This window comes from Heloderma suspectum, chromosome 7 (assembly GCF_057233095.1).
Source record: "Heloderma suspectum isolate Gila_16-S chromosome 7, 16-S_ref, whole genome shotgun sequence".
Classification (NCBI taxonomy): Eukaryota; Metazoa; Chordata; class Lepidosauria; order Squamata; family Helodermatidae; genus Heloderma; species Heloderma suspectum.
The window spans coordinates 49,275,141-49,346,357 of NC_139464.1; the positions used below are offsets into that span (position 1 = coordinate 49,275,141).

The following is a 71,217-nucleotide window of genomic DNA, read 5'->3' on the forward strand; positions in this document are numbered from 1 at the left end:
CTTGTTGAGGGTGAAAGAGGAGAGTGCAAAAGCTGGTTTGAAACTCAACATTAAAAAAACTAAGATCATGGCATCTGGCCCCATCACTTCCTGGCATATAGAAGGGGAAGAAATGGAAGCAGTGACAGATTTTACTTTCTTGGGCTCCAAGATCACTGCAGACAGTGACTGTAGCCATGAAATTAAAAGACACTTGCTCCTTGGGAGGAAAGCTATGGCAAACCTAGACAGCATAGTAAGAAGCAGAGACATCACCTTGCCGACAAAGGTCCATATAATCAAAGCTATGGTTTTCCCATTAGTAATGTATGGCTGTGTTGAGCTGGATTATAAGGAAGGCTGAGCACCAAAGAATTGATGCTTTCGAACTGTGGTGCTGGAGAAGACTCCTATGAGTCCCCTGGACTGCAAGGAGATCAGATCAGTCCATCCTAAAGGAAATCAACCCTGACTGCTCATTGGAAGGACAGATACTGAAGCTGAAGCTCAAATATTTTGGCCACCTAATGCGAAGAGAAAACTCTCTGGAAAAGACCCTGATGCTGGGAAAGACTGAAGGCAAAAGGAGAAGGGGACGGCGGAGGATGAGATGGCTAGATAGCATCACCGATGCAATGAATATGAACTTGAGCACCCTCCAGGAGAGAGCGGAGGACAGGAAGGCCTGGCGTGCTATGGTCCATGGGGTCACGAAGAGTCGGACATGACTGAACGACTGAACAACAACAAATACCTGTGAGAGCGCCTTCTCCCTTATCAACCTGCCCAGTCACTGAAGTCATTAGATGGCATACTCCTGGTGGTTCCTCATGGAACTATGCCCTGGTTGGAATCCACCTGGAGAAGAGCCTTCAGTGTGATGGCCCCCTTCCTGTGGAAGTCCGTGCCTGTGGAAGTCAGGCAGGCACCAATATAGTGTTGTTTCCAATGCCTCCTGAAAGCATCTTTATTTCGAGAAGGCTTCCTTGATTGACCAACCACGATTTGTATTGGTACTCTGTTTTAAGAACAAAATTTTTCATATTGAATTTTATTATTTTATCTTTTTATCTTTTAGTGTTCACCACTCTGGAATCTGATTAGATGTGGAGCTGTATATAAATGTTGTAAAATAAATAAATAAATAAATAAATGAAGTTGAAAGAAAGGCAATCTTTCTTTGTTATCAAATTGTTATCATCTCCCTGGACTTCTTTTAAACATTATGTTAGGGAGCAATCCTATGGCCCCTAGACAGCGGTTAGATGGCCACAGGATATCTGGTTTTCCGGGAACCAACCTCCCCCCACCTCCGCACTGCCTTGGAGGTGGCACGGAACAGCTCCATGCTCTACACTCGCAAGAGGAGCATGGAGCGGCCGAAAAGGGGTGTTCCCGGAGGGCGTTTCCGGGGCGGGGAGGGAGGAAATGCCTGTACTACACATCCAATGTGTCGTACAGCAGCCTCGTCCCCCACTCTGCCCTCCCACGGCCAGACAGCTGCAATCCGCTGTCTAGCTGAAAATGCAGGGCAGGAGAAGCATGGAGGGAACGATCCCCTCCATGCTTCTCCTGCCTTGCATTGGATAGGTGGTCACCTTTGAGTTCAGAGGCGGCTGCCTATCTGAAAAGGATTGTGCCCTTAATGACCTACAAATGCAGGTGCTTTTCTCAAAGCTATCATACATCTTTGTAGTCATGGGGTGGGTGGGTGTGTTTCCTCTGACACCCCTCTGACTCTTGAGAAAAGTCATCAGACCTTCAACTTCCTCCAGGACTTCACCCTTAGAAGCTTCAACTTCTGCCCAGTTTCCCCACTCCTGTTTTATGAATGGCAATCATTCCCCTATTTTAACTGCACAGAAAGTCTAACTTACCAAAGCCAATCCACTACAAGCACACATACAAAGAGCTTTTTTCCTCTCTCTGAAGACCACAAAACATAACAAATTACATTATTTATTTCATCTATATATATGCTGCTTTTCTACAGTACCCAAAGCAGCTCACATTAAGCACCTAATGCAGCTTGGAATAAATGTGTCTTCAGGGTGTGTGTTTTTTTAATGCATGTAAGTATTTTGTATAACACCTGCCAACTTTTTTAATTGGTTCTGCTCCCCTGTGTTTCACAGCAGCTTGATACACCGAAATGGTAGGTTCCCCCATCACTTTATATGCATGTCATGTAAAGCTTCACCAGCTTTATTTCTGCCTCTCACTACTCCTACTAGTCGTTTATTATTTATAGCCTACACACGGCACATATACAAAAAAAATTGAAAAATAAAGTACACAGAAATTTAAGTGCAGAGGGTTTGACTGGATAGTTACATTTCCAACATTTAGCAAATGCCTCTGCAAGTGTGATATTAGAAACTTTAGAGGTGTTATTTCTGCCTGCCAAGCTCCCATTAATGGCACAGGAGCACCGCCGTTTTTTATTTTAAAAAATGCTGGCAACTTTTCTGTCTCACAGCCCCACACAAGCTCCCTTCTTCCTCTGCGGGAGCCGCGGAAAGGGCGTCGAGCAGCTGACGTTCGGTCCCCTCCCAAGATCTCTGTCAGTGGAGGCTGGTAGTTCCGATTGTGGTGGGGCTGTGCAGCCATTCTGGGTTTCAGTCAGAACCAGGCCAGAACTCTAAAGGAGTTCTGGCTCCTTTAGCCTGTTCAGCACTCTGTCCAAAGTGCTGAACCGTATGCCCCAGATAGGTTCTGCACCTTGGATGGCTCCTTTAGAGTTCTGGCTGGTTCTGACTGAAACCCAGAATGGATTTACAGCCCCACCGAAATCGGAGCCACCAGCCTCTACTGGTCTCCGCTTATCCAACTGTTGCGCCGCTCGCACCTCCCTTCCGTTCTTCCCACGCCGGGGAAGCCGCAGCTGCGGAACAAAGTGGGTGAGGAGGGGGCGGAGTTGCCGATCTCTCTCTCTCTCTGGACGCGGAAGCCCCAGAGACCTGCTGGACGGATCCGGCGGCGGCGACTGCTGGGCGGAGTCGTCGACAGCCACAAACGAGCGGCAATGTTTGGAATGATCAGAAATTCCCTTTTTGGCTCGGCGGAGGTTTGGCCCTGCCGAGTCCTGAGCAAGGGGGAGAAGGTAGGAAGAGAAGGGGGCTTCCTGGGGGCAGAGGAGGGGAGGGATCGCTTCCCTCGCCCTCCCGTGAGCTGAGGAGGAAGTGGAGCGGGCCCAGGACAGGGATTAGGAAGCGATTTCTTCCTTCCTTTATTGTCCACATGTCTGCTCACTCTTGCACAGAAGGGGGGCCTTCTGTTTTATGTTGTTTTTACTTTTTACCCCAGCCATCCCCAACCTGGCTCCCTCCAGATGTGTTGGACTGCATCCACAAATATTTCGGGGGGGGGGGCAGAACGTTGCGTGCCCCCTGTTTCAATATACATTTGTCCTAAGTTGCCATTTATTTTTATAGTGCATGGTTGTTCCATCTTTTCTTCACCAGAATCTTGGATCCTTGAAACTATCACTCATGTGAATTTGTGATCACCCCGTTTTCCATTTCATATGCAAGTGAAGGGCCCATTAGTACAACTGTCCCTCCTGATGAACAGCATAGAGACACACAGACACACACCCCAGGGCACCTCCATCTGAAAGTGGTTCAGCTGCTCAGATGTGGCAGAGCGCTTTGCCAGCCTATGACTGCTTGGCTTCATTTATGGGAAAACCACAGAAGTGGACTTCAGCTCCAAGGTTTACGTACACATTTTGACAGCCCCACTGCTATAATTGTTGTTAGTCTCTGACATTTCAAGTGATACCTTGTTCGTTCTAAAGCTACAATGCTGCACTGTAGGGGGATGGGCAGTCCAACACATCTGGAAGGAGTCAGCTTGGATAAGGCCCTTTTGCCTTATGATGCAAATAATTTTGCTTCGGGTGGTAATATTTTTTTTAGGAATGCCAGCAAAGCAGTGGATGCATGTCCCTGGGCTATTGTATGAAGGCATATAACGCAGCCGCTTTGTTGAAGCTAAGTAGGTCCGGATCTGGTCAATGTGTGGATGGAAGACCTTTGCAGGATGAAATGGTGGTGCGGGGGAGAGATTTATATGTAATAATTCAAATAAGCCTTCAGTGTATGCCAGCCATTCCCTTTGGAAGAGGTGTCCTTGGGTGCACCAGCTTGGATCTTGCGCCGCAGCCACCGGAGGTAGCAAAATGTCTGAGGGTGCTTCTGCTAAGAAAGGACAAACTGCGCCTCCAGTAAACATCCAACTTCCAGAAAGAGTGCAAAGTCCAGATGAGCAATTTCCACTGAGACACCCTGATAGGTTTATTTGTTGATTCACATAGCATTAGATAGGCCGCCCAATTACCAAGTTCTCTGGGGAGTTCACAAAGATTAAAATGTTAAAATACAATATTAAAACAAATACAGCTCTAAAATATCCAGCAGTGGAGGGGAACAAAGCCAGTTTTAGAGGATCACTCAAATAACACAACAGATAAGAACAATGGATCAAAATCCAGCCTTCAGAACATAACTTTAGAAGGCCTGAGAGAATGAAAAGGTCTTCAGCCGGTGCCGAAATGACAGTTCAAGAAGGGGGCAGGCAAACTTCTTTGTGGGAGGGCATTCCATAACCAGGTGCCACCACTGAGAAGATGGTCTCTGTAGGAGTCACACTGTCTTACTGTTTATTTCTGCCATCTCTTTTATGGCAGAAATAAGTGACGTTTTTATAGCATGGAGATGCAGGGATGCACTAAGCCACACCTGCTGATTTTTGCCTCTCATGTGAAAGCACAACCGCCCACCCACATGTTAAAAAAAAAGAGAGAAGTGTTACAATGAGCTGGTTCAGACAATATGGCATGGCTCATCATGGGTTATTTAACCCACGATGAGCTGTGGTGCCCAAGGGCACCGCTTTGCATGTCCAACCTCCTCTTGGGGGTTGTTCTGTCTGGCGAGTGTGGGTTATGTGAGGGTTAAACATGGTCTGTTCTAGGGCTAGGTGAGTGTTTAATCCTTGCATAACCCACACTCGCCAGCGCATGACACAACAACCTCCAAGCAGGGGTTGGAGATGCAAAATGGCAGCCTGAGCCTCGTCATGGATTAAATAACCCATGGTGGGCTGTCGTGTCATGCGAACTGGCCTAGTATGTCATTTACCCACCCTGGCTAATACCAGTAGTGACACAAAAGCGTGACACAACTGGGTTGTGTCACGCTTTTGGTAGAGGTAATTATTCACAATTATCTGCAGAGAAACTTTATGACTTGTCTGTAGCATTTTTCAAGGTATACTTCTTGCAAAAGGCATATCTTAAATCCCTTATAGCTGCCTAGAGTAGTCTTGTGGCTGCAGCCATTCACTAAAAATAAAATGGCATGTTTTATAATGTGTGCATTTTCTATTCCCTGCATGAAACTAATTGCAGACTGAAGAGTAATATGTGAACAACCTAATGCTGGGACCCAGTGGCATGTGGTATTAGATCAAGCAGTGTTACGGCCACCCAAGGTCATAACTCTTCCTTCTGCAAAGGGAAGAATGCAACTTACTTGCTGTTTCACAGCTGGTGGTGTTTTCTCCTAGTACTCTGTTCAGCACTAATTTTCATGTCATAGAATCATAGAATAGTAGGGTTGGAAGGGGCCTACGAGGCCATTGAGTCCAACCCCCTGCTCAGTGCAGGAACACAAATCAGAGCATCCCTGACAGATGGCTGTCCAGCCTCGTCTTGAACGCCTTCAGTGTGGGAGAGCCCACCACCTCCCTAGGTAATGGGTTCCATTCAGCCGGAATCTGGCTTCCTGTAACTTGAGCCCATTATTCCATGTCCTGCACTCTGGGATGATTGAGAAGAGATCCTGGCCTTCTTCTCTGTGACAACCTTGCAAGTACTTGAAGAGCACTATCATATCTCCCCTCAGTCTTCTCTTAAGGCTAAACATGCCCAGTTCTTTCAGTCTCTCTTCATAGGGCTTGTTTCCAGTCCCCTGATCATCTTTGTTACATCCTTATCTGCCACTTATCACATGTCCTTATCTGCCACTTTTATTCGTTACGTTTGTATCCCCACCCTTCCAACCAAGGAGTTCAGAGAGGTGTTTTAGCCTCTCAACAGCCCTGTGAGGTAGGTTAGGGTGAGACAGAGTGCCAGAGAAGATGCGATGGCAGCAGTTTGGTATATGTAGAACAGGAAATGCCTCAGTCATGTGAGAAGCAGCAGGACCATCCAGAACACAGGGGAAGACAGTGAATATTACACACACATACCACCTAGTCTCTGTGTGTGCCTTTAAGGACAGCACCAGAACGAGAGAGGGGGGCTTGAAAGAGACCATCTGCAGGCTGAAAAAAATATTTGTTATTCCTTCCACTTGGTGCTTCTTGAGGAATTGGTTGCTAGTTATATTTTCTTAACCATTTGGGTCTAGATTATGCTTTATTGATAAATAATATCAATTGATATTGTGTTTTAATGATTGATATTGCCTATTTTGTAAGGAATTTAAAATATGATTATGTTAGCATTATTGAAATGAATTGTTTAGGTTATTGTGTTTTAAAATGAATTGGTATGACATTGTGTGTTGCAGTGATGTATTGTGTTCTTGTTTTGTATTGCTGGTCTTGTGTTGCGAGCGGCTTTGGACATGTTTATTTGGGAAAGCAGCATACAAATTAAAGTGATGGTGATGAAGTAGCAGCAGCAGTAGCAGTTGGGGTCCAACTGTGAAAGCAAAAGTGACCTGTGGGTGAGTAGTGCAGCGCTTTCCGCTGTCCATGATCCATGACTTACCACTCAGCAGCACCCCTCTCCCAGGACTTTCCTCCCAGCCGTGGTTCCAATACCAAAGTGAACCTGGGGGTGAGAGAAGTGGTTGGCAAGAGGAGCTGCAGAAGGTAAGCCACAAAACGGGAGAGGATTTCATTTCTCTTCACCTATGCACTCCTTTTGCTTTTACTGTTGGCACTCTTGTCTCTTTCTACATCACTGGTTCAGAACCTCGTTCAGCCTGAGGGCCAAATTCCATTTTGAAGATGCTCTCGGGGGCTGCCTTCTGGTGCTGGGCAGGGCCAAAGGCAAATGGGGTGGAGCCAAAAATACAAAAAATACCAGCATATTTTAGCTTCAAGCTCTTACTGCCAGCGACTAAGCTTCAGGAGAGGCCCTCCAGCCTTTTAGAATGGGGGGAAAATGCACAAAAGCCAGGAACCCACAAACGATCAGTGGCTGGGGAAAGGAGTGGGGCCTAGGGAAGGGGGTGAGGGTCGGATCTGGTTTTAACAACAGCAGGAGAGGGTTATTGCCCTCATGCCCTGCTTGTGGGTTTCCCAGAGGCCTCTGGTTGGCCACTGTGGGTAACAGGATGCTGGACTAGATAGGTCTTTGGTCAGATCCAGCATAGCTCTTCTTACCTTATATTACATTACCTCATGAACGTCAGCAACTTCGATGGGATTCCCACATACAAACCCAGAATACCCTCCAGCAGACCACATTGAGTCTCTTGACTTGAGTTTCTCTTTATACGCTACTCGTGGCAACACCTTTTTTGAAACTGCAGCACTAACATCCCGCCCCTCTCAAATAATGGGAGAAAGCCTGTTTGTTCCCTTAAATCCTGTGCCATTCCAGAATACCCAGCAGCCCCAACACAGCAGAGGTTATGTGGTGTGTGTTTTTCTCTCTATTCTCTTTTCAATAGCTTATCAAATCTACTGTTTCCAGGCAGACGTCTCATGAGGCCCAGCCTAAAGGACTTGTTTATCAAGTACTACCACCTCAACCGTTTTTATTGGAATAATGACAGCTGTACTTAGAGAGCAGCTGGTAGCAGGCCCATCAATATTTTATTACCATGCCCATTACATTTAAATAATAAAAACAAATAAAAACTTCTAACCAGCAAGCATTTTTGGCATGTTGAAAAAGCAACTAATTTATGCAACCATCATAGAACCCTTGTCTGACTTGACTGTAACAACTATGACTTTCCCTAAGATTGGGGTTGTGGTTGATAGCACAATGAAAACATCGACTCCCCTGTTCAGTAGCTGTGGAAAAAGGCACATTCCATGGGTTAGAGCCAATGCTGGCTGTCCGCCAGCAGAAAGAAAACCACTGGTGAAACAGACTTCCCCTCCCTCCTGCCTTTCCCTGCATGCCCCCCAAATCTGGTCCAAATGGGTTAGCGGGGGCTTCCAGAGTAGATTTGGAGAGTGTTGCTGCAGCTGTAAGAGGAGGAGAACAAGGGGAAATCCACTCGCATGACATTGGATTTAATCCCACACTAGTAATTATTAGGAAAGGGAAGGGGCTGAAAATAAAATGATGATATGATAACACCATAGGAAGCTGCCTTATACTGAATCAGGCCATTGTTTCATCTAGATCAGTGTCATCCATATTGTCTAGCAGTGATTCTCCAGGGTTTCAGACAGCAGTCTTTATTTCCCAGTATCTGGAAATAGGGACTGAACCTGGGACCTTGTGCATGGAAGCACATGCTCTGTCCCATATGGCGCAGCCACATTATAGTGATGTAGGCTGTCTTCTCCAAAACAACCCTTTGAATGCTACAGCCATATTTGTTTGATGAGCTGTCTTCCATGAAGGGACAGCTGTTCTTCAAATTGCAGGCCTGACTTTATGGTGTAGTGCTTGTTGTTGGGATTGCTTTTCCTTTACAAAAACATATAACGGTTGCATCTGTCAGGGCATTCATTTATCTGACTGTTGTGTTCCCAGGATGAGGTGGCCTACGAGGAAAGGGCATACGAAGGTGGAAAGTTTGCCACTGTTGAGCTCGCTGGAAAGCCATTTGATGAGGCCTTACGTGAAGCAGTGCTGAAACTCCTCAAATACGTAGGGGGGAGCAATGACCAGGGTGAGAAGCTCTGTGTACCCTCTTGACTCCTCCATTTACTCTCCTGCTTAATTCTATATTTACGACAACAGCAAGGAGCCTTTGTAGGCGTGTGCCATTCTGTGTCTCAAGGAAGTGGAGTCTGTGATCTGTGTTTCTCTTTTAGGAGCTGGGATGGGGATGATGGCTCCAGTCTGCACCACTGTATTTCCTGCAGATGACGGGTCATTGCAGCATAAGGTGAAAGTCTTGCTACGGATCCCTAGCCAGTTCCAGGCCAACCCTCCTTCACCTACTGATGAGAGCATCCGGATTGAAGAGAGAGAAGAAATGGCAGTGTACTCCACGTAGGTTTCCTAAGCCAATGCTGAGAGAAGGTATATTCAGCAATAGCTTAGATTCTGTGATGCTCTCTGATTCCTACTGCTGAGCAAGCTATAACCACAGCTGTCGGTGGGCCAACAGGGAGCCTTGACATCCGACTTCACCAAGAAAGGAGGCTTCCTGTTTACATTTTACCACAACAAATGGGATTTGTTTTCATTTCACAGCAATGATCACATGCTTGAGAAAAGGTCAATATCTTCACTTCTGGGCATGGTAATTATGAATGCAGGGCATCATGACAATCATGGTTGTGCTGTTGAAATATAGACCATAAGTGCTTGGGGGCTAAAGTTCTATAGATCATAAATTCTTTTTTGCCAATCTAACTCTGTAAAGTGTCCTGTACACCTATGGCACGATGCAAGTTAATATTTATTTATTTGAGATCATTGGCGCTAAGGTCAACTAGTGCTCGGCCCTGGAACCCGTGTGCAGCGCCAGAATTCAGCTCTGGGAAAATCTCTAGTTAGAACAGAATGCTTCTGAGTACACGAAGTGTGTTTCTTCAGAATCCCCCAGCCTCTTGGACGCAGCAGTAGTTCTTATGCAACAGTTAGCTAGAAGAGCAGAGCTTCTGGGGCTATGTCTCCAAAACTGAATTTGGCCCTTGGGCTAAAAGATGTTCCCCACCGCTGGCCTATGTTCCTCTTACCTACAAAGCTTCAGAAGGGGGGGGGGATTTCTTTAAAAAACAGCAGCAGCAGCAGGATTCTGTTATGCATGTTCATGTGCAATGGAGGCTGGTGGCTCTGATGGCAATGGGGTGGTGAATCCATGCTGGGTTTAGGAACACAGGAAGCTGCCTTATACTGAGTCAGACCCTGGTTCCATCTAGCCCAGTACTGTCCACGCTGACTGGCAGCAGCTGTCCAGGGTTTCAAGCAGGATTCTTTCCTTGCCCTACCTGGAGATGTCAGGAATCGAACCTGGGGCCTTCTGCATGCAAAGCAGGGGCTCTTATCACACTGAGCTGCAGCCTGTCCCTGCAGGTTCAGTCAGATCTTGCAGGCCCTCCTTGGGTTTCAGCTATACCTCCTTTAGAATTCTGACTGAAACCCGGAGCAGATTCACCATCCCACTGACATTGGAGCAACCAGCCTCCACTGCTTATGTGTAACATGGTTAGCTACATCGTCCTAGATGTTTAACTCTGCTCTGTGGGAGTCACTCTTGCTGCATTACTTTTGACCACCATTTACATTTTCACTCTTGCTGCATTACATTTTGACCACCATTGGCAGAAGACAGTGGCTGCTAGGAGTACAATTGTCAGTGAGACGGAGTTCGCTCCATACTTAGCCAGCTGTGCAAGTCAAGGTATATGCAGGAAAGCTGGACTTGATAGCTGGAGGTCAGCTCACCCTTCCTTTACAAAAGGGGTAGGCAACGTGGTACCCTTCAGATGCTTTGGACTACAGCTCCCGTAATCCCTGGGCATTTGCCATGCTGGCTGGGGCTAACTGGAGTTGTTGTCCAAAACAACTGGATGGTACCAGGTAGCCTACTCATGCTTTACAACATCTCATACGTCCATAGGGAGGTCTCTCCCCTTCTGTGAGAAGCCTGACTTTCAGACATGGGGAATAAGCCAATTCTGAGGACCAGAGACTTGGTTTCTTGAGCAGTTGGTCTGAGCCAGTAAGACCATTCCTCCGCCCTTATGCAGCTGCTTTCCATTAATGCCTAAGATCACTAAATCCATGAGTAGCCCAAACAAATGTATTGAGAATTGATAGACTGACATTTTCAATGTGACAGTTCCTTTGAACCAAGCTGAAAGAACTTGAATGACTTCTGCCTGCCGCTTCCAGTTGGGGAACAGGTTTGTGCACAACCAGGGGGCGGCGGGGGAATGAATGATACTGTGGTTCATTAAGCACAAGTGGCCTTTGGGTGTCAGCCTCGTGTCAAGGGAAAGCTAGAACTTTATTGTGGTTATTGTGATGGAAGTCGGCTGTCAAGGATCATATTTCAAAAAGGATGTCTCTTTTTGTCAAAGTGAGGGCTGCGGATTAACTTTAATTATACAGGCACAGTGAAGGGAATTTGAAGCCCTGGTTCTCTTGTTCCTTCTGAATGTCTGACATGAAACATCCCATTGGGCTATCCAGCAAATGTTCCCTTTATGGCAGTTGTCTTAACCATAAGAACATTTTATGGTAGCTGAAGTTCCCTTGACTGACATCTCCGGAAATTGCCGCTAAATACACATATTGATTCTAACTATGACTGACACCTGGACAAAGAAAGCTGATCCTCTTTTCTTTTTTTTTTCTTTTTTACCAAAGTCCCACAAGTCTCTTTTTACTTATTCTTTTCCCATAATCAAGGAAGGATTAGATTTGTTGTTTGTCTAATCGGCTGAAGTGAAAAATCATGAGTTAAAAGATATAGTTAATCAGAGATTTGTTTCCCTTCTTGATCATAGTATCGGGTTTTATATGGTTTCCTACATGAGCCATTGTCAACATTTCTTTGATGGGTAATGGGCTTTTAAGGTGTTGTCTAAGACATTATTGCAGAACCACAAAGTTCACCCTGCTCAGCTCCCTGCTCAGGATATAACTAGATGTGATGTCAGAAGACCTGTGCTCAGACTTTGTTGTTGTTAGTTTAGTAGCAACTTCTATTTGGGCCCCCAAATTTGACTGGAAGCATGGTGCTGGGGCAGCAAGGGGGCAGGTTAGCCTTTTCCCCTGCACCATTTTCCTAATTAAAATCACCCCCCGCAAGGCCAATAGCTGCTTTGTGGGTGGGGACTTTCCTTAGCAAAACAGGATGGGGAAGAGGGTCAAACCGCATTTTCTCCCAGCATGATAGTCCTGATTCAAACATGTCCCCCCACTGCAGCTGCTATGAAACTTGAAGAAGAAGAAAAAACAGTGGGAGATCCAACTGCAGCTCCCCTGATGCCCAGGCTAGTTTGACCTTGAGAGAGAGGGCCCTCTATCAGCCAGTCCCAGGGCAACCCCTAACACGAGGCACAGGAAGGCAACCATCACGGGTGGCAGATGCTGGGAGGCAGCAGTGACCATCCCAGCCATTCCTCAGCCCTGCACACATCCGCCTCTCTTGTAGAGCAGCCGGCCCTGAACCCCCTAAACTAGCCTGGGCTAATCTGCAGGTGTGATGGCAGACGTTGTCCTGTTGCCAGCACTGAGCTAAGATTCAGCTGCCAGTCTAGTCACCTTCTGTACATAGAATGGAAGGGGGACATCATTTTGTCCCTTGGCTCAGACAGCAAATTGTCTTGGGCCAGTTCTGGTTAGCGTTTTCTCTTACAATTAGTCCACTACTAAGGGCATCATATTCAGGGACAGGGCTGAACACAAGCTGCAGAAAATCCAAATGTCACCTCCCTCGCACTGAATAGCCTGAGGCACAATCCAGCATCCAGTTCTCCACTGCACGTTCCTTTGGGATGAGCGGGGCACTACCGTGAGCTCCTACGCAGCTCCTCTTCGTTTCAGTGGGTCTTGCACATGAGAAGATCCCAGTGGATTATATCTCATGGGTGGGATCCATCTCTCCCCCACTCAGCTGACCAAAATCTCCCCATCCCCTGAGGCATCCACCTTCCCTTTGGGCAGAGAGTAGGCACACTGCAGAATTGTGCTCAACTCCAGCACCAGCAGCCCATCTAATAAAAAGTCCTGCTCTGCTTTTTTCTCTCCCTGTCCCCTTCTATCACCCTTCTCCAACATGGTGCACTCCTAGATGTTTTGGACTACACTTCCCATCAGCCCCAGCCAGTATGACCAATGGCCAGGGTGATAGGAGTTGTAGTCCCAAACATCTGGAAGATATCACATTGGGGAAGGCTGCCTTCTATGCAATTTCTCTCTGCGATTGGTTGGCTCATGACACTCTAATATATCTATTTTTTGCTTATAGGCAATTTGGCGGCTATGCCAAAGAAGTGGATTACGTGAATTATGCAGCCAAGCTGACTTCTGCCATAGGAAATGAGGAAATCTACCACAAAGACTTTTATTTTTGTAATGGCTACGATCCTCCCATGAAACCCTATGGGCGACGCAATGAGGTGTGGCTGTTGAAAAAGTGAGCAATCCAGAAACAAAGAAGTTGAAATAGTTGGGGGGGGGGGGCGGTGGATAGGAAGGAAAATATCCACCGCAGCCATAGAAAGCTGGGGTTATGAGGTTCACCCAGCATGTGTTGAGCTTTTAACAAAAAAATAGCTTTTTAATTAAAAAAAAGCTTTTAATAAAAATTTTTCATAAAAATGTTTTAATTAAAAATTGCTGATGATAATGATGATGATCTTACAATAAAGATAAATATATTTAAAACACATTGGGTGAACCTGAAAATGTAAATCGGATTTCTAGGGCACCAGAACGAGTGAGCAGCCTGAGTATCTGATTGTCAGAGGGCAAAGTATCCATTTAAATTTATTCCACAATGTAAAAAAAAAACAACTACATCACTATTTGGAAGAAGCCCTAACATGTTCATGTTGCCCCTTCACTTGCAGCCTTGCAATGTCGCATAGATCTCTTCCCAAGGCTGCCCAGAGGGATAATTAGCCAGCTGTACTGAAAGCCAGCAAAGTTGGCATCTGTTAACAGATGGGCATTTCCTGCAGGCGTTGCCAACCTGTTACAGTCACCTGAATTGGGAGAGAATTTTTGTCCTCGGTCCAGGCACTCAAATAAGGTGCTAAAATAGCTGATGGTACACTGACAGTGCAATCCACAAACTGCCTAAATGGCGTTCTTAAACTTAACACCGGTTTTTACAGCCTGTTCCTTATACTTGCAACATTGGTTGCATTGCAATGAAGAGCAGCCTTGGCAACAGCCACCATCACCAGCTGTTGTACAGGGCTGTTGTGCCATTGGGGAAGACTTGAGTGCCATCCAAAAGGCAATTTAGACACTGTGAAGCTATCTCAGTGGGCAATTACAGATGCTGCCCTTTGCCCAAGGGATGAAGCTTCTCTTTTGGGGTGCTTTATTAGAACTAGACACAAGAAGCAGTATCTTCCTTTCTAGGGAAGGGAAGGAATTGGTATAAACCTTGCACTTGAGATATGGCCTCTTAAAAAATTGTTCAGTATATGGGCCAAGTGATGAAGGGAAGGAGCGCAGAGCCTCCAGCAAACAAAGGAAATGAGAGAAAAGTAGTTGAATTTTAGCTGTTTGGCATAACAGCACAAAGCAAAAGAGTGACTTGTGATACACCAGATAGTGACATCATAGGCCCTGTCCAGTAGGCACTGTCCACTAGTGTCCATAACACCAGCACAGCATTTGTCAACTTAGTGCTCTCTAGATGTGTTGAACTGCAACTCCCATTATCCCCACCCAGGCTGTCCAATGGCTGTGCTGGCTGGAGATGATGGAGTCTGTAGACCAACATATCTGGAGGGCACCAGGTTAACAAGGGCTGCCCTAACACAACCATCATCTCCACAGCACAACACATCCAAAAGCTCTCCTTGCTGAGGCAAGGATCTCCGTTTCCCAGGAATTATATGTATTTATTTGCCCATTTACAGATTCAAAACCAAGAGCCAGAAATAAAACAGCATCTAATCAGAAAAGAAAAGTCTGCCTGAAAAAAAGTCCTGACTGCTTGTTTCAAAGGGCCAGCTCCCCAGATCTCTGTCACAACACTTGCTAACTGATTCCAAAGCCTGAGTGGCAGTGGGGGCGGGGAGGGGGAGCTAATGGAAAAAGACTGGTGGTAGCCACCAGCCTTAAAAGATGGTGGGGCTGCCAAGAGACCTTCATCTCCAGATCTCAAGGAGAAGGAAGGTACGCATGGAAAAAGGCAGTTCCTCCGTTGCTGCTAGTGCTTTCAGCACTGGGAAATGGTAGCCCAGGGGCTTTATACTGAGCCTGACTTTTAGTCCACCCAGCTCAGTAGTGCCTATATAGCAGCAGCTTTCCAGAGTTCCAGGCAGGATCCTTTTCCAGCCCTACTTGGAGATGCTGGGGATTGAACCTGGGACCTTCTGCAGACATGGCAGGTGCTCTGCCACTGTGCTGCGGTCCTTCCCCAAGGCTGGGGGTTACTTGAGAGCAGAAGTACTGGGGTAACATAATCATCCAGGGAGATTACTGATGTCTGCCCAAAACAACCACAGAGTCTCAAGCGGTTGTGTTGCTGCAACTCCGTGCACAATCCCTACTTTCCAGCCACACAATTCTGCTGGAATGTATCTAGAGAATCAAGGTATTAGTCTCAATGGCTCATGGAACTAAGTCACCCTTACTCACTTGCTTCTCCTTCACTCATGCTCTCCTCCCTGCATACCTTCATTCTTCTTCTGGGTTTGCCACATTCCCTTCTTCATCCTTTACCCTGCTGCTGCTGCTGCTGCTGCTGCTTTTTTTCCCTTCTGCCTTCATGCTTTTCATTCTTTACCCTCTTCTGTCCATTCATCTCATTCCTTCTGTCTATGTCCTGGCCAATTTCTCCATTCTCACCCTCTGGTCTTTTTCTCTGGCACTGCCTCTTTTCTCTCATCCTTAGGCTGCACTGAGGCTGCACTAAGCCCCAGGGCAGGCCTTACCATTAGGCAGAGTGAGGCAGTTGCCTCAGGCGGCAGATACCGGGAGGCGCAGCAAAGTGTTGGAGGAGAGTGTTGTGTGCTATGCAGCCTTTCTTGAGCCCCTCAGCTGGCCTTCCGCCTTCAGGTGCAGTGGAGGATACTGCCCCATTGCCAGCCCAGTGTTGAAGAAAGATTCAACTGCCAGGCCAGTCAGTTTTTGTACATGGAATTGGGAGGGGATGCCATTTTGTTCTTTGCCTCAGGCAACAAAATGTCTCAGTCCAGCCCTGCCAAGCCCTCTCCTTTTCATCTCCATCTCTTCTTTCTTATGTGTACCTGAAAAGCGGTTTTGACTGCTTATGGTGGTGCTAAATGGGCTTCTCTTGCCTCAGAATTCTAGCCAGAGAGAGAGGCACTAAAAACATGGTAAGAACAATCGAGAGTGTGTTCTAGACTGCAGGCTGGATTTATAATCAGGTTCAAAGATTAGAAAGCCCCCAAATAAATGCCAGTCAAGGGAAGGGCCAAGTGGGCATGTCTTTGACATGGTGAAGGGATGCATCATATTCATTAGGAATGCCTTCCCAAAAAAGATAACATTGGTGAGAATTTTAGTAGCATCTTTTCTATTTTGTAAGGTATGCAATTATTTCAATGGTGTATATGTGTTTAATGAAGCTCCAGGTTTTTAAAAATAAAAAAGAAAGGATAGAGTGAAATAAAAATGACAGTTTCTCAGGTGGCTGAATGATGGCCTGGATATACCATATTATATGCATAGATTATGTGTTTGTAGGCATGCAGTGTACACATATATTCCTGCCTGTATTTCAACAAAGACCCTTGCTCTAGATCAGGGATGGGCAACCTGTGGCCCTCCAAATGTTTTGACGTACAACTCCCATCAGCCCTAGCCAGCATAGCCAATGGTGAGGGATGATGAGAACAGTAGGCCAAAATGGTTGCCCACCCTGATCTAGTTTATTTCCCATCCCTCCCTCTTCTGATGTGTGAGAGTAAACTCGGATGGAAGAATGGAGGACCTCAGTGCAAACGAGGGGTTTACTGCATTTAAACACTAGATCATTTCGTATTCTATAAATCCCCATTTCCTCACATAATTGCTGAGATAAGTATCTAAATAAGAGCTTGAATTTCAACCAAATGGAGAACACCCAGCATCTTTTGCCAGAGCCTGTCAGCTTCTGAACAACTATGCAATTTTCTATCTAAATATGGATTTGATGGACTGTTATTAAGCACCCATTCTTGTAAAAAAAAATATGCTTTTTATATTTGCAAGGGTGTAACTGCTTCCATAAGTATAATTTTGTTGAACAAACTAATAGTTTAGGTGTCAAAAATTATTGCCAAAGAAACAACTGAAAACTGAAGGTAGTGCACACATGTGCTGGGTGTTTGTGGGTGACAAGCTTTCTGCTGCCTTTTGCAGTGTCCAAAATGGGAACATGAATGTCTCCCCAGCAGGCAGATGCATGAGTTCAGCTTCCCAGTGGAGGTGAAATTCATATATTTCATCCCTAGAGGAGATGCAAACAGTCTCTTTTGAGACATTAGGATAGCTTTCCCCAACCTGGAGCTTTCCAAATGACTCATACATCTTCCATCACCCCAAGCAGCACAGCCACTGGCTTGGGATGATGGGAGTTGTAGTCCAACACATCTGGAGGGCCCCAGTTTGGGAGAGGTTGTCATGGCTTCTCTCTTACTGGGAGTTAGAAGGTGTTCCAGAAAACAGCCAGGTCTTGTACAAGGTCGAAGGGAGATGCTCTCTGCCGGTTTCAAGAGGAAGGGACGAGAGGCTGTGACCTCAGATCTGTTGCCATCTGAGTCTGAGAGATGCTTCCTCTTTACGTTTCCGTGATATAAATGTGCCTTTGGGTTAGCATTCCTATTTATTTATATTTATTTTTACATTTATATCCCTCCTTTTTTCCTCTACAAGGAACCCAAGGCAGCTTATACAATACTCCTCCTTTCCATTTCATCCTCACAACAGGTAGGTTAGGCTGAGAGTCAGTGAGTGGCCCAAAGTCACCCAGTGAGCTTCATGGCCTTCTGTTTCACCCCATGGCCGTTAACCTGTGGAGTGTCACAAGGTTCCATCCTGTCCCCCCTGCTTTTAAACATCTACATGAGACTGCTGAGGGAAGTCATCAGGAAGTTTGAGCTGAAGTGCCATCCGTATGTGGATGATACTCAGCTGTACCTCTCATTTCCATCTACACATCCCAGGGAAGCTGTGGAACTCTTGAACAAATGTCTGGAGGCTGTTTTGGGATGGATGAGGGTAAACAAGCTGAAACTTAGTCCAGACAAGATAGAGGTACTATGGGTTGGGAAACCAATTACTCTGGATGGCGATTTACCACTGGTCTTAGATGGGTTTACACTCCCCCTAAAGGACCAAATGTGTACCCTGGGAGTTCTCCTGGACTCTGTGCTAATTGGGGAAGCTCAGGTGGATGTGGTGTCCAGGAATGCATTTTACCAGTTTAGGCCAGTATGCCAGCTGTGGCCCTATCTGGAGAGGATGGACCTGTCCTTAATTATCCATGCAGTAGTGACATCCAGGCTGGACTACTGCAATGCACTGTACATGGGGCTGCCTTTGAAGACAGTTAAGAAACTTCAGGTGGTGCAGAATGCATTGCTGTTAACAGCCCGGAGAGCTTCTGCTATTGGGCAGTATAGATATGTAATAAATAAATATAAATAAATGTGGCTGCCTGAGTGTTGGTGGGGGCGGGGTGATTTGATCATACAATGCCCATACTGTACCTGCTGCACTGGTTACCGGTGTGTTTCCTAGCACAATTTAAAGTGCTCGTTTTGACCTTTAAAGACTTAAACAGTTTGGGACTAAATTACTTGCAGGATCGCCTTCACCCATATCAGCCTGCTTACACTTTAAGGTCAGCAAAAGAGGCCCTTCTCATCTGCTCACCTGTGAGAGCAGTTAGGTGGGTAACCACACATGAGAAGGCCCCACACCTCTCTAGAGTGGCCTCACAGCTTTGGAATAAGTTGCCACCTGGGGTCTGCCATGCTCCATCACTGCTGGCATTTAAGAAGGCCTTGAAAACATATTATTTTACTTGGCCCTCTGATATGATTACTGCTGTTGCTATTGTTGCTGTTGTTGTTGCTGGTTTTTATGGCTGGTTTTATTGCATTTATGTTTTTATTGCTTTTAATATCTTAATGGTTATGTGTTTTATTGTTGTATGCTGCCTTGGGATGGCTTCTGTCCTGAAAGGCGGCCAAGAAATATTTTAAATAAATAAATGGCCAAGTGAGGACTACAAGGGGGATCTCCCGAGTCCCAGGCCAATTCGCTTATCACTATATCACACTGGCTCTCTGGCTCTATATCTGAGGGAATTCTTGTATTTTAGGTTGAGAACAGACAAAAGGAAGCTCTTTGTATTTCCATACAGTACATAATTGAAGCTGCATGGAGATATACATCCGTTTAGGATCAAGGCAGATTTTTCTAGCTTCTCCCCACCTTTGCTTTGTTACATGTACCTGGCTCCCAACACTAGTCTAGGTTTTCATCTCTCTCTCCCCCACCCAGTCCTGTCCTGCCAGTTTAGGGAGCCTTGTGGCTGGTTTGTACCTTAAAAAAAAAAAAAAAGCCAATCCTTTGTTTTTGTTTATTTAGTACTTTAACGTTGCTCCGCAAGAGGTTGGGAATGGCTTCATGAATCATGATTGCCGCAAGGTCCAGCCAGCCAAAGCTCTGAACAGCCAGATGGGGAGGGAGCTAGTGCCATGATTGTCACTAGGGCCAGCGTTCTGCACAGCCGCATCCAGAAACAGGAAGGTGCTCCTGAGCTTGGATTCAGTCTGTGGCAGGCTCACAGCCATATAGGTCTGGAATTAACTTCTACAAGGTTTAGCGGTGTCCATTCACTTACAGCAGAGCTGGGTAACTTGGTGGGGGGCTGTCTGGGGGCCACTTTTGATACCCCCAGACTCCTGCTGCTGTGCTACTAAATTTGGGGGCATGGGGGCGGACTGGCAGTTTGCTGCTGAATTTTGGCAGCAAACTGCCACAGAGGGTGAAAAAGGGCACATTTAGCTTTTTCAAGCTAAATTCCCTCTTTTTAACCCTACATAGCAGCTTGCTCATGAAATTCTGAGGCAAACTGCCGGGGTTTTGGCTGCTGTGAATTTTTGTGGTGTAGTAGCAGAGGCTACATACAGAGGCTAGATCAGACCAAGGGCCCATCTACTCCAGCATTCTGTTCACACAGTGGCCAACCAGCTGCCCACAGGAAACCCTCAAGCAGGACATGAGTGCACAGCACCCTCCCACCCATGTTCCCCAGCAACTGGTGTACATAGGTATACTGCCTCTGATACCAGAGGTAGCATATAGCCATCAGGACTAATAGCCACCGATAGCTTTATTCTGCATGAATTTGTCCAATCCCTTTTTAAAGCCATCCAAATGTGTGGCCATCACTACATATTATGGAAGTGAATTCCATAGTTTCATTATGCGCAGTGAAGAAGTACCGCCTTTTATCTGACCTGAATCTCCCACCAATCAGCTTCATGGGTTCTAGGAGAGAGCTATTGCTTTTCATGCCCTGCTTGTGAATATCAAAGGCATCTGGCTGGGTGCAGGAATGCTCTGGTAGATGGACCTTTGGTTCATTCTTTCTCCCTGAGGCTCTGATCCAAGGGCTGTTCTTGTACATCCAGTCTGTGCAGCACAAACCTGCAGAATGCTCCTGGCGCACTTTCCATCTCCTAGATGGAAAATGTAGAAAATGTTCAAGTGGATGTACTCTTCAAAGATCGCATTACAAGCATTGAACATATTACTCAGGGGAAAAGGCCCAGAAGTACTCCTGAATAGCAGATTGAGGGCAGCCTAAGCACCTGCTTGACTTTTATCTGAGGTTGTTAACATGCATTGATCTTTTTCACATATCAAAGAATGTGAGCAACGTGTCCTCCTGCCGTGGTTTGGCAGCCACCATGTTCATGCCATTTAAATGCAAATTATGTTCACTGCTTACAGTTACAAGATGCAGATTGGCAGGAGCTCATGGTGTTCCTTGCACATGGCTTCATGCTGCACAATTTGTCCTCCCTTGTTTGAATGGTGAAGATTACGATTGAATTGTAAAATGTTTTAACAATGGAGCTCTGTAGAGCTGTTGGATCTAGTTAATTAGGACCTACCATTCATTTTCCTTAGCAGAGGAGTAAATATCTCCATTGTGCAAACACCTGTTCCAACATGGATATGTGCATCTGGCAAATGCCTAGCCCACAGCACAGAGCTCATACTATGTACCACTGGTCTACCAGATATAAGTGGGGTTTAAAAGAAAAACCCAAATAAAACAAGTTTATGTAATGTGAACCAATATGATGTCTCAGTTCCCTGCTCAGCCATGCACATCTTAATATCCCAATCCTGTCAAGCAATGTGTGAGCAGGCTAGGATTGTGTCTATGGGCTCTTGTGCCAGGGCAACGTCCTTACTCACCACCCTGCACTTGCATCACTATGCAGCTTCATGTGTGCACCCATAACTCAGCTACGCTGACTGACAGAAGCTCCGTACGCAGGCAAGAGACCTTCTCTTCACCACTGGATTCCCCAGCCATTTGGGGGGCATATCTATTTGGGCAGTCATATCTACTCCACAAAGGCTTAGAAATAAAGGTGACTAGTTGAGAACATGACAGAAAATAAAATTATGGAGAAAGTGGACAGAGAGGAATCCTTCTCCCTCTCATAACACTAGAAATCGGGGTTCACCACCCATTCAAACTGCTTGATGGTAGACTTTAGATGTTTATTACCGTTAAGCCTTTTAAATCTTTATTGTATTATTTATTCTTGTTGTGTTTTTTAACCTGTTTTATTGTGCGAGGCACCCTGTGAGCCTTTTGTTATAGCCTTTGTGAGCTTTCTGCATATAAATGTCATACATACATACATACATACATACATACATTTAAAAACAGTTAAATGTTTCTTCTAACAATACATAACTAACTTTATTTTTCCTTTGGTTTTATTCTGTAGCTGTTACATTGTTGTTTATGTCATGTTCTATATGTTATGGCTTTAGTTCTGTGTTGTGAACTGTCCAGAGTGTTTCTGCGATTGGGCAGTATATAAATGAAATAAATAAAATCAGCTAATTAACTAGCAGCACAATACTATACATGTCAACTCAGAAGTGAGGGTGCTTCCAGATGGAGGGCTTCTAGTGCTATGAATTCGAAAGTATTGTGCAGCAATTCCATCTTTCTCTCCCTAATGGATTTTCTGCATTAAAAAAAGAGGCAGAAGAAGTGGTGGGAAAACATGGGAGGGCTATGCATGAAAGGCGATGTTCTTTGAAACCCCCACAAAAGCCTGTGAATAAGGCAAGGTGATGATGCGATCAACCCTCATCTGGAAACATCCTAAAGATGCAATCCTAAGCAAGTTTAGATAGGGGGGAAAAAAGGCCTTACAACTCCCAACATGCCCCAGCCAGCCACACTGGCTGGGGCATGTTAGGAGCTGCAGGACTTTTTTCTGTCTAAACATGCATAGGATTGTGCCCTATGCCCCACTGAGTTCAAGCAGTGCTTTCTCCCAGATAAGTTGATATAGAATTGCAGTTTAACTTAAGAAATTTACCACCACAAGGTATGGGTACAGGTACTAGCTTAGATGGCTTTAAAGGAATATTAGAGAGTTTTGTTGAGTATCAACCATGAGAGCTAAATGGCACTTCCATGCCACAAAGACATTATCCTCTGAATACCAGTTACTTGGGAGGCAACCGGTGAGGTGGGGTGGAAGGGTGGCTGTGCCCTGCCTGGGAAGCATCTGATAGACCACTGTGAGGGGTGCTGGACTAAAAGGGCCCTTGATCTGATCCAGCAGAGCTCTTCTGATGCTCTTGGCTTTCCTCCCTGGAAAGAAGGAATGGCCGGGTTTAGGTCTGCAGTGCGGATATGTCCTGTGTTGCAATGTTTATCAGAAGGAGCTAGTAGTGGAAAAACAATGGGCCCTAAAGCCCATTCTGGTGATAAGCCCTGACTTTCCTCCACAAACTTTCCACTGCTGTTATGCAAGCAGTCAAAACAGAAGACCTTGCCAAAGAATCTGCAGCTTCCCCCATCTCCCTTAGAATATGGAGGAGGAGGTGGTGATGATGACCGTGACCATGATGATTATGATGATAATACACCTGAGCAAAAGAGAGTCAGGGACTTCAGATCTATGCATCAGCTGCAGAACCTCAGGCCTGAGGGCTGAATCCAGCACTCCAGGGTTTCCCAGAAGGCCACACACCTTTCCCCTGACCACCCTCTTTCCCCTGACCACCCATCGTTTAGAGGTTTCCCAGCTTTTGTGCAGCTTTTTCCGCATTCTAAAAGGTTGAAAGGCCTCTTAAGGCTTTGTTACCAGCCAGAGCTTTAAGCCAAAGTATTGTGGTATGTGGGGAATTCTGGCCTTGCCCCCTTTGCCTTCAGCCTTGCGCACTACTGGAATGTGGCCTCCAGGAACTTCTCTCAAATGGAATCCAGCCCATGGGCTGAAAGAGGCTCTGCACCCCTGTTGTAAAACATGCTTGCTGGGATGATTGTGTAGGTTGTGCTTGTGAAACAAGGAATCACCTGTATGATATTTGAGCACATCTCCTGCACATGCCAGCGGTTCTTCAGAGGATCATCACACAACGTGAGGGTAAATCCCTTTCTGAGTCCAGGGATGGTGTGCAAAAGGGAGGTCTCCCCCTCCCCTTGATCTGCCAGGCCAAGAAGTTTGGCACCCCATTAATACCCGGCGATAGCCATTAATCAATCACTGCTGAACATTTAGGACAATTAGGACTGAAATTAATCAGCCACACTTCTGAGTAAACATGCTTCAGATTGGGCTGTCGGGTGCTCTTTGCGCATGCACAGGATTTGCTCCACAGCTTGCTGTGCAAGTCATCAATCAACTTAAACGGCCCTTTATAATTAATGGGTAAGGGAAGTATTTGGTGAAATGGAATTACACATAGTTAAGAGGTGCCTCTGTGTATCTCCCAATCAGATTAGGAAGGCGTTTCCATCCCGAGTTTAGTAAAGCTCTGCTATTCCAATAGGGTAGTTCCTCCCCCCTGAACAGATTAGCCAGCCAGGCAGAATCTCTCTATTCATGTCCATTCTCAATCAGTCACTGGGGTAAAGGGCAGCTGAGTAGGTTTTGTGCCTGGGCTGATCAATTTTCATGGTAGCTTTGGAAGGCTGCCGGCCCGGGGAGGTCACTGAACTGTAGCCCGATGGTAGCTGTAGTCACAGCAATTCCTCTTTTGCAATAGGATTATCAAGTGCAACTGCTGGCTCTTCAGAAAGAGCGCTTCACGTACATCTGTCTAAAAAGACATCCATTCTAACTGGACTGTAAGTAGCCAGAGATGTATAACACCTATGATAAAGCTGTTCAAAAACCTAATTTCCTGTATTGGGATCATTGGTAACAATGCTGTCCTTGACAGAAATAGATGGAATACGGCGTGTCTAGGTACTCCATCTTTGCTGAGTGTTCATGCCAGCAACAAACCATTTTTGTCAGTCCATTCATAACCTTTCTGCTTATCCCCAATATAAAATACATTGTGCTGAATGGATCTTGGTATTGCTGAATTCTTGTTTTCTAATCCTTAGAGGTGCTCCTGTTTGAAGAGATCACCCTGTACTAAACTTTTATTTGATTTTCAGCAGCATGGAGAACTATTAATTCTACTCCGTGCATATTACAGACATATTGCCAAAAACCTGGATTGCTTTTAAAGATTTCCATCAAGCTTCAGAAATGGTCCTCTCCCTACCATTCAGGTCATCTCCTGAAGCTGTTCCTTATTTTTAGGATGAGCACAGCATTGAAATATCTTCTTATTTAAACAGAGCTAAACCACCTTGTTGATGAAATGCAAGGTTGGCAGGACTAATACTGTAGATGATGAAAGAGGCCCTGGGATGGGTCATGTTCTAGGAAGTTGAACAAAAATCCTATGCAAATTGGGAAGAAAAGTTAAATTTTGAGGTTTTCCTGCAGGCTGGGCCCTACTAACTCCCCTGCTTTAATCAAAGATTGAAGAATTTTTAAATCTTCTTTGTGGAAAACTTGGTAACCAATGCTCTTTCTAAATCAGCCTCTAATGGACAGTGGAAATCCTTTCTCCAAAATGTAATGTTATTTAACCAAGGTATAATTAAATATTCAATAAAGCCCACACACCTAGGTTAATGTGACATTACAGTTTAACATTGCAATTTCAAAAAACAGCAAACATGGCACTATGAATAATGCTTGTATCAATGATGCATGTATTTAATGTCTGGCTGTTTGTTTTGTTTTAAATGGATAAATAAGCATATATATTAGGAAGACCTGACTGGAGATGAGGCAGAGGGACCCAGTTGCTTCCAGATGGCTGTTTTTTATTAGAGCAATACAGGGTCATTAAGTAGGGAGGTGGGGCTGCTGTACTTCCTACGGATTCTGTCTCCCTTACTAGGTGTCCAGTCTAAAATATAGCCCATTTTGAATATGTGAATCTGGCCAGAACAGAAAAGAGGCTTTGTTACTGTACCAAGCTCACTGTTTCCTAGTTAACAGTCTTCCTAAACTTGCTGAAGAAGTGATCTTGAACATGTTGTTGAGGACCCTCAGGCTTTTAGTCCTGGTGGACTTCAATTTCCAAGCCAAGGCCTCCTTAACAGGTGTGGCTCAGGGCCTCATGGTTGCCATGGCAACCGCAAGGCCCTCCTCAATGTTTTAGGCTTAGATGGTTTCCAGTCCACTCTAGTGGAGTATTTGGCTGACTCTGCCAGCTACTCTGTGTTCTTGTGGACTCCTGGAACCGGGGACACACTCAGGGTGCTGATACAGCAGAACCTAGATGCCTTCTCCTGCTATCCAGAGCTCAGGTCTCTCCCTGGTTTACTGAGGAGTTGTGATTGTGAGCGATAAAGGAGCAGATACAGCATCTTGAGTGCAAGTGAAGGAAAACTTGGGATGAAACTATCAAAACATTTGTAACTCCATGGCAGCAAAGTGATCTTTCTTCCCTGCCACCATTGCATTTGCTCAGTCTCATCCAGTAGAGCTTTTCCTAGTGAAAAGAAAAATCATGGGACCATTAGAAGACTCAGTAGCATGCTGATGGTGTGGCTGAATGTTTGCTGATAAAATGGCTCAGATCTGCTCCAACTTAGATCCCACTTTAGGAACAGAGTCTGTAGCAGGGGCATCAAGAGCTTCCTGGTTTTGGATGAGTTTCAGTCACGAACACCTGAGGATGCAGATGAAGTCCTTCTTGCCAGTGGAGGCTGGTGGCTCCGATGTCAGTGGGGTAGTGAATCCATTCCAGATTTCAGTCAGAACCAGGCAGAACTCTAAAGGAGCTATCCGAGGTGCAGAAGCATCTTGCAGATAGCTTCTGCACCTTGGATAGCTTCTGCACTAAAGGAACTATCCAAGGTGCAGATAGCTCCTTTAGAGTTCTGCCTGGTTCTGACTGAAACCCGGAATGGATTCACCGGCCCACTGACATCAGAGCCACCAGCCTCCACTGCTTCTTGCTCTTCACTCTACATGTGTCTGTTGATCACTGCTCATTGTGGCTGGTGTAGAGAAGCTGTTAAATTCAATCTTGATGATCATTAACACATCTGCGCAGTAAAAAAGTAATGCCGTCTGCCCTCAAGGAAGCCATTGTAAGACCTTGGCTAAAGTAGCCTTTCCTCACTCTCCTTGTCATAAGGAATTACAGTGTCACATTTGCAGTTCATGACCAAAGTGAGCAAATGATGGAGCATCAGCCTCAGGTCCTTTGGGATGAAACAGATTATCTAGATCTATTTCAAACAGGCTCTAGAAAAAAAATTCCCTTGGTCACTCTGGTTGACAATTTTTACCAAAAGGGCTCTGTTGGGACTTTGGGAAATCTCTGAACACAGGTGCTGCACTGATGGCAGACGGGATCATGTGCAATGTATTTTTGATGTGTTTAATTGTGTGTTGTAAGTTACTGTGTGAGCCTTCTTGGCAGAAGCATGGCCTGGATATTCAACTATTGATAAATAAAAATTAACTTGATTCTCCATTCTTTTGTGCAAATAAGTGCATGACGGTTCCTAGTGTATTAAAATGTGTACTTGCCCATCTGCTCTCATGCACCAGTGTAAGCCACTGGACATGTCAACAACCTGAATAAAAAGAATCAATCCCCACCCCCCAGCACCCTGCCTTCTGCTGCCAAATTATAAAACCCCACCCACCTCCTCACCCAGAAGCAATTAGGGAAGGCTAGTCTAAACTGATACTTGCAGAAGATACTTACAGTGCAATTCTTTGCATAGGACTTACTTCTAAGTACACATGTATAGGAGTTCACCGCAGTTATTATTGTTTTTGCAAGATTTAACAACATTTATTTAGATATTTTCAGCTTTAGATTCCTGAGATCCATGTGTGTGTGTGTATGCACATGCGTGCACATGTCACAAGCAAAAATTTAAATCACAAAAAATGAAAAAGTTGGGTGATGTGCTAGAAAAAATTACTTTAGCTAACTATGGGCCCAGGAGTGAGTTTCTCACAATGACCAGGCTGGTGGTGGTGGAACCAGAATAGGTGTGTCTTCTTATTTTTTTTAGCTGCCTTGGGGGTGTGTTCCTGATCCCCAGCTAATCAAGAAAGAAGCCATAACAATAGTAATAATAATAATGTTGCTGCTTAAATAGATTTTGTCCCTCAAAGTGCTACTCAGGCAGGCTCATTATGTTTGGCAAGAGAGAGAAAATCAAGTGCTGTTGAGGTTATTCTCGTCCTCACTGTTTGGGAGCTACGAGAATTTCTCATTCTCCAGTCACCAAAGTCTCACTTTTCAGCCACAACACAGCAAAGGTAAGTCATAGAAGTTGTCCAGGGTTTTTCTGCCTAAAAATAGTAGAGGAGGATTAGATAAGGATTGCTTGCCTCCATTCATCATTTGTATGGGCTGTTCATATTTTGTTCATAATAATTAGAACATGTTTTATGAAAGGAGTTTGTCAATCTTTCATTTGAAGGAGGTATTGTGTATATGAACAAACGTCTTATCAATTTTGCCTTCGGTTTCAAAAATCTGTGTTCATGGGGAACAAAGGGTTTCAACAGGCAACAAAGAGAAACAGCAACTAGCTTTTAACAAACAGTGAGGGTCTGTTGTTTTATAGAAACATAATGTATAGTGTAATTTTCTTGTCCTGCTCCATTCTGAAAACTGAAGCTGCCATATAGGAGGGAAAGGGGCTCTAATTAATTTTATTTATCACATTTATAGCCCCCCTTTCCTTCAAGGAGATCAGAACAGGATAACTCCATGTTATGTACACAACTCTGTGAGGTAGGTTAGACGAGACAGTGACACGTCCAAAATGACCCACTGAGATTCATAGCTAAGCAGAAATTTAACTCAAGTCTTCCTGACCCGACATTTTTATGGGCTGTTCATATTTTGGGAGCTTTGTTCATAATAATTAGAACATGTTTTATGAAAGGAGTTTGTCAATCTTTCCTTTGAAGGAGGTATTGTGTATATGAACAAATGTCTATCAATTTTGCCTTCAGTTTCAAAAATTGTTACAAAATTTGTTACAAATTTGTTACAAAACCTCTTACATGATTTCCATTGACCCATTCATTAATGTTGTTACTAGATTTCTACAGTTATACAATTGCCATAGCCAACGGCTAGTGCAATGATCTGTTTATCACAACCCCATACTTTCACACTTGTTTTGCCCCACTGAATCACTGTACGGGTAGACTAACCTCAGGTTAGAAGGGATTTTTAATGGAGATATTCATCAAACAGAGAAGGGGTTAGATTCCAGGCTAAATAAGTAGTGCTTGGTACCCATTGAAATTAATAGGACTTCAGTCATAACTAGGGATGCTGGAGAAATTCGAGATGGACTAAAATGAGCTCAGATTTCTAAAAACACAACTTGCAGAATCCCCTGCGGAGCGACAACCTCAGGCTGTGCAGAGTGCGTGGACTTTTGGATTTTTTTTTTTACTTTCCTGAAATTTACACATATAAATTCATAGGAAAATATGCAAGTTTCTGCTGAGGAAAAGTTGAATGGAATGGGGGACAATATGCTAAATGTTATGTACTAAGGTAAATTATGTACAATGTTACAAAACCTCTTACATAATGATTTGCATATTTTTCTGCATGACAAAAAAAATAATTCGCATCCATCTGTGAGCCGACGATGGAACAAAAGGCACCTGACAATCGGCAAAACACAGAGTGGATTTTACACAGTCCATATATCCCTGGTCATAACTAATTTGCCCATTGATTTCAATGGGCTGTAAGTTCAACTAAGTTAGTCTGGCTGCAACCCATGATGACTAAGAAGGACTATGATGTAATTATATAAAACTATGAATAGTTGGAGGAAATTGTTAACAAGAATTTTCCATACTAATAAGCACAAGATGGACACTTCATAAAGTGAATATACATCAGGACAAAAAATAGGATCAGTCCTCTCGCTAGGCATACTGAGCCAGTTGTTTCAGGTATATTTTGGATGTCATTAAAGGGTGACAATGTATCTGTTTATGCTGTTGTCGTTGGCATTGTCATTTTCTCATTGTCATTACCATATTATAGGAAGAACACCGTTTGAGTTTTCTTCCTCAGCTGGTAAAATGTCTTGGACCACCTTTGACTGAAACAACCATCCTAAAGGAAGACAGACTCACTGCCCCCAAGGCTTTTCTATCATAAAAGCAAAGCAGAGTGGTTGGGAAATGTTGTCCTTTTATTTCCTTGTGGAAAAACAACATTAAAAGTCTAGTTTTGCTTTGAAAGTCACCTTATGTCCATGCTAATTTTAACCTATCAGTAAAATCAAGATTCATTTTCCTGCCTGACAACAGTGTTCCACATCAGTGTCAGTGACTGCATTCCAATTTTGGATCACTGAATAAGTATGCATGGGTATTTTATCACCATTCTTTTTCTTCCCTGAAGTTGCGTCCCCCAGTTAGGGCGGCTGCATCATTTGTCATCATGGCTTCCACCATGACATCACCCCCAGGCTGTGGAGACATTGACCCTGATTATTACTTCCTCTGTGACATCTGCGAAGCCTGGGGCATTGGTCTGGAGACCGTGGCTGCTGCAGGCATCCTGGCCTCTCTGGTCCTCCTCTTGGTGTTCTTCATACTTGCTCGTATGGTCAAAGACAAAAACAAGAAAAATATGGTTCCCATTCAGTTCCTCTTCATTCTGGGTACCCTGGGAATCCTTGGCCTCACGTTTGCATTCATCATCCAGCTCAATTCGAAGACTGGCCCTACCCGCTTCGTCTTATATGGGGTCCTTTTTGCTCTCTGCTTCTCCTGCCTTCTGACCCATGCCTTCAACCTCATCAGGTTGGTGAGAGGAAGGGTCCCCTTCTCGCCGCTATCAATGCTGGTGCATGCTTTGGGCCTGGCATTTGTTCAGGTTATCATAGCTGTCAAGTACGTCATCATCACAGTAGAAAGAGACGGCATAGACTTGGTTAAAATGGGGAGAGAGCAACGCAACAAGGACTTCGTCATGCTTCTGACCTATGTGCTGTTCTTAATGGCCCTCACCTTCATGATCTCCATATTCACCTTCTGCGGGCCATACAAAGGCTGGAAGAGGCATGGGATGCACATCTTCGCCACTCTTTTCCTCTCCATAGCCATCTGGGCTGCATGGATCAGTGCAGCACTCCTGAGTGGCCCGCCTGATGGGGGCGCAGAAAGCCGGTGGGATGACCCGCTCCTTGGCACTGCTCTGGTGCTAAATGGATGGGTTTTCCTGATGATGTACACAGTGCCTGAGATGTGCTTTCTTGCTACCCCATGCCAGCCCAGGGACTACCCCCCAGAAAAGACCCTTTGCAAGTCCACAGCCACTCAGCAGAGCACTGAAGCAGCAAGTACTCAAGGTATGTGTAGGTATTCCAATGTAAAAGAGTGGATGAGTAAACAAGGTATCAGGGCAATGGAGATATTTTAAAACAGAGACATGCAGAGCACAGAGGTGGGTAGGTTATAATTTCATGTGGGGTTTGCACATGAAAACACAAGAGGAATATTACTATGGGTTGGATCCAGACTAAGTTAGTCTGGCTTTAGTCCCACTGCAGTCAAGAAGACTTAAGTTCTCCATGTACTGTATAACTGGTCCTATTCCCATTGAGTTCAATGGAACTAAAGTGTGACTAACTTAGTCTGGCTCTAACTCTTTTTTAATAAAGTTGCTTTGACTTTTAAAATGGGGAGGGCAACAGGTGTGCATATTTGGGTTTTTAAAACCGTATATGCTCATTCAGACATTCTCTTTGAATCAAATTCGTGACAATAAACCTATGTTATAAATACAAGAAAATCAGGATGGGGAGAAAATGTCAATCATTTATTTAATTCTCTTAGGGACCAATCCTATGGCCTCTACTCAGTGGCTAGACGGCCATAGGATATGTCGGTTTCTGGGAACCAACCTTCCCCCCCTCCCACGCTGCCTCACAGGCAGCTCTGAATGGCCCTGCGCTCCACGCTTGGAAGAGGAGTGTGGAGCGGTGAAAATGGGGTGTTCCGGGGGCGTTCTGGGATGGGGAAGGCAGAAATGATGGTACAACACATCCTATGTGTCATCCTGCAGCCTCCTCCCCTGCTCCACCTTCCCGCAGCTAGACAGCCGTGATAGGCTACGTTAATCGTCACGTAGTCTATCACAGGGGCGTTTCTTTTTTTTTAACTTTTAATTTCGCGGCCGGGCGAGGCGAGGCGCCTCCTCCCCGGCCTGAATTTCGGCCAGGCAAGGCAGGAAGCCTCCCCCCCCGGCTTGAACTTCGGGGGGAGAGCAGCAAAGCGCCTCCCCCCCACCGTGAAAAGCTGCAAGACCAGGTAAGTGACTTTCGTGCGCCCCTACCTATCCTTGACACCCACCAGCCTAATGGGTGTTGCTGGTGGGCCAGGGAGTAGAGTCTCTGATGCTGATCTTAATGCTTGGGCAGGCCCATACAGGTGTAGGCAGTCCTTCAAATAATGTGGGCCCAACCCGTTTAGGTTTTAAAGGCCAAAATGAGCACCGTGACCTGAGCCCACAAACTAACAAGCTATCAGGTACTATAAAAAACTGATTGGATCTCACAGGGTACTTCCAGATGGAGGGCTCCTAGCGCTACCAGTTAGAAGGCATTGTGCAGCTATTGCTGGCATAAATTACAATCACAAGGGACACATTTGGGCTGAAGGAAACCCTAGCCTGGGTTTTGGTGTTAGCCCTGTGGCAATAATTCCTATTTTACTTCTCCCTTATTTGTTAGCCCCAGATAAAGAAGGAGCTGAGGAAGATGTTTTGCTCCTCACAAAGAGGACCTCCATTCAGTCAAAGGTAAATCTCCTGTTTCCCTGGAAAGATGGGGCAGGCCCAGTCGCATAATAGTGTCACGTATCCCTTTGGACTAAAATTATGAAGCTGAGATGAGAGGAAGCTTTAAACAGAGGTGAGAACTCTTTGAGACTGAAGGTAAGTCCATGAAGTACATCTATCAGTAATCCATTTATGGCTGGAGAGGCCGGCCCTTACGTAAATCCTAAAGAGGAAGGGCACGCTGTTCTTTATGGTATGTGTTTGAGAGAAACCTTGGGAAGCCAATAAGCAGAAACCTGTAACCTCCTCCCTGACATCTGCACCCCCTAAATTTCCAGGTTCCTGTCAGCTCCCTCATTTCCCTGCTTCCGGCTCTTCAGGAAGAAGTGGAGGAAGCCTGCAACCATCCCCTTTAATACAAGATCTCAGTCCCTGCAGCAGCATCCAGCATGTAAGAGTCCTATTCACCAGTAGCTACCTTTCCTTCCTGTAGACAAGGAAGGACACCTAGTGTCTTCCAGATGTGTTGGACTGCAACTCCCATCATTCCCAGCCATCAGTGGCCATACTCTGCACCAGCCTTCCCCTACCTGGTGCCCTCCAGAAGTGCTGGACTGGGAGTTGTAGTATAGGGCACCAGGTGGAGGAAGGCTGGCCTAGGCCTGTGATCAGGTCTCCTGGAGAGGTAGGCCTCGGGAATCGTCCTCCTGTCTCCTCCCAGAGGCTCTGGTAAGAGCTGAGCAAGGACTGCAGGGCAGTCCGATTGCTTTCGCTTGAAACCAGTGTTGCCTTGCTTCACTCAGGTTGTATATAGACATATGTTCAAACAGGTGTGGATGCAGATTTTCTGTTATGGGGCGAGCTCTGCTTCCCCCCACCTTGGCCCATGGGCTAAACTGGCTCAGGGCAGGCACATTTGGATACATGCCAACAGGAGGCACGGCCACAGCCCAAAGCAGATGGGGCCACCCCCTGCTGCTAGTATGTGTCTCCTGCCCCAGACACACACACAGACACACACATGCCATTCATACACACATGAACTCATTGAGCCATCTTCATTCACCTTCACCTTTTCTGACAGGAAAGGTGAGGGCTGAGCAAAGCCCAGGGGAAGGCTGCGCTTTAAGGCACCCCCCACCCCACCCCCGGGCCTTGAAGTGAGCTGGCTCCCCAGTGCCTCTTCTTGCCTCTTCTGATGGGAAGGGCAACCAGTGCGCAAAGTGCCAGGGAGCTGTCGCTTCGAGATGCTGGGAACACCTTGAAGCTGGGAGCACCCAGTGAACTGGTTTTCCTTGGCCCGCAGGGAGGGCCGGGCAAAGCCCCAGGGAAGTGCTGACTTGAAGATGCAGTTTCCTGGTAAGAAACAAGGGGGCTGTGCTTTGGGTAGGAGCCTCACTGGAGGCCTAGGCCTGATGAGGAGGCCTAGGAACCAAATCCCCATTGCACAGTCTGTGAATACAACACAATGTCCCCACATGCTCGCCCTTAATCCTTTGGGTGGGCTCAGTGGAGGCTGGTGGCGCCGATGTCACTGGGGCAGTGAATCCGCCGTGGGTTTCAGTCAGAACCAGTCAGAACTCTAAAGGAGCTATCCAAGGTTCTGACTGAAACCCAGAGTAGATTCACCGCCTTACTGACATCGGAGCCACAGCCTCCACTGGGTGGGTGGTCTGCTTTGTTTTGGTGTGGTTTCCTATCTGGCCTCCTGACATGATTATTTATTTACATTTCTTTTAAATTGCTTGGTAGTCAGTTAGACAGTTAGCTGTTTTGTCGCTTTCACCAGGATTACTGAAAGGAAATCCTACTTCTTTTCCAGAACCTTGAATCCAAACCACGTTTCTTGATTCCACGAGCAATGCTACATCCAGCCCACAGGCAGAAGGTGATGGTGCCCTCTGAAGGCACGGAACCAACCACAGACGTACATTGAGCAAAACTTCGATATGAGTGAAATCCAGAAAGAGATGGCTTACTCGCAGTTTGTTGAACGACAGCTCCTCACTAGCTTCTGCTTCTCCAGTTTACCTATGTGACCTTGTGCCCCAATTTAAGCTCAGGCAGAGGCTTCAAAATGAGAACTATATTAATGTCTTCCAAACTTGTTCCACCATCTGATGGTGCAATTCTTACCCCAAAGTTCTTTGAAGATTCTAGCCTATTTGTGACTCCAGAGACTGGGCTGAGAATCAGGAGTGTCCTTTGCTATGTCTTATGATCTAGTGCCATCCCAAATTTGTCCTCCAGTTTCCCAAAAGTTTTCTTCCCTCATGAAAGAGGCTTCCATTTTTCTGCTTCATTCTCAGAATTTATTTTGGTGGTGTTTTTGATCTTACTGTATCATTTTGAGATGGTGGATGGTGCTGTGGGGTGGGGGAGTGGGGGTGTCTCCTTTCTGTTACACACCTCTATGTCACTCTGCAGCCTTCCTGGCTGCCCACATTTCCTAATCTAACAAAGCCCCGTGGGAGAAGTTCCTCATGATGTCTTCCCCTGGGTTTTAATTGAAGTGTGGGAAGCCAGGCAGACTGCAGATCACTGGAGAGATTATTGTACAATGAAAGAGGATACTCCCACAAACCGCTTGGAGACCTTGTAACGAAGGTAAGTGCAACAATCCCACACTCTGCCCATGAGAATTTCATCAAATTTTTCTACTCCTCTGAATTTTTTAAAGCAATTTCTTTTCTACCAAATTGTATGAGAGTGGTCCAAAAATGCAGAAGAAATGTTCCGCACAGCACTAGATATCTCCCCAGTTCACCCTCCTGCAAAAACCACTCTTCACAGACAGGCCTTTGTGGTAGGTTGGACTAAAACCGTTCTTACAGTTTCTCAAAGGTGGATGGGGGGTGGGGGTGAGTAGGAATCCCACAATCCAAAGGATTTTATTTATGTTATTTATGTTATTTATTTATTTATGTATTAAATTTATTAATCGCCCATCTGGCCAGTCACCCGGCCACTCTGGGCGATGTACAATGGTACAATTTAAAACAGTAAAAATATACATTAAAACATTATTTAAAAGTACCCTAACCTACCCCAAGTGCCTGCCTGAATAACCAAGTTTTCAGTGCATGGCAGAAGCTCATTAAAAAATTAAAGAGGGCATGGCGAAGTTTCCTAGGGAGGGAGTTCCACAGAGTGGGGGCCACCACAAAGAAGGCCCTCTCCCTTGTCCTCACCAGTCTAGCTGTCCTGGCTGATGGGACAGAGAGAAGGCCATCCGAGGCTGATCTTGTTAAGTGGCCTGTCTGGTGTTGCTGGAGCCACTCCTTGAGATAGGCTGGGCTGGAACCACATAGGGTTTTAAAAGTCAAAACCAACACCTTGAATTTGGCCCGCAAAACAACTGGTAACCAGTGCAACTCCTTCAGCACCAGAGTGATGTGATCACGCTGGCGGCTGCCTTTAATCAGGCGAGCCGCTGTGTTCTGCACCAGCTGCAGTTTCTGAACCATCTTCAAGGGTAACCCCATGTAGAGCTCATTACAGTAGTCTAGATGAGAGGAGACCAGACCAGACCAGATTTCTTCTGAGTTTTTTTCTTTATATATGCCAGACACGTTGTATGTAATGACATTTACACATCACCTGAAACGAATATTTGCAAAAACTGTGTAATAATTTCAAGTATTGCCACTCAGATTTTGAGCATAACCTTTTGAATTTTCATGACCTAACGTTTTATCTCAATACTCAATGTGGACTATCCTCCTTATGTGGGGCTCAAGAGAGCCCTCCTTCTCCACTGTAAAAATTTCCAGAGGGTTGGCCATGTTAGTCTGTTGCAGCAAAAGCAACAAAGAGTCTTGTGGCACCTGAAAGACTAACACATTTATTCTGGCACTGTCCACTGCATCTGATGAATGCCAGAATCTTGGCTGCCCTTTCCCCACTGTCCCGTTTGGCATGTGCCAGGGCCATTAGAGGGAATGGGAGGTCTGTACAGGAGTGCCTTCTGTATCCCAGTCTACCCCCGTCCCTCTGCGCAGTCCAGTTAACCAAGCTCTGGAACCCACATAACTGGAGCAAGAGGCATGCAGAGACTGTCCATTCCCCACAACAGCCTGTGTCACTGTCTGCATACCCACTGTGCCAGTGGGGAGCTCTATTTGTGTCCCTCCCTTGTCTGATATATTGCATCTGCGTAAGGTAGGATCACACCCAGTGAGTACTTCAAGTTTGGTATCTCCCGATTGGTTTAATCTTGGCAAATTTCAAATATGAAACCTCATAAGCTCTTTATTGTAAAACACAACACGCACACAGGGCCAGTGCCAAGGTTAGGCATGGTCAGGCACCTGCCAAGGGCCCCCCCCCAGCAGGGGCCCACTGACGAGGGCCCCCTGGAGTTGCTCCTCCTCTTCACCCTTGCAACCTGCTTGCTCACCTGCCTCTCACTCTGGCCCAGACAACGGTGGCGGTGAGCAGGAGATGCCCTTGCCTACTTGCTCACCGGCTCTCTACCTGGCAAGCAAACAAGTGGAAGGAATGAGGAGGAGCGGGTGACAATACTGGCGAAACAGTTGACTCACTGAGAGAGGGTGGCCCACTGAAGGTGCCTTGCCCGAGGGCCCTCGAAAACCCGGAGCCAGCACTGCACGCGCACACCTCAACAATGCCAGTGAGAGCCAGTGTGGTGTAATGGTTAAAGTGTTGGACTGGACTGGGGCGATCAGGGTTCTAGTCCCCACTCAGCCATGACGCTCACTGGGTGACTTTGGGCCAGGCGCTGACTGTCAGCCTAACCTACCTCACAGGGATAAAATGTGAGGATAAAACGGAGAGGAGGAGGGCTATGTAAGCTGCCTTGGGTTCCTTGCAAGAGGACAAAAGGCAGGATGTAAATGAAATAATCAATAAATGTATGTTAAATGCCATTGTATGTTGTATATTGTATAATGCCAGACTATTGTATGCCAACTACAGACCGCTGTATACTAAACAACATTGTATGCCAACTATCAAATATAGTCAGATATTAAACACTATCACACATCAGCTATCCAATGCTATCCAGTATCAAATTCACCCAGGGAAATAGGAGCAAATTCATATCAGTTCTAGTTCCTACTCTCTATTTTTCTCCTTTTTAAAAAATTCTTTGCTGGTCTCCTTGGTTTGGGTCTCCTTGGTTTGTAACAAAGCATGTCACTTTTCACCACAGAGATACGTCTGGGGTGAATGGTCCATTGCCGTTGGGTCTAAACATTCAGTTAGGTGGAAGATGGAAAAAATCTGGGTACGCAAGAATGGGAATCCAAAATGAAGCTGGATCCATGTGCTGTGGGATGCAGCCATGATCGGCTATAATCAGGTAGTTCCAGGGTGTAACTGAAGCCATTCTTTAGCCCTGCAACCTCTTTCCCAGGCTAGGACAATAGCTTTGAGTCAGGATGCACTGGACTTTAAGGATGTGCAGAGTGCATTTATCTCCTCACAGACAAACTGAATGTCTGTGTCTAGGCCCTCATTCCTGCCTGCCCAATGCTGTGCAAGAGCCCCTTCTCTGTGTTCTGGCACTGTGTTAACCTCGTAGGGTAGCCATGTGTCCTCTTTAAAAAGAGGACAGGCCCCTATTTGAAGGGCTGCCAGAATAGTGTTCCCTATTTTGAAGGCATCCTCTGTTGGAAGGGCTGTCCAGGTCTGGTTTAAAGATAAAGAACCACCAGAAGGAAGGCTGGGCCTTGAAGCTGCCCATCAACAGCACCTGGACAGCAGACTGAACAAAGCACACAGGTCACCCTGGTCAGTCTTCCACACTCTGGTGAGATGTACGGTAATTCTATATAAATTGCAATAATAACTTCTAAACTTGCATCTACATGTATAAATCAGTACATGCACATTTTATGCCAATCTGTCCCCCTTTTTTTGGTGATGCATTTCCACTTTTTTAGCAATTCACAAGTGGCCACACTATGACCTGATAATGTGTATAAAACCAAACCAAGTGGCTATACCTAATAATGTGGGTTTCTCCACCCCCTCCCACTGCCAGTATTGGCCTTCCCTGCAGGACAGGCAACACTGATATGGGAAGGAGCCAGATAATTCATTCTGCCCATCACATTCCTCCCTATGAACATCCCTGGAGTGGCATGGAATCAGACAATAGGAAAACTACTCTCATACCACTGCCTATGAAATTAGTCCTGAGTTTGGGGAAAAGACTTCCAAGGCACAATAAGACATGACCTGCAGGCTTTCAGACCTCAGGGTGCTTCCAGATAGATGGCTTCTAGTTCTACAAATCAAAAGACATTGGGGAACTAGTCCATCTTTTCCTTCTTAGGGCTTTTCTCCTGAAGGCTGTTCATTCACTGCATCTACTTTCGGTTTCTTTGCAGAACTGAGATCCAAGAACTACACAAGGAGTGGGCCCTTTTCTGCTTTTCTACTACAAAACCTCTAGGTGGCACTGTGGTATGGTGGAATAGCACAAATACACAAGTAAAAGCAGCATTTTATTTCCACCACTGGAAATAATACCCCATTTTCCCTGCTCTAGAAAAACTTGCTGAAAGTGCTATTTACAAACAGAAGTGAGACTGGAGGGTCACAACGCTGTCTAAAGAACCTATAACCAACCCTGATTAGGGAATGATGAGTGCACAATAAATGCCCTGTGTAGAAAAGAGCTTAATGGATATTTTTGTGGAAAGAAGAAAAGACAGAAGAAACAATGAGAAAACATAGGAACCCCCTTTAAAATTCTGTGAATGAGTCAGGGTAATTATACAGTAAAAGCCTCAACTAGAAGAGGCCCTCAGCTCCAGCAGCTCTCCTAGAGATTAAAACTTGGGCAAATTATTTTCTCTATTTAATTTCTTTTCACTTTTTGTTTGTTCTTTCCTGACCTGAAATAAACTTCATGTGCTTCCCATCCAGTTGGGGTTAGGTGCGGACTTAGTCATACTTAGAGCTGCTGAATCTGCTTTTGGTTTTGTCACAGAACTGAGCTCTGAGCTCCATACAAAGAGCTTTTCTCTTCATGCTTTTCTGCAACATAACCTCTAGGTGGTGGTGTGCTATAGCAGAATAGTGCAATTACACAAATAGGAAAAAACGTTTTCTTTCACTTTCACAAATAACACTCCATTTCCCCCACTCTAAAAAAACTTGCTGAAAGTGGTGTTTACAAACAGAAGTAAGACTGGAGGGCCACAACATCATCTAAAGAACATGTAAACAACTGTGAGTAAGGAATGATGAACACACAGTAAATGCCTTGTATAGAGAAGCTCTTAGAGCAAACCAACTGAAATCGATGGGACTCAAGTTACTCATGGCTAACATAAGTCCCATCCATTTCAGGGGTCTACTCTAAATACGACTAGATCTGGATCCAAATTACGGTCTCCAAATTGCACTGAATTAATCAAATACTGTATGTTCACATTTGCAGCTGTGCAAAGATACACCTTCCAATAAAAGTATACAGCATGCAGGGGTGGAGGGCAGAGTAGTTGAAAGTAGCCCATTGTCAGGACTGCGAAGTAGCCATATTCTAAGATCCAGGGTTTTACTTAGCACAGATAAAATTAGCAAAGTGCTTCCATGTGCCGGTGCATTGCCACAGATTCTCCATTCAAACAAGGCTCTGGGAGTGGTGGAGGGCAGCTGTGGCCAGGAAGAGGCATGATGTGGAATCGGAACCAGTTGTGCAAAAAACGTGCACCTCTTCAACCAAGTGGATGGATCTGTGTAAGAAGAATGCTGGGAAGTGAAGTGCAAACAGGGAGGGATCATGGGATGTGGTGCAAGATGGTTCTCTGTGAATGCCAGCAACAAATAATACCAAAAACTGCCTGTGTGGATATGCCTTTCTTCAGTCTCTGCATTTTGCATTAGATGTTTCTGGCGGGGGCACGGACAGCACGCTTAGGTTTGCTTATGCAGCCTTTCCCACAAGGGGACCATGATTTCTCTTGGGATTGTTAGAGGCTGCTGGCCTGATAAATCAGTCACTTATTTCCCACAGCGGGCCACTGAGTCCCGAAACACAGCAATGGACCACAGACTTGTTTCCCGCCTCCCAGCTGAGCAGAGCAGAGCACAGCAAGCTGCTCCAGCTGGTCCAGGGACTACAGAAGCAAGCAAGCTCCCAGAGAGCGAGTGAACAGAGCGAGGGAACCGGGGGAGCAAACAGGAGTTGGCCAGGGGAGTTGCAGTGGTTGAAGAGACAAAGGAGACAAAGGAGACAGAGGCTAAGAGGGAAGTGGGCTGCAGGAAGCCCAGGGGGCTGCCCTTCATCCTTCTGAGTGGCTGTGAGCACACCGGGTGCTTCTGAGAGCTCCAACTGAATTGGGGGTGTGTGGCCTGAGTACTCCCAGCAGCTGAGTGGGCAGGAAGCTTCAGTCTGTTTCCCGCCTCCCAGCTGAGCAGAGCAGAGCAGAGCAAGCTGCTCCAGCTGCTCCAGGGACTACAGAAGCAAGCAAGCTCCCAGACAGCGAGCGACCAGAGCGAGGGAACAGGGGGAGCAAACAGGAGTTGGCCAGGGGAGTTCGGCAGGGGAGGTCTAGGGGGAGGCCCCTAACATTTTTTTTCATTTTATTTTTTAACTAACTTTTTTCCATTTATTTGTCTTGTAACACACACTTCCACACCAGTGGGACTCTGCTTTTAACCTCTACTGAGTAGAGGAGCAGGCACAGGCTAGTCTAGAACAATCACAAAGCTAGACACAAAAAGGGAAAAGAGGCTATGGAAGGACAAGACTCTCCAGTGGTGGTGACCTGCAAGGTGTGTGCAATGTTTGTTTTCTTGCCTGAGAACAACATGGCCTACACCTGCAACAAGTGCAAGTTGATCACGCTGCTGGAGGAAAAAGTAAGTGGACTGGAGCGGCGACTGTCGACCCTCTGGGGAATAAGAGAACACAAAAAGTTCTTGGACAGAATGGGGGAACTACAGCAGCAAAGGGAAGACCAGAAGCTTGAAGAGCAACAGCAAGATGAGGCAGAAGTGGGAAATGCTGAGGAGAAGAAAAATGGAGTAGAGGATACTCCGTGGAAAAAGGTGACAGTTAGGAGAAGAAGAACTAGATGCCACTCTGCACCAGTGGAAGCAGTGGAGCTGTGGATAGGGATGTACAAAAGGCACTTACCTTTCACGGATTATGTTGATGGGGGGGGGGGAGGCACTCTGTCCCTTCCCCCGGAATCCTGGACAGGGGAGGAGGCGCTCCGTTCCTCCCCCCCTAGAATCCTGGCCAGCCGGCTGTGCTCCGCAGGGATTCTGCGGAGCCGCCGGCCGGCTCCGCCAGCAGCCGAACATCTGGCCACTGGCTAGCAGGGACGCAAATGGCGCCTATCATGGTTTTTTTTAAAACCTAGCCATGATAGGCTACGTAAATGTTTATGTAGCCTATCATGACTTTTTTTTTTTTTTTAACTGGAAATGGCGGCGGCAGCAGCCAGTCGGAAGACCGGCCGCCGCCGCCGCCGAACTGCCACTGGAGCAGCCGCCGGAGCCGCTGCCGCTGCCGCCAGGAAGATCCGCCCCAGGTAAGTCTCGTCCCGGGGGGGCGGGGGGGCAGACCGTTCCGCCACCGATTTCAGGGGGCCGAATGCGCTGGCATTCGGCCTCCCCGAGATCCGTGGCAGAATTCTCTGACATCCCTAGCTGTGGAACCGATTCCAGGTACTTGCAGATGAGACTGGAGGACAGCCTGCAGAGGAAGAATCACAGGGGAAGCTACATGAGAGTGAGCAAGAGGCTGAAGGTCAGTCAAACAGAGGTGATGAAACCCAGGCCTACAACAAGAAGAAGAGAAGAATGGTAGTAGTGGGAGACTCCTTGCTGCTTGGGATCAAGACCCAAGTATGTCACGAAGACCCGTGGACTCGCCAGGTATGTTGTCTCCTGGGAGGACGAATTAGAGACGTGACTGAAAGGTTGCCTGCACTCATAAAGCCCACTGACAGGTATCTCTTTCTTCTCATCCATGTGGGAACAAATGATACCGCCAAGCGGAGCTACGAAGAAATCACGTCAGACTTCGAAGCTTTGGGAAGGAAACCCAAGAACTTTGGGGCCCAGATAGTTTTCTCATCCATCCTTCCAGCAGTTAGAAGAGGGATAGAAAGGGAACGAAAAATACTCTGGGTGAATGACTGGCTACAAAGGTGGTGCCAACGAGAGAGATTTGGATTCTGGGACCATGGGCTATACTTCCTGGAAGATGGGCTGTTGGCAAGGGACAGGCTGCATCTCACAAAGGCTGGGAAGAATGTGTTTGGCCACAGCATGAAGAACTTCATCAGGAGGGCTTTAAACTGAATCCTACGGGAAAGGAGATACAATGTTGGGGGTAACAATGGACCTAGATGCATGCACTGCAACGGAGAGAACAGCTCTGATAGCGCCCAATAATAGTCTTCAGACACATGAAGGAAGAAAGCCAGACTATGAAGCACATGGTCTTCGATGTCTATGTACTTATGTCCAGAGTATGGGAAACAAACAGAACGAACTTGAACTCTTAATACGGGAGGGAAATTATGACTTGATAGGTATAACTGAGACTTGGTGGGATGACTCTCATGACTGGAATACAGCAATTGAAGGATATAATTTGTTCAAAAAGAACAGGAGGAACAGAAAGGGAGGTGGGGTTGCACCGTATGTGAAAAATACATATCTCTGCACAGAAAGACAGGAGGATGAGCTTGGTAGCCCCATCAAGAGCATCTGGATCAAAACAAATGGAGCAAAGAATAAAAGGAACCTGGTGGTCGGAGTCTACTACTGGCCACCCAACCAAGGAGAAGACGAGGATGAAACTTTTGAAAGGCAAATAGCCAATGTTTTAAGGAAGAATGATGTAGTAGTAATGGGGGATTTTAATTTCCCCCATATTTGTTGGAAGACAAATTCTGCAAAACATGGCCCCTCCAGGAAATTCCTGACTTGTGTGGTGGATAACTTCCTCCTACAGAAAGTAGAGGAAGGAAATAGAGGATCGGCTATGCTTGATTTGATCCTAACCAACAGAGATGACTTATTGGATAAAGTAGCAGTTACAGGAACTCTGGGGGAAAGCGACCATGTTGTACTTGAGTTCTTGGTTCTAAGGGAGGCAAAAGCCGAGTGTAGTCAAAGGCGTACCCTGGATTTTAGGAAAGCTGATTTTAATAAACTCAGAACAATGATCAGTAAGGTCCCATGGCAAGCGACGCTAACGAGAAAAGGAGTCCAAGATGGGTGGGAGCTTTTAAAAAAGGAAATTCTCAAGGCACAATCACAAACAATTCCAACAAGAAGAAAAGGTGGAAGACAACAGAAGAAGCCAATGTGGCTTCACAAAAAGCTTAGGGATGACCTGAAAACAAAAAAGGACATATATAGGAAGTGGAAAGAAGGCCAAGTAACAAAGGAAGAGTACAGGCAGGTAGCACAGAATTGTAGGGATGGCATCAGGAAGGCTAAAGCTGAGAACGAGCTGAGGTTAGCAAGGGATGCTAAAAACATCAAAAAGGCTTTCTTCAGCTATGTGCATAGTAAAAGGCAGAGGAAAGAAATGGTTGTTCACCTATTAAATAAGGATGGCAAAACGATAACAGATGACAAAGAAAAGGCAGAGGTGCTCAATTCCTACTTTGGCTCAGTCTTCTCCCAAAAGAGTGTCTATGACCCACCTGGCAAAGGCAAAGTACAGGCTGAAGGAGCAGGATTGCAGCTTGAGATCGATAGGCATATGGTCAAGGAACACCTAATTACTTTGAATGAGTTCAAATCTCCAGGGCCAGATGAACTGCATCCTAGAGGAATAAAGGAACTGGCAGGAGAACTCTCAGAACCGCTGTCTATTCTCTTTGAGAAATCATGGAGGACGGGTGACGTGCCAGATGACTGGAGGAGGGCTAATGTTGTCCCTATCTTCAAAAAGGGTAAAAAGGAGGAACCTGGGAACTACAGACCAGTCAGTCTGACATCAATCCCTGGGAAAATTCTGGAGCAGATGATAAAGCAATCCATCTGGAAGCACCTTGAAAACAATGCAGTGATTACTCGAAGCCAACATGGATTTGTCAAGAAAAAGTCCTGCCAGAGGAATCTGATCTCTTTTTTTGATTAAGTCACCTCGCTTGTGGACCGTGGGAATGCTGTAGACATAATATACCTCGACTTCAGCGAAGCTTTCGACAAAGTGCCCCATGATATCCTGATGAGCAAACTAGCTCAAAGTGGGCTAGATGAAACAACGATCCGGTGGATCCACAGTTGGCTACAGAATTGGACTCAAAGAGTGCTTACCAATGGGAACTTCTCAAACTGGGGAGAGGTAACGAGTGGGGTACCGCAGGGCTCAGTCCTGGGCCCAGTGCTCTTCAACATTTTTATTAATGACTTGGAGGAGGAGGTGCAGGGAATGCTGATCAAATTTGCAGATGACACCAAATTGGGCGGGATAGCTAATACTTTGGAAGACAGAAACAAAATTCAAAGTGATCTTGATAGACTGGAGCACTGGGCAGAAAACAACAGAATGACATTTCATAGGGAGAAATGCCAAGTTCTGCACCTAGGAAAAAGAAACCAAATGCACAGTTACAAGATGGGGGATACGTGGCTCAACAACACAAGCGAGAAAGATCTTGGAATTGTTGTCAATCATAAGCTGAATATGAGCCAACAATGTGATGTAGCTGCAAAAAAGGCAAATGCTATTTGGGGCTGCATTCATAGAAGCATAGCTTCCAAATCCTGGGAAGTACTAGTTCCCCTCTAATCAACACTGGTTAGGCCTCATCTGGAGTACTGTGTCCAGTTCTGGGCAACACACTTTAAGAAGGATGCAGACAAGCTGGAGAGGGTTCAGAGGAGGGCAACAAAGATGATCAGGGGACTGGAAACAAAGCCCTATGAAGAGAGACTGAAAGAACTGGGCATGTTTCGCCTTGAGAAGAGAAGACTGAGGGGAGATATGATAACGCTCTTCAAGTACTTGAAAGGTTGTCACAGAGAAGAAGGCCAGGATCTCTTCTTGATCATCCCAGAGAGCAGGACACGGAATAATGGGCTCAAGTTACAGGAAGCCAGATTCCGGCTGAACATCAGGAAAAACGTCCTGACTGTCAGAGCAATACGACAATGGCACCAATTACCTAGGGAGGTGGTGGGCTCTCCCACACTGGAGGCGTTCAAGACGAGGCTGGACAGCCATCCGCCAGGGATGCTCTGACTTGGATTCCTGCATTGAGCAGGGGGTTGGACTCGATGGCCTTGTGGGCCCCTTCCAACCCTCCTATTCTATGATTCTATGACTACCCTGTATGTATCTGAGAGACGCATTTGTCATGCTTAACAAGCCCGTTGGAGGAGCCAGCTGCTTGACCATGTGTACTTTGGCAAGGAGAACATTCAGTTGCAGCTCAGCTCCTTCTTTGGTAGCATTGTTCCTTCTTTCCCATGGAGAAGCATCTTCCTTCTCCCTTTCATCATCTTTCCAGTGAAGAACAGGTGATAGGATGGCCAGGGCACCTCATCAAACAAAATGAAACAAAAGCTGGCTATGTTGGGAGCAGCAAAACTGCAGACAGGGACATGGTTATTAAAACAGAAGCCTGCACATCCAAGGAGGTGTGTTCCCTATCCCCCCTCTCCCAGCTACACATCCTAAAGTTAGCATACACCGTTTGCAACACCCCTTGATGCTCTATCACAAGAGAGCTGTCCCAGATCTGTGGCAATAAAAGATTTTGTGACACCACGTGTCATGTTTTTCAGATTTCTTTATTTACTTAATGAGGAAATTAACAAGACTACTTTCCAGGAGGGGCTGGTGGCTGCGATGTCAGTGGGGCAGTGAATCTTATCTGGGTTTCAGTCAGAACCAGTCAGCACTCTAAAGGAGCTATCCAAGACATGGAAGCACCTTGGATAGCTCCTTTAGAGTTCTGACTGGTTCTGACCAAAACCTGGAGTGGATTCACCACCCCACTGACATCGGAGCCACCAGCTTCCACTACTACCCTGATTTCGAACAGGTCACTGGTGGGTGGCCTCATGAGAATAAAGGGATTTGTTTAGAATTGAGTAAGACATTAGCATTGCAAAACATTGTTGAAAGCAAGACAGATGGATGCAGCGGTGGACAGCCTGGTGTCCTCCAGCTCTTTAGGCACAAAATCCATCAGGCCCAGCCATCATGACCAATAGTCAGGGATTATGGGAGCTGTAGTTCATACATCGATAGGACACCAGTTTGCCTTCCCCTGGATTAGGGACTGCCTGACACTTGTTTGCCTTGGCTAAAATAAGGAAGAGGGAATCCTTACTGTACTATTTCAAAGTGTTCATTTCCTAGAGCTGTATTAAATATATTTTCTGTAAACACATTACTATGCTTGTTTAATTACATATCATTCCCCCTGTACATCATAAGCATTTTAGAATTACCAACTTTTAAAAAACCAAGAATTTGGTTTGAATACTGTAGTTCTATCATTCCCATGTCCTGATGCAAACATTCTGGTCACTGTTCTAGGATCTGCAGTGCATTTGACATATCTGCTTATGAATCACAGTTCTATGGCTAAGCATTAGGTATTCCTGTGATGCCTACATCCTCGTGATATTTCACACTTTTTGCACTTAAACTGCATACATTCTCACAATATTTTAATCTCTTTATACAAAACCAACTTCGCTTTGATATTTGAATCCTTTCATGCCAGACCATCGTCATTCTCAGGTGAGACATTCATGTGAGAAGCGCATGGTTGACTGAACTTTAAGGCTCAATACCCATGATGCAGTATGACCACAATGACAATATACATGTGCAAACCTTCCAGAACCTTTGACTGAACTAAGCAAAGAGAGCCAACCAATATCGTTACAGACTGATTGATTTTCTATAGAAAGTTGGTGTGTGAGGATAAGAAAATGGAACTGAAAATAGAATTCTGCATGCAGGTTTCATATCTGCCAAGTATATTCAAATTGATTTATGTATAATAAATATTTGTATGCATGTATCACTGAAGATGTTTTAATAAACAAGCAAGAAAAAAGTGATCTTTCCATCATATGTTTTGTATTTGGAACCCAGATACATAGAAATAGAGCTAATGTTGGCATTGTTTCAGCTATAGCATCTTGCTCACTGTGCTGTTCTCATGTCGCTTTGGAAATGCCACTTTTAGCTTGCTAAATAGCTTTTCATACACATTGGCTTACTCTGCAGTAATCCCCCATTACCTGCCTTTTATTCTAGCATGTGACTTGATTGGCTTCTTTCGATTCCTCTTTCACCTGCAGCTCTCTGTTATACACACCCCTTGACGTGGGACAGCTTTCCTGAATTTCCCTTTTACTGATGGCAAACCTGGTTTCGATTAATGTGGATTCATCCTTAGAAAGCAAATAGGCGAGTATTCTCTAGATGCTCTTTTCCAGTTCTATGATTATATTATTCAAACCAGCAGCTTGCATGAAAGGACAATCAAATTGCAGCCTTTCATTCACATCTCGATTCTGATGTCATTCAGTCCACATTGTGATCGAATTACCATTCTCCCCTGTAATTCTAGCAGATTGCAAATTCGATGCAGAAACTGTAGTTAGACAGTCTAATAATTCAGCAATTATATGAAGAACAAGACCATGTCATTATAAAAAAGAAAAAAGGCCTGTGGTGGTAAGAAGGAAAGACAATAGTGCACAAGTGGATAGAGCTGCACAAATTTGACTTTTATACTAGCCAGATTCGCTTTGAGCCCAGCTGGACTTGGAGGAAAGGAAGGAATGAATGAGATTTTTGGTGCAAGGGTTCCATCAAGTGGCCAGTTATGAAAGTGCAAGTGAAGCACTAAGCCCAAGAATACATTCCTAACCTCCGTTTGTGCAGCTCAGCAATCAGTATTTATTCAGATATCACCTGTTCAATTAGCAGGAGCTGGCAGGTTTATTACAAGCCACCTGTTTCCAAATATAAACACTTATTGAGGCAGTAAAAACATGCACGGAGACAATGACAATTCTTTATGAGCAGATTCTCATTAATTATATTATGAAGTGGAAGTTATTACAGGAGAGAAATGCCTTTCTGGTGCAAATGGCAGCTAATGATTAAATTAACACTTGACAAGGACTTCCAGTTTGGCAAATTCAAGATCCAACAGAGAGGCAAATTTGGTCTGGTATTAAGGACGCTCTGCTGTTTAAAGTCACAATACAGCTGCCTAGTGCTTTGCTTTTAGGAACAACAATGGGTTCTTGATTCTTAAAAACCAAGAGAACTCCGGCATCTTAAAGACTGTCAAATGTTTTGAGGCATGAGCTGTTGCAGACAAAATCACCTTTATCAAACGTATGGGATCCCTTGTGTTGCTGCAATTAAGGGAAGCTACATGCACTATGCAGCAAAGATGATTGCTTTTTGTACACCAGGAACACCTATATTTCCTGTAGCAATGTGGATGACATACACATGTTTGTCTTCTCTGCAGCAGGGATAGGCAGAAAGTAGATATCTAAATGTTTTCGACTTCGCCTGCCAGAAGCCACTGCCAGCATCGCCAATGGTCAGGAATGCTGGGAGCTGAAGTCCAAAACTTTTGGAGATCTACATTCTGCCTGCACCTGGTCTGCACAGTCGGGGAACCCTGGCCCAATCAGCAGTCCTTCCTTCCTGCGACCTCTATGGCACTGCTGAAGAATTTGCTTGTGCAGTCTCTCCCTATTCAAATCCTCAGTGCTTATCTCTCCAACGAATCTAGGGCAATACAAGCCACAAGGCCCTTGCCACTCTACTGTCCACCATGCAAATAGTGCGGCCACGTCTCCTCTTTTACAGAGGACAGGCCTCTGTTTGAAGGGCTGCCAGAGGGCTGTCCCCTAGTTTGGAGGCAGCCTCTCCTTGAAGGCTGTCCAGTCCAGGTCTGGTACAAAGATAAAGAACCCTCTGAAGGAAGGCTGGGCCTTGAAGTTGCCCCTCAACAGCACCCAGACAGCAGACTGAGCAAGGCAGGACACAAGTCACCTGGCCACAGTCTTCCACAGTGGACATACTCACAGGACATGCTAGCCCACAATGGGTCACAAGCTGTGCACTGTGGGTTGTTCCATGAACAACACCCAGGGCGCGGTCAGTGTGCCCGACAGACCGCTGGGCATGCCACTCACAGGATGTGGCTTGTTTCCCCCCAGCCTCGCACTTCCCCCTCAGCCCTCCAGCCAGTTCCGCCTGGCTTCCCAGGGGACTTGGGGGCAGAACCCATCTCGTCTGCTGCCAAGCCCCCCCTATCCCCGCTCTGATTCTTTTTTTTTCTTTTCTAGTGCTCCTTTCGACTTGCAAGGGGCAGCCAGGGATGTTGGAGAAATCTACAGTGGAACCAAATGAGATGGAGTCTCTATGAATCTGACCCACAGATTCCGCAGTGGAGCAGCTTTCCCCCATCAGGCGGATTTTGCGGACTTGCGGACTGTTTTTTTTTTAACCTTCTGGAATTTTACACACTTTTTGTTGGAGAAAAATATGCAAAAAAAACGCCCCCAAAACAACCCCGGCCGAAAATGTGCTTTTCTCCATAGGCTAAAGCATGAAAATACGCATGGGGGGGTTCACATTTCGGGGGAATTTGCACATTTTTGCATTTTATTTATTTATTTGTTTGTTTGTTTATTTACAATATTTATATACTGCTCCATGTCAAAAGATGTTGGAGCGGTGAACAGCAAAGATAAAAGAATAAAGCACCATGTTAAAACAAAATATTTTTTAAAAGAAACAAGTTCTGAGAAGACCGAATTTAATAAACCATGGCTGGTCACTCAAGGAAGGCATCCCGAAATGACAATGTCTTCAGGAAGCATCAGAAGCAACACAACATTGGCACCTGCCTGACCTCCAAAGGCAGGGAGTTCCACAGGAAGGGGGCCACCACACTGAATGCTCTTTTCCTGGTGGACTCTAACTGGGCCATAGGTCCGTGTGGAACCACCAGGAGCAAGCCCTCTGATGGCCTCAGTGACTGGGCAGGTTGGTAAGGGAGAAGGCGCTCTCTCAGGTATTCTGTTCCCAAGTTGTTTAGGGCTTTGTACACTAGTACTAATACCTTAAACCTGGCCCAGTAGCAAATAGGTAGCCAGAATTTGCACAAATTAGGAAACTAAAAGCAAATCTGGTTCCATCGATGGGCAGACAATGGAACAAAAAGTGCCTGACAATCCACGAAACACAGATAGAACAGATTTCACACAATCTATACATCCCTAGCTCTACATGAACTTAGTTTATTATTTAGATTTATTAGATGCCTTATAAAACACTATGTAGTCATTGTAATCAAATTGTAAAATCCAGCCTACAAGTCTTTAATAATAAAAACAATCCTAAGACCCAGAAGAAAAACACAATTACCAGCACAATCGCTAATATATAGATCACAAGGGCTAAAACCACAGAAGCAAATAACAGGAGTTAAAACCACCATCAATATCAAAGGGACTAAAATCTTTACACGTATAGATACTCCAATAACATCTTAGACATAGAACAGAGGGTAAAATACATAGTCTGGAATAATAATAATATCTTAAAATGCCTGGGAGAATAAAACCATCTTAGCCTGGTGCCGAAAGGGCAACGATGTGGGCACCAGGTAGACCTCTATAGGGCCAGCATTCCATAACCAGGGGACCACCACCGAAAAGGCCCTTCTTGTAGCACGTTTCCAAACACCAGATTGGGTACTTGGAGGAGGGCCTCCATAAATTATCTGAACTAGCATGGGTAGGTAAATATGGGAGGAGATATTCCATCACTTACTGAGATTCCAAGCTGGGTAGAGCTTTAAAGATCAAAACCAGCATTTTGAATTTGTCCTGGAATTCCAACTGAATTGAGCCTGGAATAAGAATTCATATTGAAAGCCACAAGCCAGTGAAGGTAAGAAAATTCCGGCGTAATATGCTCATCACATCTGGCCCCAGTAAGAACTCTCCCTGCCATGTTCTGCACTAGCTGAAATTTCTGGTCTACCTTCAAAGGCAGCCCCACATACAACACATGACAGTAGTCCAAACAAGAGGTTACCAGAGCACAGATTACTGAAGCAGAGTTATCCACTTACAGGAGAAGATAAAAAAAAAAAAGGTAAAGGTGTCCCCAACCAGTCGTGTCCGACTCTAGGGTGCGGTGCTCATCCCCGTTTCTAAGCTGAAGAGCCAGTGCGGTCCAAAGACGCTTCCGTGGTCATGTGGCCGGCATGACTGAACACCGAGGTGCACGGAACGCTGTTACCTTTCCCGCCGAGGCGGTACCTATTTATCTACTTGCAATTTCTTGCTTTCGAACTGCTAGGTTGGCAGAAGCTGGGACTGAAGACGGGAGCTCACTCCGTCACGCAGCACTCGGGTCTCGAACTGCTGACCTGCCGACCTTCCAGTCTGCAGTTCAGTGTCTTAACCACTAAGCCACCATGGCCCCGAGAAGATACTGTAGCCTAAACTGATAAATATTTCTCCATGCCACAGAGGCCACTTGAGCCTCCAGTGACACTGATGGAGACACACCCCCAAGCGATGGCCCTGGTTCTTTAGGGCAGGGGCAGGCAACTGTTTTGGTCCCAAGGGCCCAGCTGTAAAAAAAATAAAATTGGTCCCACGGGCACATGGGTATTTTTTTTCAATCTTGCAGTCACATTTGTCATTTTGGAGGGTGGGAATTCTTTTGCTTCTTGCCCCCCCAAGCCTAAAGTTTAGGGGGAGTGCAACTCCCTCCAGAACAAAGTAGAATTAAGATGTTCCTCAAGGACTATTTGCTCCAGACCTTCAGCTGAAGATGCCTCCTCAAAGTTTCCTACAGGGTACAAGCCCGCCTAGATGGCATCTGGCCACAATGAAAAACAATGGAAAGAAAATATTTATTTTAGTGCATAACATGGATGTCAATGGGACAAACTGCTCCACTCCCAACTTGCACTTTAAGAACGTAAGAAGAGCCGTGCTGGACCAGACCAAATCCAGCCTACCTAATCCAGCATTCTGCTTCCACAGTGGCCAACCAAGTGCCATTGGGAAGCCCACAAGCAGGTTCTACATTTTCCAACTGAAATAACAACTGTACGAACATATAAAGCTGACTGAATCAGACAATCTAACCCAGTACTGTGTCTACTCTAACAACGATCCTCCAAAGTCTCCAGCAGAAAAATTCCTCATCCTCCCTGCATGGGATCCTTTAATTGGAGATGCCAGGGGGACTGAGTCTGGACCTTCATGTGCGGGACTGTAAGAAGGGTGGGGACAACAGGTGTGTTGCCTCAATGGGTTCACTCTATCTAACCATTTTTCTTTTATTAAAAAAAAACCCAACAAGCTTTTAACATTTGTGGCCTGACAGCTTCTATTTTAAGAATGAAAGGACGCCTGGAGGCCTCTGTAATAATATATAACAGAGCATCCTTTCATTTCAGCCAGAAGTACCTGCTGGGTGAGAGGTGATGTGTCACTTGTTGGAAAGCACCACAAGGCCCAGCTTCTGAACCAACAATTACCTGAAGGATAAAAGGATACCAGTGGATACAAGTCATGATGGCTGTATATATCCTCCAGTTTCAGAGGTAGTATGCCTCTGAATAGGGATGTCGGTCGGAGAAATCTGCAATGGAACTAAATAAGTTCAGATTTTCATGAATCCAACTCACAGATCTATTTATTTATTTCTATACCGCCCATTAGCTGAAGCTCTCTAGGCGATTCACAAAAACTAAAACCACAAAACGCAGCATAAAACTATATAAAATATGAAAGCTTACAACCGCAGTAGAACAGTAGAACTGGAATAAAACCTAGCAGCAATGCAGAGATTTAAAATACAGATTTAAAACACCAGAGCTAAAAGATTAGGAAGCTAAAATGCTAAAATACTGGGAGAGTAAAAAGGTCTTCACCTGGCGCTGGAAGAAGTACAACGTAGGTTCGATGCAAACCTCTCCACAGACCTCATTCCTCATGGTAACCACCCGCCTCACTTTTTCTGGTTGGGGGCTTCCAGAGAAGGACCCTTGAGGTTGATCTTAGGGTCCAGGCAGGCATGTATGGGAGGAGGCGATCCTTCAGATAGCCTGGCCCCAAGCCATTTAGGGCTTTGAATGTTAAAAACAGCACTTTGAATTGGGTCCAGAAATGGACTGGCAGCCAGTGCAGCTGGAAAAGTACTGGTGTAATGTGATCTTATTTTATTTATTTATTTATTGCATTTATACCCCGCCTTTTTTCCTCTTGCAAGGAACCCAAGGCGGCTTACATTATCCTCCTCCTCTCCATTTTATCCTCACAACAACAACCCTGTGAGGTGGGTTGGGCTGAGAGTCTGTGACTGGCCCAAAGTCACCCAGTGAGCTTCCATGGCCAAGTGGGGACTAGAACCCGGATCTCCCAGCTCCTAGTCCAACTCCTAGTCCTAGTACACCACACTGGCTCTTGTTGGGCAGTCCCTGTTAAACTCAACTGGGGAAATGAAACTGAAACCCAACCAGAGAAATGAAACCACTCCTCTCAGGGATCCCCCTCCCACACACACACAAAACAAAACAAAAACCCAGGCCTCCAAGCTTGAACCTTTTCCCCTTTGCCTCATGCATGTGCTCTGTCACTGAGCTATCCATAGTTATTTATGAAGAAATCGCACCCATCTTCTCACCATAAGTGTCATATAAATAGGAAACAGTGATAATTCTTTGCTGTTATGCAACCATTTCCCACACACAATCATTCATACAAGGGTAAAATATATGAATGCTACACCTAGAGTGTTTTTCCCAAGAGTTTTATAACTCTAGGTGAGTGCCATGATTATATCCTGTCAGAGAGCCTGGACTAAATCCAGAGTGTCTGCGAAGTCCACCTAAAATATTTAAGACCTCTTGTCTTGAGATTCAACCCTTTCAACCCTATCATTAATATTATCCAGGCAAATTTCTGGAACCAGCTTAATATTTGGGGCAGGGTGGGAAAGACGATAGATAGATAGATAGATAGATAGATAGATAGATAGATAGACGATAGATAGATAGATAGATAGATAGACGATAGACGATAGACAGATATTCACCAGTCATGTTTATGTGCTTTAAAATGGGAGGGGTGTATTATTCATTTAAAAATGCAGCACTGTGTGCAATCACCATAGTAAAGAGAAAAGCAAACACCCATTTCCTTTGAAACAATGGATCATTGCATAGCAACGTGTTGACTTTCAGGGTGGGGGAGAAACAAGCAGGGCGACTTCAGAACTTTCTATACAGGAATAGAGGAGATCACGTCAAAGACGAGTGGGTTCCTGCAAAGACATGGGGCACGAAAGGAGAAGCCATAAAAGACATGGGGCACAAAAGGAGAAGCCATAAAAGTGGGGATGTCAGAGAATTTCTCCACGAATCTCGGGGAGGCCGAATGCCAGTGCATTCGGACCCCCGAAATTGGTGGTGAAACGGTCTGCCCCCCCGCCCCCCCCCGGGACGGGACTTACCTTGTGCGAATGTCCCTGGCGGTGGAGGCGGCGGCGGCAGTTCGGTGGTGGCGGCGGTGGCTGCAGCGGCCGGTCTTCCGACCGGCTGCCGCCGCTGCCATTTCCAAGTTAAAAAAAGCAACAACAAAACGTGATAGGCTACGTAAATCTTTATGTAGCCTAGCACAGCTAGATTTTTAAAAAACACCGTGATAGGCTACATAAATGTTTACGTAGCCTATCACGGCTGACTGAAGGGATGCAAATGGGACGCTATAGTCTACATAAATGTTTATGTAGACTACACGTGGCAAAATAAGGAACACAAATGGCAGCGCCCATGGGCGCCACCATTTGCGTATGCGCAGGTTTGTTTGTTTTTCACTCAGCCGTGATAGGCTACGTAAACATTTACGTAGCCTATTACGGCTGACTGAAGGGACGCAAACGGCGGCGGCTACAGCCGCCGCCATTTGTGTCCCAGCAGGACAGGATTCGCAGCGGGAGGGACGGGGCACCTCCCCCCCGGCCAGAATTTCGGGGGGGAGGGACAGGGCGCCTCCCCCCCGGCCAGAATTTCTGGGGGAGGGACGGAGCGCCTCCCCCCCACCGCGAATCAAGTTTTGGGTTCAGGTAAGGGACTTTCGTACATCCCTACATAAAAGTCACATGGAGGGCAAAGCGGTGAGGAATCCTTGGAGATCGGATCAGCAAAAGGGGAGAAACATGAGGAAGCAAACAAGCAAGATCAGAGAAAAAGACACAAGACTTTGTCCCAAAAGGTCGTTAAAGGACAGAAAGAACACTGTACCGTTGCCACTGGTGCATTCATACTATGATCTGCAAACAGATTAAGCCTGCACACTTCTAGCTTAGTTGGCTAAACATATTTACTCAGAAGTGAGCCTTGCTATGTCTAAAGCGACGTCTTTCCTAGTAAATATATTTAGGATTACTGGTTTAGTCGCTCTGATGTCATAGTGATGTTAATGGGACTAAAGCTGTTTCAGTGCAAGCAAGCCAATGCATGTGGTGTTTGTGTCAAGGTGTGGTGGGACTTCCCAGAATAAATATGTTAGCTGAAATGATGAGAGTGATCTTTAGTTTTCCCCTGTCTTCAAAGGAAATGAGAGAAAGGAAGGCTCTCCACTACAGCCCCTTTTGCGTGTGAGGCACCGCTGTGCCGGTATTTTTTCAAAACGCAGTTGTTGCTCTGGGAGCACACGCGAATGAATACAGCAAAGGATCTGTCATGTTTATGACACGATCAAGCACCACGCACAAATGCATGGTGTCCCAATTGCGGAAGAAGCAAAAATTGTTTGAAAGGTCACAAACTACCGTTTGTGTTTGTAGTGCAGGTACATGATACAAGCCTCAGAACAGTGCTGCAATTACAAGACAATGGGAGGACATGCTGCTGTTTCAGTTTCCTTTCTCCCTCCCTCCCTCCCTCCCTCTCTCTCAAGTCCACTGATTGCTTGCGCACCTTCAATGGTGCACAGCAATGGAGGTTTCAAAATAAATCGCATGGTAATTCACAGCTGTGCAGCTCCATGCATGCATAGTCAAAAATAGCCACACCCCAAATCATAGAGGAGTAGTTCTCACAGACAGCTGTTTGGCTGCTGTATCAACAGAAAGGTGGACTAGACAGACCCTTACTCTGATCCAGCAGGACTCTTATGTCCTTATGTGGAAAGATATGGGGTGGGAGGGAGGTTATGGTGTTGTTTTTGCCTGAAAATCCCACACGATTGGTGTGAAGAAAGAGCAGGGAACAAAAAGAGACGAAAGACATGGTGGGGGGGTGACGACAAAATGCGGGGAAATGTTGCAAAACAGGCTCTACAACTTTAAAGCCACTCCTACCTAAGAGTTATACTACCACTAGATTAGAACACACATCTTTTAGCACATGAAAACCACAAGCCCCAGAAAAATTATCATATAAAAGTAGCGGGGTATGGAATACGGAAGGAGAAATAGCATCAGCACAGTGGGGCCGTGCATGACGTGTCCTCTGTGTGAGCCAGAGCTTTACCACTAGATCCTGATCTACCATCTGCCCACCCCTGCATTAGACATACCCCACGTGTGGTGCCCAAGGAGTTTTCCAAGGGGACAGCTGGACTAGAAAGAAAGAACGAACAAACCAACCAACCAACGAACGAACGAACGAACTAGAAAAATATCCCGCAAACTAACCAAATGTAGAGCATAAGGACACAACTGTCTCACCCCAGTAGCAACAGCCTCATGTTCCATGTGTGGGGATTTAAAGACCCCACAATATAAGCTGTTGGAAAGTGTAGTTCAGTGGAGGCTATGAATATAGTTCACAGTTCAATAGTTCAAATTTGCAGTGGAGGCTGATGGCTCCGATGTCAGTGGGGCTGTGAACCCTAACCTTGCATAGCTGCTTCAGAGTTCTGACTGGTTCTGACTGAAACCCAGAGCAGATTCACTGCCTCATCGACATTGGAGCCACCAGCCTGCAGGGCAGATTTGCCCACTTTTCCAAGCACTGCCAAGGCTACTTTAGCACATTGACACAATGTATGTGCCAATTCCTTCATGTCTGCAGGCAAGGTAGATGTAAGTCAAATTGGCCCTGGCATAAAATTTTAAATAAAACCTAGTGCAAACATGTGGTGGGTACGGACCCCCTAGAGCTGGGCTTGTCTAGAAGATGTCCCCTCATATACTTAGTCAGGCACTGTAGCGCTCAACCAGGAGTGCCAAAGTTTTCAGTCTCACCACCACCCTCATTCAGGGAATCCCTGCACTTAGCGCATGCAGCCAGCCATGGAGACTGTAAAGCCTGGGGCTGTAAAGGACCTCCAAGGGTTAAGGAATCCGCAAACTGGGATTGCAAGGTTTGGAAGCATTCAGACAGTGCACCTGCTTCCAGAAATGAGGAGATATTCATGCAGTAGGCCCGTCTTCCTCAACCTGGTGCCCTCCGGAAGTGTTGGACTGCAACTTCCCCTCACGATGGGATGGCAGCTCCATCATGGGAGTTGTAGTCCAACACATCTGGAGGGAAGCAGGTTGGAGAAGGCTGCAGCAGGTCATCCCAAGCTGGGTAGGGGTGGGAATGGGGTAGCAAAGAAGGAGGAGATATAATAAGTTGAAATGTGATGTCAGCCTCACAGTCACTTCTTCTTCAGTCGTGCATTTCAGACATTGCTACTCAGAGCTTTTCTACACGAAGCTGTATTTCGGTTTCATTGCAGAATTGGGATTAGTGCTGTGCCAAAAATTTCTCCACATTTTTTTCAACCATTCTCATTCAATTTGATAGGAGAAAAATTGCTTTCAAAAAGAAATTCAGTGGTGAAGAAATTTCGGAGAAATTCTCATGGGCTGGTTTAGGTTTCTTGGGCTTACCCTACTTAGGAGGTGGCTGAGGAGTGAGCACCAGTGCAGTGTCCTGTCTGTCATTGTACAACCATCTCTCTGGCCGCCTGTAGCCTCCTCAGCTTCCTCCACTTCAATTAAAGCCAGTTTAAGGCACCATGAGGTAATTCCTCCCATAGGGCTTTTTCAGATCAGGATGTGCAGGCAGCCTGAGAGGTTAGCTGTGATTACGTAGGCTCAAAAACACCACAAAATAAATTATAAAACATCCTGAATGAGGCAAAACATTGGAAGCCTCTTTCATGGGGGAGAAAACTTTCAGGAAATTGGAGGACAGATTTTGGTAGAACACTATCTCCACCTCATCCCTGGAGCTGGAAATAAAACTGCCCCTACTTGCACTGCAGTGGACACAGACTGGGGCCTAGCCTGCCAAGACAGTTGATGCTGTTGCGGCACGAACCCCCCCAAGCCCCTTACCAAAAAAGAAAGAAGCTGTGCTACAAGCCCTGCAAATGGGGAGCCCTAGCTGGGAGAAACCATTGAGAATTTCTCCTCCCCTGGAGAAATTAATTGAAATTGGCTCCCAAATTTCTCTGCCCACAAGTAAGGTGGAGAATTTCAAGAGGCCATTTGCACACAGCTCTAACTGAGATCTACACAAAAAGCTGTTCCTTTCCTGCTTTTCCACTAAATAACCTCTAGGTGGAGCTGTGCTATAGTGGAATAGCACAAATACAAAAGTAGAAACAGCACATTCAGAAATAATACCCCATTTTCTCCATTCTAAAAAAAAACCCAGAAAGTGCTCTGAAAAACAGAAGCAAAACTGGAGGATCACAATGTCATCTAAAGAACCATGAGTAAGGAATCACGAGCACACAATAAACGCCTCAGGTAAAAAAGCTCTCAGTGTCAAGGGATACATTTCCTTGCTCCCCCTTGTCCCGCCCTCTTTTCAGGTATGCCCTGAAAACTCCCAGGTAACTTCAGGTCCTTCCAGACAGACAGCTCCTAGCTCTACCAGTCAAAAGGCATTATGCAGCTATTCTGTCCTTTCCTCAGATTTAACAGATTTCTTGTGGAAAGAGAAAAGACAAAAGTGGGAAAATACAGGGGGGTTACAAATGGAAGACACCGACACTTGGTCACCTCCCCCCCTAAAATTCTGTGAATGAGGCAGGGCAATTGCACAATAAAAGCTTCATCTGGTAGCCCCCTCCCCTTATTCTTTGCCTGTCCTACTCCACTTCCCCACTCTGTTTCATCTCTTGATTATTTTCTGTGTCTTTTTGGTCCTATATGATCCCAGACCTCTCTAACAAAACCTCTTCACCCACTTCCACTGAGCCCACTATTTTCTCTGTATAGTTTGAAAATCTCCATACACACATGCACATTGCACACAATAGAAACACATAAAGAGTTCAAAATGTGCTGGAGGTGTTACATTGATATGTATCTCATACTTGTATGAGGCACATCTCGAGCGACACCGAGACAAAGAGGGCTGAAGATTTTAGAAAGTTCTTAGCAGGGGGACATTCTAGGGATGACAGTCCCTTAAATATGTGTGGTCGAACCCTGTAAGTAATTTATAGGATCATGACACTTTATTGTGGTCTCTCTGTACATATGCAGGGATGAGTATTAGGGCTGTGGACCGCCTTGTTATGAAGCCCAAATAACGAGGCAAAGCGGCCTTATTCGGAGCAAAATCCTCGTGATATGAGGTGGGTCAGAGCAGTACTGAGGTGCCCCAGGGTGAAGCACCACCACCACCCCACGAAGCGTCTCCTCCACCTCATGTATTCGGAGCTCTACTTAATGCCTGAGCAGTCCAGACAGGCTGTCTCCAAAATGTATCGGCTTCTGAACACTCACACAGAGGGGCATGAGGAAGAGGAGAGAGGGGGAAGGAGAGTGGACATGGGAAGGCAGGGGGAGGTGGGGAGGTGAGCGCAGAAGGAGGAGGGAGTGTGCGTTGGCGAATAGGAACTCTCTGCGAGAAGTCCAGAACTGACGGCAGCAGCCTCCAATCAGAGAGAGAGGTGGAGGAAGGGCAACTTCGGCAAAAGGCTGCGTTCAATTATTGTGCTAGCTGTGTCTTTGGGAGAGGGCTGATGTGGGTAGATGATCGTGTGCGTGTGCATTCCTAGGAGTTGTTCCTTCAATTCATTCCATTTTAATTACCATTAGGCTTTCCTCAAAATTTAAATGAAAAGGAAACATCTTGCTTGTACTGGGAGCATTCCCTCACTTCTTGATACTCCATCCCCTTTGGGACGGTGTCTTTTCCAGCACCTCTCCCAGCCGCCTTCTCCTATTTCCTTCTATCTCCGACTCGTTATTTGTACTTGATTAGATTCAGCTCTCCTTTCCATATTTTTTCAAACTAACATAGATTTTCCTCACCTGTTGCTGCTATGCTCTCCCCTCCACCACCATTCCTGTGTTTGTTTGTTTATCTCGATTTTGGACTCCAGAAAAGGCTGCGTTTGTTGTTTAAGGTCAATCTTCACTTCTGCTTTCTCCATTCTATTTCCTTGTCATTTTTGTCTGTCAACTCTTTCTCTTTTAGATTTTTAAAAACTCAATCTTATTTCGATTTTTAAAAGCAAACATTGTCTTCTGGGCATGTTCCTCCCCCCACCCCTTTTAAGTCATATTCATGCATTTAATTTTATCTTTCTAAATTCTTAAAGAAAGGCATATTATAGCAGCCTATGTGTGTAGTGTTTTCCACACACACCCACCGTGCTGAAGTGAACCGTCTGTGTCTTCTCTGTGTGTTGATCCTCCCGAAACAGAAATTAAAGAAGGGTTTTTTAAAAAAGAAAAAAAAAATCATCTAGACTCATATCTTACTGCCTGCGCTGTCTTGTATTTCTTGAAGTTACCCTGCCTTCCATAAAAGAACATGAAATATAAAACAATAAACTAAAGACACCCGTCATTGGCTGAGGTAGTTCTGCTTTTCTTTAGCTCTTGTGTGTCTGTGACCATGTGTGCGTGCATGCTAGGTTGTAGTTCCACCAACACTATACGTCCAAATTTCAAGGCAGTGTTGAAAAAGCACGAGACTCATAGTATTTATATTAATTACCTTCTTATTCCAATAACACTCCACTGTGCGGCAAAGCAATCCAGAGCAATACAAAGCATTTTCGGAGTGTTGGCAGGGGCAGGGGTGGGGAGAAGCTACAGTTCCTTGCTTTGGGAGTTTTCCTGGAAAAACTTGAATTTCACCTGCACCTAGCACACAAGCCAGTGGGCCAAACAGTCCGTGTTTTGGGGGGGTATGATGCCCTTGAGGGGGGCTGGGAGGGGCCAAGGTGTCACGTGAGTGTGTGGAAACATGGAGCACTTACAGCTCTTTGCTTTGAGAGTTTTTGTGGAGAAAATCAAACTTTAGCTGTGCCCAGAGCAGCAACCACTGCGTAAAATACATTCAAAATACTCATTTAGTGTGTGCTAGAAATAAAGAAAAGCAGATTAAAAAATAACCTCTTCCAGCCTGCCTGCCTGGCAATGTGTGTATTCAGCCATAGAGAGGCAATGATAGTCTACGTAAATATTTACGTAGCCTATCACGGCTAAAGCGGGGACACAAATGGCGTCCCTTATGCAGGACGCTATTTGCATCCACAGCAGCCCGGCAGCGGATGGAGGCCCTGCTGCGGATCGGCCCGGCCGGCAGCTCCAAGGACTCGCTACGGAGCAGAGCTGGCCGGGCAGGATTCCAGGGGGGAGGAACGGATCGCCTCCCCCGCCGTAGAGGATTCTGGGGGGAGGAACGGATCGCCTCCCCCCCCACGGAACCCCCAGCAGACCCAGATACTGTAAGTTGGGGTTCATTCATCCCCTACCTAGAACACAAGCTGGTGGGCCAAACTGCCTGGGCTTTGGTGGGTGGGATGCCCTCAAGGGGTGCTGGGAGGGGCCCAGGTTCCATGCCTGTCCATGGAAACAGGGAGAAGTTACAGCTCTTTGCTTTGGGAGTTTTCCTGGAAAAAGTCAAATTTCACCACCACCTAGCACACAAGCCAGTGGGCCAAACAGTCCGTGTTTGGGGGGTGCAATGCCCTGGAGGGGGGCCGGGAGGGGCCAAGGTGTCACATGCGTGCTTGGAAACAGCAAGAAGGTTCAGCTCTTTGCTTTGAGAGTTTCTATGGAAAACATCAGAATTAACTCCATGTAGCAGTGGGGCCGTGGTGGCTTAGTGGTTAAGACGCTGAACTGCAGACTGGAAGGTCGGCAGGTCAGCAGTTCGAGACCCGAGTGCTGCGTGACGGAGTGAGCGCCTGTCTTCAGTCCCAGCTTCTGCCAACCTAGCAGTTCGAAAGCAAGAAATTGCAAGTAGATAAGTAGGTACCGCCTCGGCGGGAAAGGTAACAGCATTCCGTGCACCTCGGTGTTCAGTCATGCCGGCCACATGACCACGGAAGCATCTTCGGACAGCGCTGGCTCTTCGGCTTAGAAACGGGGATGAGCACCGCACCCTAGAGTCGGATACGACTGGTTGGGGACACCTTTACCTTTTTTAGCACAAAAAACACTGGGCCAAACTGTGTGAAATTTTGCAGGTGGCCTCCTCTCCAGGGGGGTGGAGAGGTCCCCAAGTTTCATGCCTGTATCTAAAAACTGAAAAGTTTATGACTGTTTGTGTTTTCCCATGCAAGTCAACAGGAAAACACCCAAAATGGGCGATCCAGATGTCCAAATCTCATTTCAGATTCGGATCTGACTCGAAGCAGAGGGGGTCCAAATCAGTCCGAAGCAGATAGAGGTTGCTTCCGAGGAGCCGAAGCGGCATCAGAAGTGGATCGGGGCATCCGTGCACAGCCGTAAATTTGATGAGTGTATTTCATGAAATTTGTGTATTTCATTTGATGAGTATATTTCATAAACAGAAATTGACAAAAGAACAAATTATCAATACATACTATAATTATTTATTAAATGCTGACCATGTATTCAGTATAGTATGAGAAATAAACAAATAAATATTATAATACAGTTACAAGCACATAAGCAAACTCCTTAACACACCTTCCCCACAGGTTTAAGGGCAAATTCTAGCCAAAATTATGCACTCGTTTTTCCATTTGATTTCAATGGGAGAAATGTAAACATATGCCTATATCTCCCATGGAAATCAATGGGATATAAAAGAGCTGAAGGTTCACTGGATCACGCCTTATTTTTCTTGAGCCTGTTGCAAAATTTTCCTTTTCTCTAATATCTGAACCGACTTCCTGGAAGCGCTTGTAATGTTGAGAACCGGTGTCCTCCCCCGGCCGCAATTTAGCCTGAAATGCTTTTTAATGAATGCTTCTTTTAATGCCTTCTCAGAGGTCCCACTGAGTTCAATGGGACTGACTCCCAGGTCAGTAGTACAGGACTGCAACCATTGTGGCTTCCACTGCACCCCACCCCCACTGTTTCCCAGGTTTCCCTTTCTCTACCCTGCCTCATTTGTTGCGACAGCTTTCCCCAACCTGGTGCCCTTCAGAGATGTTGGCCTACTACAACTCCCAGGCAAGAGAAACCAAGCCATCTGCCAGAAGGAAATTATTGTAAGGTTCTCCAGGGACCCAACAAAATGCAGAAGAGTGGTTTTATTACAACTCTAGTACCAAGCAAGTACTTAATTTGAGGCCTAGCAAAATCTGTCATGGCTGCCTGACCAGACAGAACCTGAGTGTTAAATAAAAACTGGGTCAGAACTGCTCCAGATTCTAGTATGCCAGAACTGCTAGGAAACCATGGAATGGACTTTGAAACATTACAGTTATCCTTAATTATTCTTGCTAATATCAGTGATTCAGAAGGCAAAAAGGAAAAATAAGTACATGCAGACAATTCAGAGATGTGGCCTGGGCCAAGAATAGTCATGAAGCTCTTTACTCCCATTCCGTTCAGCAAGCTCCGTGACTGAGTGAAAACGCCTTTTTCCTGCTTGCAGCATTTTGAGTTGGACCCAAATTTAAATGCGTGCACCTGGGTTGGCAGAAGTGGGGGGCCCTTCTGAATGGGGTAAGCTGTGGTGCAGGAGAAGGGTGGACACCTGAACATTGGACAGGGGCACATTCCATGAGCGGGGTCCTTCTATCAATGGAAGGTGAATCCTGGATCCAACCCCTTTTGAGGAAAAATGAGCTTGGACAAAATATTGAGGTAAAGAAGCCTTAGTGGAACTGAGAGAAGCCATAAGAAATGTTTAGGTGATACACAATTACAGTCATATGAGGCGGAGAGCACCGCGCTCACCTCCTCGATACACATGTGGGGAGGGCCTGAAGTCAGGACCCTACTCTACACACAGAGGCTTTCCACAGGATTTGCAACCAATTCTGCACAATCAGGGTTTTAAACCACAAAGGAAACTTACATACATAGAGCAAGAGCCCAGCCTCAGATCTTTCCCCCAATATGTGGATGGTGGATCTGATGTCAGTGGGATGGTGAATCTACTCTGGGTTTCAGTCAGAACCAGTTAGAACGGTAAAGAGGAGATAGCTCCTTTATAGTCCCTATAGTGACCAGAGCGGAGTCACTACCTACTGACATTGGAGCTACCAGCCTCCACTGGGGGGGGGGGGGGGACAGGGCAAGCGAGGATGTGACAGCAGGGGCAGGGCAACTGTGATGGCATGAGGGGAGAACGTTTGAAAAGAGGGAGATCAATTAAACGAAGTAATCCAATGTACGAAGACATATAAAGTGCCAAATGTGCAAAGACAAATTAATAAAGGCAGGCAGGGCGGGGGGGGGGGGGAACAATATTCCTTCATCCACTGTAGTGCTGAACCACATTCCTGATTTAGTAAAACTGAAGGACTGATATATCCACGATGGCTTCCAGCACCTCGGCTGACTCCGTCCGTACTGCTTCTCTGGTGTTCACTTGCGAAGCTGTTACTTGACACCTTTCCCGCCAGAATACCCTTGGTATGGGCTGGGCCGGGTGTGAGGCCGTGGAATGGAGAAATCCTGTTGGGACTCAAGGTTCTGAAAGAAGGAAGGAATTGCAGTTCTAAGATTTTGAAATGAAATACATCCTGAGAAAGCCAATCCATTCCTTCAGTTGCATGCTCCTTTTTAGCAAGCCGGGCTGCCTTTTCTGCACTGGGGGGACTCTGAGCAATCCATGGCCCCCATAGTTGCAATGATAGATTGACAGTGGGCCATGCCAATAAAGACCTGGAAGAACATCCCAATGCTTGGGTCTCTTCAAACTCAACTAAAGTCTGGTGAATGAGGTGGGGTGGGAAATCCTTTGTTAAGCAGGATGCTTATTAATGGTAAGGAATTCAGCAACTAAACTCTTAAGGGGACAATCCTATGCATGTTTAGACAGAAAAAAGTCCTACAACTCCCACCATGGCTGGCTGGGGAATGCTGGGAGTTGTAGGACTTTTCTTCTGTCTAAACATTCATAGGATTGTGTCCTAAGATAGACTGTGATCCCTCATGTGGTAGGTAATGGATTTTCCTTTGTTTCTTCTTTTAAGAGGGCCTGTCCAGATGAAATGGCGTGCTAGATACTTTACCACATGCTTAGCTTTGCATGGAAGTATACCTGAGCCAAAAGGGAGCTGTCATTCAGGAAAGCGTTTAGTGATCTTGCAGTTGTGCTGCAAAAGGTGATAAACAAGTTTGCCCCCACCCCACCCCTCTTCCCCAGTGGACAGCTCCCATTTGAGGTTTGAGCACAGTGGCTCACCAGAAACCCCTGTCTTCCTTTGCCTGCTTAGAGGAGAGGCAACACACTTCTGACTGGCTAGGAATGCCCATGTGACCAGAAGGTAGCATTGCCTTCACTCCGGCTTGCCTTTTTTTGCCCTCAGTAATGTCAGCAGTGACACCAAAGTGCTTGCTGCGTGATCTCTGATTGGCTGGTATCCTGAGCACTGTGTGGAAATGGCAGTGGTAGAAACAATGGCTGTCAAAAGCACTGTGAACAAGTGTAAGAACAGAAATCACACTGCTCACCCTTGAATATGTTCACAAGAGAACATTTGGTGTAGTAGTCTTTATCTCAGATGCATTTGGTAGGGCCCACTATAAAACTGTATCAAGCTTTCTACGACTCAAGCTCCACTTCTCCTCTTCCCTCATCACTCCTTTTTCCTTGTGTGTTGTGTCTTTTTAGATTGAAAGTATATGGGCAGGGATGGTTTTGTCTTACTGATTATATATAAGCCACACCAGGAGCCTTTTTGGCTGAGAAGTGGGATAAAAATATTTTAAATATCTAAGGGTGCAATGCTATGTATATTGACACAGAAAAAGGTCCTACAACTCCCAGCATGCTGGGGAGCTGGGCATGCTGGGAGTTGTAGGACTTTTTTCTCTCTAAACATGCTTCAGATTGCACCCTAAATAACTCAAAGCTAATTTAGCTGTGTTATCTGCCCCATAAACTGTTGTTCTGACTGTATACAGACCAAATTAACCCCAGTTCCTCAGACCTCATTTCTCAAAAGCAACTTGTTAGCCAAGTTCTCTGTATCCCACACAGACCCAAATCCATATAATCTTACATGAGCATCAAATTTCCCCCCGCCACCCCACCACCCCCAAATGTCTAGTTATCCAAGTATTTTGAAATCCCCTTCTAGGCCAATGGAAGAAAGAGGCTGTATTGTAAGAATCACTCCAGTAGTAAAATGAAAGACAGTTTACCTTCAGCTGGAAATGAGTTGAATAAGGAACATATGAATGATCCCTATTCTCTTCTGGAACTGAAAAAGAAAGGCAAAGGGGGGGGGAGAGACAGAAAGAGAGTTAATGCCTTCAGAATCACCACATAAGCAAAGCCGACTCAATTTCACCTCCAGAAAACCATCTGGAGCAAGAAGGTGGCCACCACTTATATACTCATTGGCTGTGTTCAGATTATCACGGGGGCGTGGCTGCTTTCCTCACCCCCACACATGCCATCCACGTGATCGTGATTTGCATAATTACCCACAATGCAGCACAGGTTGCCATGTCATCTGAAGCTGGAACGGTGCATGGCAGGGGTGGCTTCTTACCAACGCCACAACTGCCACAATGGGTTTTGGCGTGGGTGAGAAGCCACCCCTGCCGTGCACTGCGCCGGGTTTGGATGACACAGCAACCCACACTGCATCATGGGTGATTAAAGAAATCACGGTCACACACATGGCATGCCCAGGGGTGGGGGAAGAAGCCATAATGGCTTCTTTCACCTCCATGATCGTCCGAACCCAATCAATATGTGGTTTCAGTATCCATGCTTAGAGACAGTCAGTGGTTCACTGGGATGCAGAACTGGCACTTTTTAATTGGTAGGGACACTGGCATCATCCGGCACCCCCACCCCTCTCGGAATTCCCTGTTCCCTCTGATTTGCGCTGCGGCCGCTGCCCTTGTCACAGTAGCTGGGGAGAAATGGATTTTCCCAGCAACAATAAACAGTTCCCTGATGTAACGCTAAGTATTTGGGGGTGGCTTGGTCTTGAATGGGCAAAGACCCATTAGCTTTACCAAAGACCTGCCCCTGGTGGAGCAGAAAATTGCTAGAACTGGTTTCTTGATATGGATCAACACAGCAGCCTGAATTTTGGACTCTCCTTGGGGGTGTGGCTATGGGGACTGTCATGAGGAGCATCTGCACTTCAACCACACATCACTGCACCATTGGAGACAGTTGTGGCAAGATGAGTGTCACAGAACCCCACTACCACACATTTCAGGGTCATGGTCATGTTTACCTCACTACATGACACCTTAGTCAAGTCCAAAAGTGGGAAATGCATTCACTAACTAACTAAACACAGTTGCAATCCTAAGCACACTTACCAGGGAGTAAGTCCCATTAAATACAAATGGACTTACCAAGTAAACAGGAACAAGATCATGAACAAGATTGGACTGTGCAACACATGCAACACTACAATTTCCTTATTCAACACTGTGCAACACTACAAATGACTGTCTCTGCCCGTGAGTTGACTATTCTCGGTATACAATTGCTAACAGTACGCTATGAGGAATGGGAGCCACGTAAAATCTTATTCACCCCAGTACCTCGAGTGATTGTGGTGCGAGTGTTGGGATCCTTACAAAACTCAGACTGAAGATTCCTGTATTTCCTGCTACTAAACACTTGCAAAGGTGCCATAACCACTTTGAACAAATTAAACAGTTAAATATGCCCCAAATATGAATTGATTTACCTTTGCATACTAACAAAAGACTCTGCTAAAACTGTATCCTTCTGATGTGACCTGGATGTTCCATCAATAAATCAATCATTTAAAAAATAATGATTCAGATCAATTTCAACAAGAGATTACTTGATCAAAAAGTTTTTTAATAAAACTGCAACCCTCAACTGGCAGGTTAGTCAACTAAAGTCTTAGCTGATTAATCAGTGAGGGGAGATGGATTAATCAGTGAGGATGAATCACGGTTAGGTGCCCCTTGAAAAATTATCTGTATACCCAGGCATTTGCTGATGTTAAACCTAGCTGGATACATTGTCTTTGTTGATTGATCTTTTTATCTTTATATTTTAGTATTGTTTTAATGCATTTTGTACACCACCCTGTGATTTGATAATGAAGGGCTGTATATCAATATATAATTAATAAATAAATAGTAAAATTGTAATAGGTGGAACTGTGACTTAAGGCACATGTTTAGTTTTGCTGCTACTTTTTCTGATGTGTTAGACAATGAAAAAAAGAAATATTAAAGATAGCCTTTTCTTCTAAGAACGAATGGTAGCTTTGGGGTAGTTTTTTTTAATGTAAATTATCTAGTAATTCTTTCAACATATCAGAAAGACATATTGTCATTTGGGTCATACATAAATGTACTTAAATGTACTTAATTAATTAATCCATTAATTGTCCCAAAAGTCAATGATTAACCAACTAAAAAAAGAGTAATTGTTTGGCAGCTTTGGTTTTTAAAGTAATTTTATTCATTTGGTACTTGTTCATTTACCTTCCAACTACCTGGCTTTGGTTTTCATGATTCTCTAATTTCGCTTTGTGACATCACCATGTAGCCAACCCTGACTGGCTATGTAGTATTGTCTGGCAAATGATACATTTTATAAATAAATAAATAAATAAATAAATAAATAAATAAATAAACAAACAAGCAAGCAAGCAAGCAAGCAAGCAAGCAAGCAATGGCTTTACATTATCAGCCATGATAAAAATGGAGGAAGGAAGCTCTAAATTCCTTCCCCCATTTTCATCATGGCTGACAGTCGGCCAACATAACAGGGACCACGATGAAGCTGGCCGCCCACCAATGGCTCAGGGGTGTCTGTCTGCCTTTCCAATGGTACTTCCTATGTGGTATTCATTTGCACTCCACAACACCGAATTCGAGCATGGGAAGCTGCCATGTGGAAATGCCTCAAGCTTCTTTTATCCTGTTCAATTCTCCTCTTAAAACATTCATATTATTTTAACGATTTTTCAGCGCACGAAGACACTCGTTTTCTCCCTCACACAGACCACTTGCCAGCCCCCCAGACATAGAAGTTGTTACGGGTTCAGAATACCTTGTGTGTTGTCGTCCTGAGCATAGGCTTGATTCTCTACTCCAAAGGTTTTCTTCATGACTTTAGGCTGGCAGACGTTATTCTCCAGAGGATAGTCTCCGGGCTTTGGTGGAGCGGTGAGGAAACACAGTTCAGGCACTGCGTAGAGGCTCAGGAAGACCCATCCATTCACTACCATAGCAATACTGATAACAGGGTCATCCCACGCTGGCTGTCTGTTTAAAGCGTGGTTGCCTCTCATCAACATACTGATCCACACCACCCAGATGACTATGGAGAACAAGGCAGTGAGCCATATGTGCACTCCATGCCTCTTCCACCTTCTGTATGACCCACAGAAAACAAACATGGAAACGACAAAGAGAAGTGCCATCAGGAAAAGCACGTAGATGAGAAGTAATACAAACTCCTGGCGTACTTCATCCATTCTGATTTCCTCTGACAGTGGCAGGCTGCTTAGTACTGTGTTCTTGATGGCTACATACTGTATGGCTATAATCACTTGCACAATGGCCAGGCTGATGGCGATAACCAGCAACAGCCATCCTTTAAATGGGCTTCTTCCTCTCACCAGCCTGAGGAGGTCAAAGGCATGGACAAGGAGACAGGTGAAGCAGAGGGCAAAGAAGACCCCGAAAAGTAGGAAGCGAGTGGGGGCCGTTATCTTATTGAGCCTGATGATGAAGGCAAAGGTGAGGCCAAAGATTCCTAGAGTGCCCAGAAGGAAGAGGAACTGGACAGGGATCAGGCTTCGTTTCGTGTTGTCTTGGACTTTACAGATCAGGCAGAAGAGCACCAGCATGAGGATGATTGTGACGATGACACCAGCCGTGGCCAAGGATTCCACAACAATGCCCCAATCAGCCTCCATGTCACACAGGAAGTAATAGTCAGCGTCTATGTTGCCACAGCTTCTCGGACGGGAGGCAGCCATGGTGCCTCAAGACAGCCCTAAAGTTGATGGCTTTTCTTTAAAGAAGACCTGTGGGAAAAAAGACATGCATAAGATTGTAACCACTCATGAAATAACATAGGAAGAGCTTATCTGGATCAGGCCAGTAAACTGCCAAATAAATCAAATAATTATTGAGTTAATTGGGATAAAATCCTTACTTGGTTAACTGCATCACATGAATGTATGAAGTGACTGTATTCCGAGTCAGACTACCGGTCCATCTAGCCTAGAATTGTCTATTCCAATTGGCAACAGTGCCTGGATAAAGTGCCTGGACCCAATAATGGGCTGAATGAGGGCCAGTAAACTGAGACTCAGTCCAGACAACATGGAGGTACTGTTAGCAGGGGATTCATCTGCCCAGCTGAGTGGTGTTCAACCTGTTCTGGAGGGGGTTGCACTCCCCCTAAAGCAGGGATGGGGATCCTCTGGCCCACAGAAGTTCCCCATCCAGTCTGCAGCGCCTTCATGGATTCTTCCAGCAGGTGGGGCTTGGCCTCCAGCCACTGATTTGGCTGGGACAGTTTCGCCCACGTGGTGCTAGGGATGGGCAAAGTCACTGCCATCCACGCTGCTTGCCGGAACCCCGCCAGCTGCTCGACCTGCTCACCGAGTGTAGCAGGCCGCAGGGTGGTCTGCAGGCACTTGGTGAGCGGCATGTG

General features: G+C 45.7%; 3 protein-coding genes across 4 annotated transcripts in view; 2 read left to right on the forward strand and 1 right to left on the reverse strand.

Annotated features, from left to right (window-relative positions):
- The first annotated feature begins 2,933 nt into the window (after positions 1-2,933).
- Positions 2,934-13,533, forward strand: HEBP1 (heme binding protein 1). Its single transcript, XM_084810073.1, has 4 exons — positions 2,934-3,082; positions 8,714-8,852; positions 8,998-9,178; positions 13,113-13,533. The coding sequence occupies exons 1-4, from the start codon at positions 3,005-3,007 to the stop codon at positions 13,282-13,284; spliced, it is 570 nt and encodes a 189-aa protein (XP_084666199.1). The 5' UTR covers positions 2,934-3,004; the 3' UTR covers positions 13,285-13,533.
- A 1,259-nt stretch (positions 13,534-14,792) lies between these two features.
- LOC146339731 (retinoic acid-induced protein 3-like) lies at positions 14,793-37,371 on the forward strand. 2 transcript variants are annotated; one of them, XM_084810072.1, is made up of 4 exons: positions 14,793-30,776; positions 32,160-32,227; positions 32,545-32,657; positions 34,029-34,115. In XM_084810072.1, the coding sequence occupies exons 1-3, from the start codon at positions 29,864-29,866 to the stop codon at positions 32,620-32,622; spliced, it is 1,059 nt and encodes a 352-aa protein (XP_084666198.1). In that variant the 5' UTR covers positions 14,793-29,863; the 3' UTR covers positions 32,623-32,657; positions 34,029-34,115. The 2 variants fall into 2 exon arrangements, with proteins under 2 accessions (XP_084666198.1, XP_084666197.1); XM_084810071.1 differs by lacking the exon at positions 32,545-32,657 and having other exon boundaries at positions 34,029-37,371.
- A 25,606-nt stretch (positions 37,372-62,977) lies between these two features.
- The window catches only part of LOC146339732 (retinoic acid-induced protein 3-like), a 14,080-nt gene continuing 5,840 nt past the window's right edge, over positions 62,978-71,217 (reverse strand). The window contains exons 2-4 of the mRNA XM_084811769.1: positions 69,601-70,582; positions 66,735-66,793; positions 62,978-65,057 (exon numbers count right to left, since the gene is read on the reverse strand). Of these exons, the coding sequence (XP_084667895.1) occupies positions 64,965-65,057; positions 66,735-66,793; positions 69,601-70,534 (1,086 nt within the window). The 5' untranslated portion in view covers positions 70,535-70,582 and the 3' untranslated portion in view covers positions 62,978-64,964. The remainder of the gene's footprint in view (positions 65,058-66,734; positions 66,794-69,600; positions 70,583-71,217) is intronic.

What these genes read in the sequence shown, in the direction of transcription:
- LOC146339731 (XM_084810071.1), top strand. Translation starts at nt 29,864, where the DNA reads ATGGCTTCCACCATGACATCACCCCCAGGCTGTGGAGACATTGACCCT. An exon ending in TGAAGCAGCAAGTACTCAAG is followed by an intron (nt 30,777 to 32,159) that starts GTATGTGTAGGT and finishes CTTATTTGTTAG; the next exon opens with CCCCAGATAAAGAAGGAGCT. An exon ending in GGACCTCCATTCAGTCAAAG is followed by an intron (nt 32,228 to 34,028) that starts GTAAATCTCCTG and finishes CTTCTTTTCCAG; the next exon opens with AACCTTGAATCCAAACCACG.
- HEBP1 (XM_084810073.1), top strand. Translation starts at nt 3,005, where the DNA reads ATGTTTGGAATGATCAGAAATTCCCTTTTTGGCTCGGCGGAGGTTTGG. An exon ending in TCCTGAGCAAGGGGGAGAAG is followed by an intron (nt 3,083 to 8,713) that starts GTAGGAAGAGAA and finishes TTGTGTTCCCAG; the next exon opens with GATGAGGTGGCCTACGAGGA. An exon ending in AGGGGGGAGCAATGACCAGG is followed by an intron (nt 8,853 to 8,997) that starts GTGAGAAGCTCT and finishes TTTCTCTTTTAG; the next exon opens with GAGCTGGGATGGGGATGATG.